Source organism: Euphorbia lathyris, chromosome 9 (assembly GCF_963576675.1).
Source record: "Euphorbia lathyris chromosome 9, ddEupLath1.1, whole genome shotgun sequence".
Taxonomy (NCBI): Eukaryota; Viridiplantae; Streptophyta; class Magnoliopsida; order Malpighiales; family Euphorbiaceae; genus Euphorbia; species Euphorbia lathyris.
This window is the reverse complement of record NC_088918.1, coordinates 23,095,825-23,167,913: the sequence shown is the minus strand read 5'-3', so window position 1 is coordinate 23,167,913 and position 72,089 is coordinate 23,095,825. Positions and strand designations below refer to the sequence as shown.

General features: G+C 35.5%; 3 protein-coding genes and 1 long non-coding RNA gene across 5 annotated transcripts; 3 read left to right on the top strand and 1 right to left on the bottom strand.

The window, feature by feature from the left end:
* Nucleotides 1-25,212: 25,212 nt before the first annotated feature.
* Nucleotides 25,213-30,128, top strand: LOC136206441 (bifunctional 3-dehydroquinate dehydratase/shikimate dehydrogenase, chloroplastic-like). Of its 2 annotated transcripts, none has more exons than XM_065997498.1 (10): nucleotides 25,213-26,146; nucleotides 27,108-27,222; nucleotides 28,050-28,265; nucleotides 28,356-28,696; nucleotides 28,784-28,847; nucleotides 28,924-29,032; nucleotides 29,117-29,269; nucleotides 29,348-29,496; nucleotides 29,581-29,743; nucleotides 29,919-30,128. In XM_065997498.1, the coding sequence occupies exons 1-10, from the start codon at nucleotides 25,932-25,934 to the stop codon at nucleotides 29,960-29,962; spliced, it is 1,569 nt and encodes a 522-aa protein (XP_065853570.1). In that variant the 5' UTR covers nucleotides 25,213-25,931; the 3' UTR covers nucleotides 29,963-30,128. The 2 variants fall into 2 exon arrangements, with proteins under 2 accessions (XP_065853570.1, XP_065853571.1); XM_065997499.1 differs by having other exon boundaries at nucleotides 25,214-26,146; nucleotides 27,117-27,222.
* A 3,394-nt stretch (nucleotides 30,129-33,522) lies between these two features.
* On the bottom strand, nucleotides 33,523-35,528 carry LOC136205407 (uncharacterized). The gene is made up of 4 exons (XR_010675932.1): nucleotides 35,394-35,528; nucleotides 34,916-34,998; nucleotides 34,242-34,290; nucleotides 33,523-33,805 (listed from the first exon to the last, which is right to left on the bottom strand). It is a non-coding gene; the product is annotated as an uncharacterized lncRNA (long non-coding RNA).
* Nucleotides 35,529-40,425: 4,897 nt separating this feature from the next.
* LOC136205389 (molybdate transporter 1) lies at nucleotides 40,426-41,993 on the top strand. The gene has a single exon (XM_065995955.1). The coding sequence runs from the start codon at nucleotides 40,473-40,475 to the stop codon at nucleotides 41,847-41,849; it is 1,377 nt and encodes a 458-aa protein (XP_065852027.1). The 5' UTR covers nucleotides 40,426-40,472; the 3' UTR covers nucleotides 41,850-41,993.
* An 18,208-nt stretch (nucleotides 41,994-60,201) lies between these two features.
* LOC136206459 (bifunctional 3-dehydroquinate dehydratase/shikimate dehydrogenase, chloroplastic-like) lies at nucleotides 60,202-66,225 on the top strand. The gene is made up of 11 exons (XM_065997515.1): nucleotides 60,202-60,326; nucleotides 60,410-60,645; nucleotides 60,923-61,028; nucleotides 61,372-61,590; nucleotides 61,843-62,192; nucleotides 62,779-62,842; nucleotides 63,044-63,149; nucleotides 63,328-63,471; nucleotides 63,717-63,865; nucleotides 65,786-65,948; nucleotides 66,046-66,225. The coding sequence occupies exons 1-11, from the start codon at nucleotides 60,312-60,314 to the stop codon at nucleotides 66,087-66,089; spliced, it is 1,596 nt and encodes a 531-aa protein (XP_065853587.1). The 5' UTR covers nucleotides 60,202-60,311; the 3' UTR covers nucleotides 66,090-66,225.
* Nucleotides 66,226-72,089: the final 5,864 nt, after the last annotated feature.

The following is a 72,089-nucleotide window of genomic DNA, read 5'->3' as shown; positions in this document are numbered from 1 at the left end:
AACCGGGCGATGTCGGGGTGCCTAGTAGCCTTTCTCCGGAAAGGAGCTAGCCTTCTCGGCTCGTACCTAAGTTTCCTGAACCCACACCGGTCTCCCGCAAGGGATCAGTGTTCATTTTCCCATTCGTGGGTGGCGACTCTTCCATATCTCCGAGCTCCGGTCCTGCCGAGCAGCTTGATTCCACGATTGGTTGCTTTCGGCGTCAATCACCGCTTACGTCGCCATGAGGTGTCCACCCCCCGGTCCGCCCGGGAGATTAGGCCGCGGCACCTCATCTAACAGCAGCTTGACTTAATATGGCCAGTTTGATGGCACTCAAAGCATGTAATGGGCTTTGAGCTGTCCTTTTTGTATTTGCTGTCGCTTGAGTCAGCTTTATACTTATCAAACTTTCTGTAAGGCTTTTTAGAGTATTTGTCATTTTTCCTGAATAGCCTTTTCATCTTCCTTGTGAACATAGCCATCTCCTCATCATCAGTTGAGCTCCCGTCAGTGGAGTCAGCTTTCATGACAAGGGATTTCTGCTTCTTGTCTTCAGATTTTTCCTTCACCTCAAAGTTTTTCATGGATATCTCATGGGTCAGCAATGAACCGATGAGTTCATCATATTTGTAGGTGGTTAAATCCTGAGCTTCCTCAACTGCTGTCTTCTTTGCTTGCCAATCTTTAGGAAGACTCCTGAGTATCTTTTTGACTTGTTCTTCCTCAGTGAAGATTTTTCCAAGTCTCTTGAGCTCATTAATGATGTTGGTGAACCTTGCATTCATATATGAAATGCCCTCATCATTGTTCATCTCGAACAACTCGTACAGTCTCATCTGCTGATTCACCTTGGACTCCTTTACTTTATTTGTTCCCTCGTAGGTGACTTCCAGCTTTTTCCAGATCTCTTGTGCCGACTCACAACCTGAGATTTTATTATATTCTGCAGCATCGAGCGCACAGTGAAGCATATTGATAGCCGAAGCGTGATTTTGAAGCTTCTTAAGATCATCCTCTGTCCATTTGGCCTCAGCTTTTACAACTGTTTGGCCAGCCACAACTTCGACAGGTACAAATGGGCCTTGGACTATAGATAGCCAGGCACTCATGTTTGTAGCCTGAATGAAATTTTTCATCCTATTCTTCCAGAAGGTATAGTTTGACTCGAAGAATAGGGGAGGCCTAGTAATGGACAGCCCCTCAGGCAGTATCTGAGTTGTTTGGTTTCCAGGGAGAAACCGAGTGCTGTTTTCGCCCATGGTAGGGATCAGCTCAAGGTTGTTAGACCTTTTACAGTGAGCTTTTAAGCTCTGATACCACTTGTTGGTCCCTTGTAAGGTTGCAAGTATAGTTCCAAGGGGGAGTTAGGAACTATTTAAACTTTTTTGCAATTAGGGCAGACTTCTTTTTCTAAGGAAAAAGGTTTTAACAGCGGTGCTGAGTAAACAGCAAGACACTGGCTTAGTCAACTGGTGACTATGTCAGTTTCTTAGCTTGAGTCAGGAGATATCACTTAGAGTCTATTCCTGAGCTCAGATGTTCAACGCGCACAACTCTACTTGACCTCTTTACTTGGTCAGTTTTTGGTTATTTTAAGCAAGCAATATATATAAGGGGTTAAAGGTAAGAAATACTTCACTCAGCAGATTTATCCAGGTTCGACTTCTTCTAAGCCTACGTCCTGTCCCCGGAACACGTTCCGAGATTTCGAATCCTCTACTGAGCTCTTTAAAGGTAGAGCCTCAAACCTTTTACAATCTTAGCAACTGAGTATAACAAGAGTACCTTCCTCTATACCTCTACTCAGTCCTAATCTCTCGCTGAGTACTATAACCGAGTACTCAGCCTCTCCTTTCTAATCTCTAGAAATGATAAGTGTTTTGTCCTATACAAAGATTTGCTAAGACACTTTAGACGATTGAAATAATCACTCTAGACTTTTACACAAATGTATGAATTGTAGTGTAAGATTTGCTTTGCTTCTTTGCTTGCAGAACTTGTGTAGAAATTTGGTCAGCGTAATGGCTTGATCAAGTTATGTATTGAATGAAGCTTCTGATGGCACTATTTATAGAGACGTCTGGGCATCGGTCATTTCGAATTTCGAAATAACCGTTGGAGGGAAACGACTTCCTGTCGTTGTCATCCTGACTTGCTCAGAGCTCTCGGCCAATCAGATTTGTGTATCTTCTGTCCTCGGTCAGCTCAGCAGACTGTCTCTCCTTTTATGGTAAAGTCAACTGGACAGCATACTGTGTCGTCTGAACTTTACCCAAAGTAGAAATACTTTGTCTGGAAGTTTTCATTTGCCAGCTGCTGTCTTGTACGCTTTGTCGAGACTACTCAGCAGCTTCATCTTGAAGTTGTTCCCGAAGGTCTTCTAGATCCTTCTCTTGCTGAGTTGCGTTTTGTCCAAAGCGACATCGTTTTAACAAACGCGGGCCGAGTTGTACTGAGTTGTTTGACTTGGGCTTTAACACTTGTATTGGGCTTGGGCCTTTTAATTCTTGTGTCTTATAAACAGTTTTAACTCAACATTGAACAAACACATTAGTATAATAAATCAAAGCATTTAAACTTAGTGTGTTTAGAATATGTATTTCAATTATACTTAAACAATTTTGTCAAATCAAAATTATGTGGAAAGGTGTTTCAACAATAAAGAAGCTTCAAAATAACGCATCGGCTATCAATATGCTTCACTGTGCTCTGGGTGTTGCAGAGTATAATAAGATGTCAAGTTACAAATCAGCACAGGAGATATAGAACAAGCTAGAAGTCACCTATGAGGGAACCAACAATGTCAAAGAATCAAAGCTGAACTAGAATATGAGTCTCTATTAACTTTTCAAACTGAAAGAGAGTGAAGACATTTCCAAGATGAATGTCAGATTCACAAACATAATTAATGAGCTCAAGAGACTGGGAAAAGTCTTCTCGGAAGAGGAGCAAGTAAAGAAGGTTCTTAGGAGCCTTTCGAAAGGTTGGCAAGCAAAGAAGACAGCTATCGAAAAAGCTCGAGACTTAACGAAATATAAGTGTGATGAGCTAATCAGATCTCTTCTAACTCACGAAATCTCAATGAAGAATTTCAAAGCTAAAGAAAAGTCAGAAGAAAAGAAACAAAAATCAATAGTGCTAAAAGCTGATTCCTTAGAGGAAAGCACTACTGATGATGAAGAGATGTCTATGTTTACCCATAAGATGAAGCGGATGTTCTGAAAAATGATAAATATATGAAGCCATACAGAAGGTATGGATGACCAAGAAAGGAACATGGTGACAGCAACTTTCGGAAAGACTCTTCCAAACCCATCACCTGTTTTGAATGTCACCAACATGGACATATCAAGTCAAAGTGTCCAATACTGAAGAAGGACAAGAAGTCTAAGAAGAAGGCAATGGTAGCCACTTGGAGTGACAGTGGTGAATCTTCCTCCTCTAAAGGTGATGCTGCTGAAATAGCCAATTTGTGTTTCATAGCTGTGGAGATAGATGAACAGAGTGCTGATGAAGTAGAAGTGTCAAACTCCTTTGATAATAAAGATCGGAACCTTGAGGTAATATCTCTTCATGTCTTCCGAAAAGAAATGATAAATGCCCTATATGATGTTTATGCACTTGTTAAGAAGTGCAGTAAAAAGATAAGGGCATTAGGTAGGAGATATGATGAGGTTAAGGAAGTAAAGCTCGGTGACATCCGACACCTCCTTTAGGACAATACTAGGAAAGATAAAAATTTGAAAATCATGCATAAGTTTGTCACTCAGTTTCAAAAGGAATCTAAAAGCCTTCGGAAGGACAGCACATCTATTCAGAGTCAATTGACTTCGAAGCAATATAGCCACCATCGCCAGTATACTGGAAGCAATTCTTCCAGTAGAAAAGGATGGAATCCATAAAAGAAAGTCCAATATAACTTATGTGGAAAATATGCCCACACCACCAAGAATTGTTGGCATAAAAATGGCTATACTAAATATGATAATATTAAACGTGTCAGAACTAACCCCAAAGGACCCAAAAAGACTTGGGTACCTAAGAAGCCTTGATTATGATACAAGTTGGCCTGAGATGTGCATATCAGTCAAAATGTGGTATATAGACAGCACATGCTCAAGGCATATGACTATTGATGAAACCCAATTCATCACACTCGAACGAAAAAGAGGTGGTACTGTAAGTTTTGGAGATGACAAGAAAAGAAGAATAGTAGGCTCTTGATCCATCGGAACCAATCCTACTATTGAAGAAGTCTCCGTAGTCAGAGGCCTCAAGCTCAACCTACTGAGTGTGGATCTGCTCTATGACAAAGACAGAATGGTTACCTTCGATGCCTTTAGATGTCAAATTATCGATAGTAAGACCAATTCTATAATCCTTACTGCTCCTAGGATAGATAATGTTTTCATGTTGAACCTTGAAAATAAGTTTTCAAAAGAAATTGGTCTTGTCTCTAAGGAAGAAAATTCCTCGCTATGGCATAGAAGACTTGGTCATGTAAGCATGGACCTTCTAGCCAAATAAGCAAGAAAGCAATTAGTTGAAGGTTTGTCAACTCTGAAATTTGAAAAGAATCACTTATGCAATGCTTGTTAAGCTGGAAAACAAACTAGAAAATCTTTTAAAAGTAAAAATCTTTTATCAACCAAACGTCCTCTGGAACTACTACACTTGGATCTTTTTGGGCCTATTCAGCCTCTGAGCTTGGGCGAAAGAAGATTTACACTTGTAGTAGTGGATGATTACTCTCGATATACATGTATCATCTTGCTCAGTAGCAAAGATGAAAAATTCGAGACATTCTCAACCCTCTGTAAAAGAATTGAGAATGATAAGGACCTAAAAATCGCTCATATCAGAAGTGATAATGGTGGACAATTCAAAAACCAAATATTTGATGAATTCTATGAAACCAGAGGCATTAACCATAATTTTTCTGCTCCTAGAACTCCTCAACAAAATGAGGTAGTTGAAAGAAAGAACAAAATGTTAATCAAAATGGATAGAACAATGCTGAGTGAAAACAAGCTTCCGAAGTATTTTTGGGAGAAGTTGTTAACACAGCGTGATACATTCTCAATAGGGCTCTTGTTAGACCTATACTGAAGAAAACTCTCTATGAACTATGGAAAGGGCGAAAGCCCAAGATAGGTTACTTTAGAGCTTTTGGTTGTAAATGTTTTATTCTAAACACTAAGGACAATCTTCCAAAGTTTGATTCTAAGGTTGATGAAGCCCTTTTTCTTGGATACTCAACTAACAATAGAGCCTATAGGATTTTCAATAAACGAACATATGTACTTGAGGAATCATTACATATGGAATTCGATGAGAATGACCCTGCAGGTAAACTCAGCAACAACAAAGATGAAGAAGATCCAAACTCAATACATATTGAGAACACTCATGATGCTGAACCTCATCCTACTGGAACTTCAGAAGGTAGAATCAAATCCAAAATTATCTTTGCTGATGAAATTGTTCCTGTAGCTATTGTTGAAACACACACAGCTGGAAACAATCTTCTCCCTAGAGAAGTACAAGTTCCCAGAGGTCACTATGAGGAAAACATAATAGACACTGTCCAGAATGGAGTAAGAACCAGAAGTCAGCTAAAGCTTCTAAACAACTTTACGTTCGTCTCAAGCATAGGACCAAAGAATTTCCCAAAAGCTGAAGGAGATGAGTACTGGATGATTGATATGCAAGAAGAACTAGATCAATTCAAGAGAAATGACGTATAGGACTTAGTTCCCTATCCAAAGAACAAGAAAACTGTCGGAACTAGATGGGTCTTCTAAAACAAGTTGGATGAAGAAGGAAACATGATAAGAAACAAGACAAGACTGGTTGCACAAGGATACAACTAGAAAGAAGGTATATACTATGGAGAAACATTTGCTCTGGTAGTAAGGTTAGAGGCCATCCGAATTTTATGTGCTTATGCAAGTCATATGAATTTTAAGTTATTTCAAATGGATGTGAAAAGTGCATTCCTCAATAGGATTATATATGAAGAGGTTTATGTAAATCAACCTCCTGGTTTCGAAGACCCCAAACTTCCAAACCATATTTATAAACTCAAGAAGGCTCTGTATGGATTAAAATAAGCACCACGTGCTTAGTATGAATGTTTAACTAACTTCCTTCTAATTAGAAACTATGTTAGAGGCATATCTGATACAAGCTTGTTTATCAAGAGGAAGGGTAAATATACCCTCTTCGCACAGGTATATGTTGATGATATAATCTTTGGTGCTACTGATGAATCACTTTGTAAAGAATTTAGCAAACAAATGCAGACTGAGTTTGAAATGTCCATGATGGGAGAACTTAGCTTCTTTTTTGGACTTCAAATTAACCAAGTCAAAAATGGAATTTTCATTAGCTAGGCTAAATATGCCAAGTACATACTGAAGAAATATGACATGGAGAATTGCAAGGCAATCTCAACACCTATGAGCACTGACACCATACTTTCAGTAGATGAGTCAGGTAAGTCAGTAGACAACAAATTGTATAGAGGTATAATTGGTTCCCTACTCTATCTAACTGCAAGTAGACCAGATATACAATTCTCTATATGTTATTGTGCTAGATATCAGTATAACCCTAAGGAATCTCACTACATAGCAGTGAAAAGAATCCTTAGGTATTTGCAAGGTTCTATGAATAGAAGCCTCTAGTATCCTAACACCTCTGATTTTACTCTCCTAGGATACACTGATGCTGATTATGGATGGGATAAGATGAACGATAAAGTACCTCCGAATGATGTCACTTTCTCGAAAGCATATTGGTATCCTGGTTCAGTAAGAAGCAGTCCTTAGTGGCTCTGTCAACCATAAAAGCAGAGTACATTACTGCTGGAAGCTATATTGCTCAAGTTCTCCAGATCAAGCAATAGCTAGAAGATTTTGGACTTAAAACCAAGACTATTAATGTCATGTGTGATAACAAAAGTTCTATTGATCTGTCCAAAAATCCAATCCAGCATGGTAGGATGAAGCATGTTAGCATAAGACATCACTTCATTAAAGATCATGTGCTCAAAGGAGAAATCAAGTTGATCTATGTACCTTCGGAAGAACATCTTGTTGATATCTTCACCAAGCCTCTAGTAAGAGAGAAATTTTACGCTCTGAGAGAATCAATAGGTATGTTCAATCCTCTTCATTAGTTCTGAGTGCCATGTATGTATGCTTTGAATGATAAATGCTTCTTGTTATGTGTCTTTTATGATTGCATGCCACGTATTCTAGGGTTAGCATGCCTATTAAACCTAGAAGCCAGAAATAGCACATCCATCATTAACCTTACCCTATTATATGCACTGTCACTGCCATTATGTCAGAAAATAGATCATAATGGCCTTTGTTTTTAGACCTCTGCGAGTCTGACCTTTCACCTGCCATCACTTTGCCTATAAAAAAAGTCCAAAATTTCATCACTATTCCTTATGTCTGAAATTTCTTTACTCTCTCTCTATCTTTCTCTCTGTAATATCTTTCTCTCTCTCTAGAACTCTTTGTTAAGCTTCAAAACTTTCTTAAAGCTTCAATAATGGGATCTGAGAATGATGACAAAACTTCTTCTAGTGCCTCTAAGAATGAGGATCTTCACTCCCCAGAAGTAAATTCCTACTCACCAGAGGAAGAACAAGTCGATTATGAAGATTCACTAAGCAAACCCTACCTGAGAAAACATCTGAAGAAACTATACCTGAGGAAACCCCTGAGCAAACCCAGGAGAAACCTAAGGCTCTAGAAGACTTCCCTCCATTACCTATCTACCCAGATCTATACATGATAGAAAGCCCATCAGTGCACAAATCCAGATACTTCATGATGCTCTACATAAACTTAGCTGAACCCTTTGCTTCTTGGATCAAGCAGCAGAAATGGGACACCTTTTTTTTCTCTTCCAAGCATCATTTATCCTAAATTCATAATTGAGTTTTATGAAAACCTTTGCGTCGCTTCAAAGGACTCAGACTTTCTCCTGACCTCTGTTAAGGGCAAAACCATCTCCATCACCCCTCAGCTCCTAGCTGGCCTTCTAGATGTAAACCTAGAAGTATTGATAGGGGTCAAAACCCCTATCTTTATGTACGGTTTTTAGGTTAGTTTTGATTGGTTTTTATTCAATAAATGAGCAATTCTCGCACTTTTATGCATGTGTGCGTGATTATTAGTTTTAGTATATGTTTTGTTTACTTTTGTAATTTCTAGCCATTTCTGATTGTTTTCAGGTGAAATATTGCCAAAATAGCACACACATGAACTTCACTTCATTTATTTCAGCTAATTGATCCACCAAAGGTCGCACCAAATGGAGTTTTTACTCAAATCTAACGACTGGTGGGTCAATTTAGCCTTTAGACTAACATTGTTTGGAGTTTGTTTGTGTGCATGTGTAGGTTAAAACGGGACCCCCGACAGTCACTCGGCGAACTGGGCATCACCACCCTACCGAGCTGGCCTGCGAGAATCAGTAAAACTACTGATTTCTGGCCCCACGACTCCACGTTTGCGCTCCACCTCTTCCACCTGCATTGGGAAACAAGTTAGATTAGGTATAGACACGAAATTACAACTATAAATAGAACATTGTATCTTTATTTTTAGATATCTCTTAACTTTGTAAAGAAACCCTAGCCTCCATCCTTGAAGAATCCTCCTCATTCTCCTATCCGCCATTGAAGAACATCAACCTCCATGCTCCACGAGGATTATTCAAGGCTCCATCCTTCAAGTCCTAGGAAGACGTCTGCATTGGTCGACAGGTTCCCTGAAAGAGATTTCTTTTTCTTTTTTTATATTCTGTTTGCCTGTGATCCATTCTATGAATCCTAGGCTAATTGTATCACCGTGACAAACACTTTCTTTAATATTAATCTGAGTTTTATTTTGTTCAATTGATTGTTATTATTATTATGAGTCTTACGCTTTGCCTTTCTGGATTAACTCATTCATAAATCTAAACATTAACTTGGCACATATTGCGAGCTGAATCTGACTAAGTCAGAGCCTATAAGATTGACAACCTTAAGATTAGGCCCTAATTTCTGAGCCTTAGAGCTAGTTTCAGCCTTACAAGGTAATCACGCACGAGGAACCATAGAAGGATAAGTAGGGTTAATCGCCTTAGGCATAAGTGACTCGGATTAGGTTAACAATTGAATGATAAAATAGGATTGAAATTAGTATTATCGTATCACCCCATATCCCTCCAGGTTGATTTACATTGCTAAGGCTCACTTAGGAGTAGATTTAACTGAATTAGGAGTAGTTTAACTTACAAACCATCAATCTCAAACCCCCCATAGCCTATATAACACTAGAAGCCTAGTAGTTCGGTACTTGCGGTATAAATCATATGGATTCGATACCTGGACTTGTCTAGATTATTATTTGGTAACGACGAGGTACACTTATCCCTTAGTGAGTCCGTTGGAGCATCAGCTCTGGGGCGCACCAAGTATCTGAACTCCGAAAGCTTGGAGATGAAAAAGCAGTAGAAGACTTCCCTCTGAGGTATTCGACTCCGATAGGACAAACTGGAGAATTAATTGCCACTTCTATGGCCCAAGTGCCCAGACAAGCCTATTACACCATTATAAATTACATCCTTCCAAAGAAAGGCTTTGTAAATTCTGTTTCAAAATTTGAGCTGTGCATCATATGGCACATGATGGAGAACAAAGCTCTGAACCTTCTAGTTTTTTTTATCAATGCCTTCCGAAGATGTACTATGCAGCTGAACTTCGGATCTCATATCACCCTGATTTTTAAGCACTATAAAATTTCACTTCCTAAAAAAGAACACTACTCTAGGTCTGAAATCAATGAAAAAATCCTCAACTACCTTGAACACATCAAACCTCTCAAAACTATTACTGCTGGTGCTCAACAAAAGAAGGGTAAGAAGAGAAAGACTTCTGTCTGTTGAGCTGAGCCAACCCCTAAATCTCCTAAATCTCCAAAGCTGGATACAAAGAAAGTCAAAGCTAGCTCTTCCAAGTCTGACTTCGAATCGGAGAAAAACAAAGGTTCTGAGAAGCATGATACTGAGCCCTCCAAACCTGAAAAATCCACTAAGTCCTCTAAGAGCAAGAGGATAGCTTCTGAGCTTCCTTATTCTAAACTATCACCGAAGAAGAAACCATCTATCGTCCTTGACCAGAGCCTCAAGTCTATCAGGGCCCAATCTCTCAAAGTGCTGGCTACTGAAGACTCTCACTTTTTTGTTCTGAACAAGAAGTCTACTATAGTCTCTCTTTTCCGAAAGGAGGCTCCTATTGGCAATCTTCTTAACATTATTAAATTGTCTATCAAGGACCAAGGAAAGAAAAAGGAGAAGGCCAAAACATCAGAACCGGGTGATCTCACCCCTAAAGAAACATCTCTTTTGAAGAAAACACTGAACCTGAGCAAAGCTGGGCTCCCTAACACATTTTTTGGTGCTACCTCTGGAAAATCACTTGTCAAACCTCCACCTCCACCTCCACCATATTCTGTGCCAGCAATTGCTAAATTTGCTGAGCCAACATCTACTGAGCCCAAAAGGAGATTCAAGAAGAAAACTTCCAAAGTCCATTTTCAAGTTTCTAAGTCTGACAAATCAAACAAGGAAAACTCTTTTGATAAGAAGTTGGACCCTTCTCAAATTACTATACCTTTTCCCACTACACCAACTACTGTTGATCCGGCTATTGAGCCAATCACGAAAAATCAAGCCTCTATTCCTGCCTTAAAGGAAAAAGCCAATAACACCACTTCTGACCCAAAATTGGGTGAAAATACTGAGACCTCCACCTCTGCACAAAATAATTCCACCAACAATGAGCAAGCTTCTGAAAACAAGTCTTCTGATCTTACACTACAAAATCAAGATTTGGATGCTCTACCATTTCTGATCCTACTCCATCCCCTTCTTCTCAGAACTCTCTTTCAAAAATCCTGCCCCAAGGCTCTTCTGAGCAAGAAATAGGTAAGGCTACTAAAGCCTCTACTAAGGACCCTCAAATTCTTGAAGGCTTGAACTATCCAGCACTTCCCACTCAGCAAAACCTCACGCCCTCTAAAGGAGACATTTTGTCTCTTGCCAATGCCTCTTTTGAGTTGACCAAGAAGAGTGCATCTACTGCTTCTACCATCCAAGAACAACTCGCCTCAGCCTCCACTCAAACCGCCACTTCTAAAGGCCAGAAAATCTTGGATGCTGCCTATGCCCTAGTGGCTGAAAGGGCTAAGTCTCAGTCCACTTGCATCACTTCAAATGTCCATACCTCCGAGCATACTCCTCTGAGGGAAACCATGCTTCTGCTCAATAAACTAGCCAGTATGAAAAGCCTTCTCCATACTGTGGTTGCATTGGTTTCTCAACAAGGCCTACACACATATACTGATCGGATGATTGCTATTCGACTTACAATGGTTCAACATATGAACCTACTTGATGCCAAACTCTGACACTATTCGACTTACAATGCTTCTGCACTAGCTGACACTATCATTTGGAATGCTAAGGCATTTCAGCTTGTAGTAAGTGATATGTGCCAAAATGGCTTCATTAATCTAGAAGTTGCGCGTTCCGCTCCTGACATCCTTAGTGGCTTGCACCAAAGCTCCCAGAAGCTTCAGGCTTACACTGAGCAACTCAACTCCAGAAGTGTTGCTGGGCATAGCCAACCTCCCAGAACCTTCCCCATTACTGATGCTGTCAAAAAGAGGGAGAAAGCTTCTGAGGAAGAACAAAAGAAGAAAAATGATAAGGCTATCACTTTTTGACCAGTTTCCACATCTTAGCAGCAACAACCTCTTACGAAGGTTGGACTCCTTTTGACTACCTCTGACGTTTTAGGATTTTTTTAACAACACAGGACATGTCCGAGATTCGGTGTTCATTAAGTCAGTGATGGCTACCTTATGTGTTTGCACATCTCTTTGATAGCTTCCTATAGAGTTCTTCTTGCATCAGTGATCTTCCCTCATTAATTCTTTGTACTACGAAACCTTGGCCACCAACTCATAGTAGTCATGGAAATTGATTTCCTGAAATTTCTTCCGGTTTTCGAATTCTAGTCCACGGTGGGAAATCTTTACGAATTCGACCTCAGGGATATTGATTCGACATCGATGTCGCATCTTTTTGAATCAATTGACGAAATTCTCAACTGGTTCCCCATGTCGCTGCACCATACGGGACATCTCCACAACACAAACCTCGAGCTCCATTTGATAAAATTGGTTATTGACCATCTATGAATGTATACTGCTGGCAAAGTGGTGTACCAAGAGAATGTTGATCCTGTTAATGATCCAGGGAATAGGCATAGGCGCAACATGTCGAAGTTCATATCCATGCTCAGCCCGCTACACTGAAAGGTGAAGCGTGCCATATGCTCTACAATGGATTGTCCTTCTTCTTCTGAAAATAAAGTGAAATCAGCCACCTTGAAGTTGTGTGGTAAAGGATATAGTTGATCATATTTCTGTGGGTATGTTTTTAAGAATTCGGGTTGGTACACCTCCCTCACTGCTGGATCGTAAATCTCTTATACGATGTTCTTTATTCGTTGGGTCTCCCCTAAGTTGTTAGTTGGCTCCATACATATGTGCATCGTCCTTTGTGGATGAAAGCTACTTCCTCTCCCATTGCCCCCCCATATTACGAGTGTAGCTCTCCTCATAATATTCAACATGGTTACTAAGTCCGACATGAGTCCTAAAATGTTGTTGAGATGGTGGGACTGGAACGGGTTCTGGGCTAATCCTATCACCACGCTCATTGAACCTGAGACTCTCCTCTCGAGCTGGTGGCGGGATGTATCTCTCACTGGTACCTAAGACCGGTGTTCCTTTTCCATTGTTTGCCAGTCCTTCGGATGTTGATGTTAAGCCCAAAATATACCTAAAATATCATCAATAATTACATCAATATTGCTACGAATTTATATTATTTATAACTGTTTAGAAATCTTTTACTCTCGAATATGTTTCTTTCTTGTAAGGTATATAAATATTTGGTAAAATCCAAATAGGAACGAAAAGAGCTCAAAAACAGAAGAAAAACCCTACAAAAGGAGTCGAAGATGACAGAAATTAATAACGCCAAATCGAGGACGAGAACGAAAGCAGAAGAGCCGAAAAACGTTCCGTGCCGCGACCGTGGCCCCCACATTCTTGGTCGTGACACGCGTTCCTCAGCTTCTCCTTCCCTTCCGTTTGAAGACCAATTGATGCTCCCCCATTCTCGGTACGAGCAGGAGTTTGTAGAAGCCTAGTTACACACTTTCGTTTTCGACGAAACGCGATCGTTCGGGTGGATAAAGACATCCTTTCGCAACGGACACGATCCTTCACAACGGACAAGACACTTCAATCAAGACTCTTCAACATCTATAAATAAAGAGTTGATGGAGAGTTGAAGATATGTAGAAAAAAGAGATTAGTATAGAACTTATGCAGAAATTCCGAATCAAGTGATTCAGAGTTAGATTTCAATTCTGTAAAAAGCAATATGCTGTACACACATTGTTTATTCAATAATAACAAGTTTAGTAGCGTTTAGACATTGTTCCAGTTTAGTTTTCATTTTGGTAGTAGACTGACCCAGTCTCTATTACGAAGATTCAACGAGAAGATTGAGTAGAGGATCCGCCCCTGAGCCTGACAAACTCTAACGAAACCCAAGGAAAGGATTGACAACCCGTTCACTTGCAAGTCGTCGAATGTTTCCATGCTCCATGTTCTCTGTAAACTTGTATCAGTTTATATTTCATCTAATAAAGTCCGTTCTATTCGATAGATTTTTATGCAGCACTTATGGTAACCAATCCACTAAAGTGACTGCTGGTGTTTTCATTAAAACGTATTTAATCCAAAATCTTTACAAGGAAACTTTGTTGAACACTTAGGCAAATTATTATCTCGAAAGAGTTTTAATTTGATTAAGGGCAACTATCCCGAAAGGGTTTTGTCATGTTCAAAGCCAATTAATTAGAGGTTCCGTCATTTATTTCATCTTTATAATTCGTACAAAGTTTAAAGTTGTTTTCTTTGCTTAATGCAAACAAATACATTTGTTTACTTTTCTAAAAAGTACTAAACGTTCCTATCTTGCAAATTCATTCTTAAATCAGAATATTTTCTAACGTTTTCATAATCTAATCTAATTCTCATTCTAGCAATTTCAAAACCAAAACCGATTAAACGATTTTTCCATATCATAACCCTAAAAGTAAATTTAACCGATTATAAATAAGTTTTGTTTAAAAATCGTTCCCTGTGGGATCGATATCTTTTATTACTACAAGCGTATACCGTGCACTTGCGGAAATCGCTCAACAAGTTTTTGGCGCCGTTGCCAGGGAACGCCAAATTTTTAACAAAAATTTATGTTTTTCGTGTTTTATTTCGAACCTTGGTTTATAATATATTTATGTATTTATTTATTTTTTTAGTTTTTATATTGAGGATGGTCACTAGGACTAAATCCTCGTTGTTATTTAATGTTTGCAATTAGATGTTTGTAGATAAAAAAAATTCAAGTTTTTTCAAAGATAACCTGGAGTTGATTATCAATGAAATTCACCGAAGGAGTCTACAGAAAAGAAATTCAGTATACAGATACATCAGAGAGGAAAGCAAATTTACCTTTTCCCCAAACACATTTTCCTCTTTCTATAAACTTAACCCTTCACCAAAACATCATATCTCTTTGTTAAGAAATTTATTAAATTCCTACATTACACCCAAATAATTTCTTCTTTTATCCTATTATTTCCTTAAACACCTACATATATCTCTCTAAGAAACAGTCGATCAACTCTTCTCAGACAGATGAGCAAGTAGGATGAAATTATCTTATCCGCGAGGAAGGAATTGTATACTTTTAATATAGTTTTGAAAGTTTCAGTTAATGTGCGTAGTTTTTTTGTTCGAGGCCTGAACCAGAAGTTCGAACATTCAACCGAAATCACTAGATTCTTAAATTGAGAAAACGCTAAAAAAAGAAAAGCGCTTAAAAAAAAGACAATAATAATTTCAAGTTGGGGGTATAGTTTGATAACATTGAGATATTATCCTGAGGACCAAAAGGGATATTCTCCTAAAGAACGCCGCATATTGATCCTCCAAAGAGATCCGTCTGGCGGATCACCAAGGTCCCATCAAAAGAGACCCGCCAGCGAACCTATGCGGCGAATCTCCTTGAACACTCATCCGCCATTAGAACGGCTGGGCCGACCTGGCCATAAAGACCATTAATGAGCTATTAATTGGCTAACCGCCAGCTTAAAGATAACTTATAACCACCATTAATGGAACATTAATGGAGACTTTCTAGTTACTGAAGGTTACAACTTTCTAGCTATATATAGCCTACGTCTCAGGCTATCCAGGTACACATTCCCTTACCCTTTGTCAATTCAGTTTGCCCTCTTGTTCTTCCTTACTGACTTTGGCATCGGAGCTTCCCCCCGTCGAACCCAACGACGCCCCCCACAGGGACGGAAGTTGATCAGAATTTCTCCACTTGTCATCAATTGGTGCGGTGAAGGTGGAGAAATTCTGATCAACTTCCGTCCCTACTTTTTAATTCCCGCTTGAAATTATTTCCAGGTAAGTTAAAATGGACAAGTCCATATTTAGTTGATAAAAATATTTTGAATAAGAATGAGCTCCAATTCAAGCAATTGAATTTGCAAATAAGTTCTTTGAAAATTAATTCGCTTAGTTTTTACGTTTAGATTTTCATTCTTCTTATCTCTTGTTCATAATTTTTATGTTTATTTGTTTTTAGTTTAATTTATTTTTGTTTTATTTTTATTTCATAAGTTTGATTTGTGTATAAACAAGTTTTATCCAATAAAAATTCTTTAAAGTCATGTTTCTAAATGTTTTGCAAAAAAAAAAAAAAAATTCTGAACTTACTGAGAATGTGAATTCTCAGTTGAGAAATCTTACTTTCTCTGCCTTGAAAATTTCTGAACTTACTGAGAATATGAATTCTCAGTAGAGAATTCAGAAATTTTCAAGGAAAGGAAGAGAAAAAAAAAACTTATGAACTTACCGAGAATCGAAATTCTCGGTAACTTCAGCGAGATTCAAAAAAAAAAAAAATTACCACGACCGCGAATCGCCATTCACGGTCGCGACACGGGCTTATATCAGACCTGTATCTTTCCTTTTCTTCTTTAGTTCATGCACCATTTTGAAAAATTAAGTTTGTTCATATCCAAATGGTGTGAATTTACACATTTTCAATCCCAACAGACACCTTGAATTGTGCTGGATTGCTTATAAAATAATTGACAAAGATCAGATTTATGTTACTTACATTTTCTATTCATCTCTATCAGACATAATCTGATTTCTTCTCAGTTATCAAACCTTTAAAACACAAAATTACATAAAGTTTTTCTTCCATTAAAAAGCATGATTTCCAAGCATAAATCTTCCATGAAGATTACTGCTGCACGCAGTAAGCGTCCTGATATATCAGAATGCTACAGTGCACCATTTCCCATTTACACACATAATGAAGAACGAAGATATAATAAAATTGTTTGTTGTGTATAGTTTGTAAATAGGTTTATTTTCATTTTTATATGTATGTTCTTTGTGTTCTTATGTACATGTGTTCTTCTAATTTTAATAGAAGTATCAAGTTTGATTCTTTGATTCTTTTTGTTTAAATATACGTTAACCATACATGTTATACGGATACATCTAAATCTAAATTTAAATGAAATAGTTTAACTTTTAATCTGAATCCAAGTTTAAATGAAACAGTATAACTTTTCCAATGACTCTGTAATTATTTTGAATCTGTATCCATTTCAGAAATGTTTCTGAACATCTGACTTTTCATATATATTACATGCTCATAAATTGTAAATCATTAATAACTATTTCATGAACATTCATTTTATATGATAATTCTAAGTTTTGTTCTGTATATATGTTTTTCAATTTTGATAACATATCAACTTTGATTCTTTGGTTCTTTTTTTTATTCGTATGTGTTAACTATGCAAATTATTTGAATGAATTTGTATATATGTTCATATGGAACAGTATCACCTTCAGCATGAATTTGTCTATAATGTTAAAATGAATCTGTATGTCATTTCATTATTCTGCATAAGTTTCAATGTTTCAGATTTAATATGAATCAGTGATTAATAATTTGATTTGTTTAATTTTCATTTGTTTTTGTATATATGTTTGTTTTTAATTTTTCTAGTACATATGTTCTTGTTCATTTATGTACATATGTGTTATGCAATAAAAATTTGTTTCATTTTCATACTTTAATCTTATATTCTGGTTTATGTCTGTTACAATTTATAAACTATTAGCAAATGAATCTGTTCATATATATCTTCAAAGTTAATAAGTTATGATCATTATTAACTATACTAAATTTTCATTTTCATGCAACCAGTGAGTTTAATTTTAATTATGAAATCATGAACTTATATCATGTTGATTATTATATCAGTACGAATTTCTTAAAATAAAACATACAATTTTTCATATGAATCTGTATCAATTAGAATAAGGTTAATGTTTAAGGTTAAATGTTTCTTTATTTGACTGCTTATTTAATTTGAATAAAGATCATGTTTAAGTTTTAAGCATGAATAAATACCTACATGAACTTATGTTCATTATCTTTTGGATGATTAATTTACCTTATGTGACTTAATGCACATTGATTCTACATTAACTCTAATTAGGAATTTAAGGTTTCATTCCTAAAAATTTAATAAGGATAAACCCTTTGGTTTTCCTTGCATTTAATGTTTTTCAATTAAGTTCTTAAGTACAGGTACAGTTTATATTAAGTTCAGGAGACAATTAATCAATTAAATCACACAAACCTAGTCAAAATGCATCTAAACAGACGTCTATGACCAATTCTCGGCCGAGAATTATTAATTCTCGGCAAGTACAGCAAAAAACTGGTCCAAATTAGAGTGAAAAATTATCTGAATTTCGCGTGCCGCGACCGCGGCTAGGCAATTCTCGGTCGCGACCCGCGACCTGTAGGACGGGTATAGGCACAAATTTATCCAATTTTGCAACCTTTTCCTATTCCTACACTACTTCCTCCCACCTATATTCATACCTCTATTTACCTATCCCTTACACAAACTTTACATCCCCTCCTATTTTACCCAAATTACACAATCCAAACTCTTCCCAGTACAATCAATTCCACACCATATCACCTTTACTTTTACCAAATTTTTACCTACCCAAAATACATCTTTCCCAAACCCCACCTCCATATCCTAACCCTTTTTCCACACCATGCCTAAACATAAAAAGGTTACTCATCAGGTTTCCTCTACCTCCATTCAGCCTTATTTCAGATGGGGTTAGGCACGTGGTACAAGCACTATTATGGACATCGTGCATAGTGAAACAAATATTATTGTATTGGTTACTCTTTCCTATTCTAAAAAGGAATGAGAGGATCACATTTAGGGATTTAGGTTAATTTTATGACGTTGGGGATGACGTGATGAGTATTTGGTTTGGATATCATACAAAATAATTTATTGTTAAGCTCATCACTTTTCAAACTAATCCGGTTTGGACATATTTTGCCTAGATTCGATAAATTTAAACGATCAGGATTCGCAGTCCGGCTTTGTTTGTTCATTTTTGGATTACATCTTCTAGGATTTCGTGGTAGATTAAATTGGATTACCTTTTGACAATTGAGTCCATGTTTCGGTTTCAACCAATAAGCACGTTATTATGTGTACTTTGATTACGGGTATTGTTTTGGATGCTACGAGTATTATGGATTAGTTTTCAATCACTTACTCCTAATTGTTGTTCGATATTGGATTATGCCGCAATTTTACACATCCATAATGGTTAGCCACCGTTGGCTAGTTTTGCAAGTTCGATGTTGGTACTTCAAGTTCACATGGTAATGATATTCAGAAGGATAATCATGCGCACAACACATTTTGGTGGGCATGAGGATGAAAAGGATGAAGCAGGTGAGGAAGCAGAGCATGTTGGGCCACAAACACAAGCACAAGGACATGTTGGTGATGAGCACAGTGTTGATCACGTTCATTTGCGAACACATTTTGAACCATATGAATGCACCAAACCGTCAAATGAATTTGCGGTTAGATGATATTGTTGAAAACAATCAAGAAATGAGTTACAGAATTTACGCAGTGGATGCCAATATCATACTTTGAGAAGCGAGCACACATCACCATGACGCCAGTTATTGTCATTTTTCCGTCATCAAAACGTAGTGACCACACCATCTCCATCGGGTTCACCTTCACAAGAATAGGTTTTATCTTATCTTTTCTCAACTCATTTATCTTTTATGTTATTTTTTTTAAGTTTGGTCCAATTTCAATTTCTATTTATACAATCCATTTCATATTTCTATATTTCGTACAATTTTGCTTTATTCCGTACAATTTTTCGTATTTTATCAAATTTTGCACCAATGAGGACATGGTCCAATTTAAGTGTGGGAGGAGATATTGCATATATCATTTTGTTTTTAGTACGAATAAATGCAACGAATAATTTTTTAAGCAATATTTATAAATGCAACACTTGTTTTATGCAAATGCAACATATATTGCAACACAATGTATTTAACATTATTTTTCATAACTTTACATTTTTATATGTTATGTTTGAAATATATTTTAACTTATGATTATTTTTAGGTTATCATTATCGATAGAAATGATATTTCTATACGGGCAACATTATTTTTCAAATTTTTCACAAATCTCCGATACAATTTTAAGTAAAATTGTCTCGAGTGAATGTATTTAAGTAATAAATTCTTTATATTCAATCTCTATATTATATCATGCAATTCATGATACAATAAATCTTATTTTAAGTTTTCAATTAGGTTTATAGGCATTAAATTGAACTAACAATTTTTAGCTCGGTTTGATTTCGTCTTACATTAACACCAATTGAAGTTTTTAAGGAAACTTTAGCCATAATACATGTTGAATTTTAAGTCAATATAGGATGAATGTGCTATCTTTCTTTTTCCCAAATTCAATTTAATTCATATTAATTAATCAATTAGTTGAATTCTTAACTTTTGGCCACGATTGAGACCAACCTTATCACAATCGAGGTATGAAAGGGAAGAATAATTAAGTACCGTTTACTTTTGGCCACGGTTGCGACCACCCTTATCACAATCGAGGTATGGAAGGAACATTTAAAAATAAAAAATAAGCGTATTTAAGTTTAAAGTAACGATTGCGTCCACCCATGGCATGGTCGGTACCTCTTAAGCAAACACAAAGCAATAAAATAAAAATACGTATAAGGTTACGATCAAGACCACCCTTATCTCGGGCGTAACCAAGTAAATAAATTAACCCAAATACTTATTTAAATAAATAATATATCTCATATATTAGTTTAGGTTTGGGAAAGGAAATTTTGTGCTTTGAAATGCCTTGAGACGAAAGACTCAATAACATGCGTGCTTATATCATCCCGAATGCTTCAATTCAAAATTGGAAATACAAGACGAATGATATATCGTATATTATACTAAGTTAGTTTGATGTTTTGCGTATAAATTTGCCATGCGAAGTTAGTTTTTTCGGCTTAACTAATTTAAAAGGGTAATGCCAAGATATATGTTTTATTTTCATAAAGAGATTAGTTAAAGAATAAATTCAGTGAAATTTTGCTCGGGACTAGCAAAAGATTAAGTGTGGAGATTTGTTAAGCCCAAAATATACCTAAAATATCATCAATAATTACATCAATATTGCTACGAATTTATGTTATTTATAACTGTTTAGAAAGCTTTTACTCTCGAATATGTTTCTTTCTTGTAAGGTACATAAATATTTGGTAAAATCCAAATAGGAATGAAAAGAGCTCAAAAACAGAAGAAAACCCCTACAAAAGGAGTCGAAGACGACAGAAATTAATAACGCCAAATCGAGGACGAGAACGAAAGCAGAAGAGCCGAAAAACATTCCGTGCCGCGACCGCGACCCCCACATTCTCGGTCGCGACACGCGTTCCTCAGCTTCTCATTCCCTTCCGTTTGAAGACCAATTGATGCTCCCCCATTCTCGGTAGAGAATTTAATATTCTCGGTACGAGCAGGAGTTTGTAGAAGCCTAGTTACACACTTTCGTTTTCGACGAAACGCGATCGTTCGGGTGGATAAAGACGTCCTTTCGCAACGGACACGATCCTTCACAACGGACACGATCCTTCACAACGGACACGACACTTCAATCAAGACTCTTCAACATCTATAAATAAAGAGTTGATGGAGAGTTGAAGATATGTAGAAAAAAGAGATTAGTATAGAACTTATGCAGAAATTCCGAATCAAGTGATTCAGAGTTAGATTTCGATTCTGTAAAAAGCAATATGCTGTACACACATTGTTTATTCAATAATAACAAGTTTAGTAGCGTTTAGACATTGTTCCAGTTTAGTTTTCATTTTGGTAGTAGACCGACCCAGTCTCTATTACGAAGATTCAACGAGAAGATTGAGTAGAGGATCCGCCCCTGAGCCTGACAAACTCTAACGAAACCCAAGGAAAGGATTGACAACCTGTTCACTTGCAAGTCGTCGAATGTTTCCATGCTCCATGTTCTCTGTAAACTTGTATCAATTTATATTTCATCTAATAAAATCCGTTCTATTCGATAGATTTTTATGCAGCACTTATGGTAACCAATCCACTAAAGTGACTGCTGGTGTTTTCATTAAAACATATTTAATCCAAAATGTTTACAAGGAAACTTTGTTGAACACTTAGGCAAATTATTATCTCGAAAGAGTTTTAATTTGATTAAGGGCAACTATCCCGAAAGGGTTTTGTCATGTTCAAAGCCAATTAATTAGAGGTTCCGTCATTTATTTCATCTTTATAATTCGTACAAAGTTTAAAGTTGTTTTCTTTGCTTAATGCAAACAAATACATTTGTTTACTTTTCTAAAAAGTACTAAACGTTCCTATCTTGCAAATTCATTCTTAAATCAGAATATTTTCTAACGTTTTCATAATCTAATCTAATTCTCATTCTAGCAATTTCAAAACCAAAACCGATTAAACGATTTTTCCATATCATAAACCTAAAAGTAAATTTAACCGATTATAAATAAGTTTTGTTTAAAAAACGTTCCCTGTGGGATCGATATCTTTTATTACTACAAGCGTATACCGTGCACTTGCGGAAATCGCTCAACAGTTGACTTTTGTGAGAAGAGCTCGGGACATTTTTTTGGGATTTTGTCGATCTCTCCGGTTAAGTCGACAATTCTCTCCTCGAGGGCTGGAACTTTGTTGAAATTCGCCACAACCTCGTTTTTAGCTTTAAGCATAGCTTCGTTGCTAGCCTTAATCGAATTGCACATAGCCTCATGATTATCCTTCATGGTTTGTAGGAACCCATTTAGGAATTGTTTCATCTGCTTCTCCATACTCGGAAGATCGCAGTCATGTCGGGTAAGGGTGAAGTTTAATGTGGTTGGTGGTTAGCACCTTCGATATTGCTCACAGTCTCGACCACGAAGCCTTCGGGCACTCTGGACTCATTGTTATGATCTCAGTTCTGATTTTGATTCTCTTCAAAGTTGGATGAAATTGGATCTTTCCCGGTGTTCTTCTTAGGAGGCATCCTCCGTGAGTATTGATGGGTAAAAATGATGAAATTGAATTAGTAATTGAAATGGAACAAGAAAATAAATAAATAAATACTTATTAATGGGATAAAAAAAAGTAAAGCATGAATAACAAGTTAAATTAAAAAGTTTTAAATTCTTTGACTAAGCATAAGTAAAAGGGTCTTATTGGACGTGCCAAAAATTGTTAACAATATTTTGCGAATATGCTAATTTTCAACCTTGTCACGTGTGGTTAGGGTGCGGGCGTGCCAACGAAATTATTTCTCAATTAAAATGGCCAGTTAAGTTTATAGAATTGCACGGCAAAACTTGAAATCTAACGAAACGATTGGCGAGTGATACAAAGATTGAAAAAGTCCCTCTTGGGTCTCTAGCACCGTTGTAAAAACTTTGCTAGATAAATTATTTTTATTTAAGCTAATGCGAGTAAATAAAAGACGGGTAAATAAAGGAAATTAAAAGTGCGAAATTGACATGAGATTTGGTGAAAAATGGACATTTATTAATATAAATATAAGTTTGAGTACATGTGTTCAAAGTACAAATGAAATTGATTACAATTGAAATATTTGTATACTAAACATATGGATAAATCAATTGAATTGGGGAAAAACAAATCAATACAAGGAATTGAAATGCAATAACAACAAATTGAAAATTCAACGACAAACTTAGAGCCACAATAGCTACCTCGGCTAGACGTTGAATTTGGTGTTGACTTGAGGTCCTCGGAGCACCGCGGTCGATTGGCAATAGCAAAATTGATCTAGCAAATTTTTGATTTGTAGTAGGCAAGTATGGGACATATTTGACCTCGACTTCAGAGGGGTCGTATTAGTGCTTATAAACACGGAATCAAACAAAGTAAAAGGCTAAATTTAACTTCAGAAAGTTAAAAACAAATGTTTAGAAGGGAGAGAAGGCTAAAATGGACTTTAAATGGGCTAAAACGGGTTTGGAAAATCACTGGACAGATTATACTAAAAGCTAGAAAAAGAATGTCTAAAATGAGTGGAAGTGCAAAGATTGGCTTGTAAACGGAGTTTCTAAACACGGAATTGGGCAAAATAAAAGGCTAAATTTAACTTTAAGAAGTCAGGAACAAACATTTAGAAGGGATCGAAAACAAAAACGGACTTAAATAGACAAAATCAGGTTTGGAAAATAACTGGACGAATTGTAACAAGAGCTGGAAAAATTAATTTAGAAAATGATTATTATTAGGGAATTGAGAACTTTAGGTTTAGGAATGCTAGATTAAATGGAAAAAAACTTGAAAATGAGCTGTTTAAAACTTGAATTGAAGCTAAAACAAGTTAGAAAAAGGAATTAGAACTAAGAATTGAAAGAACAAAAGTAAGAATTTAAGAACTAAAAACTCAAGGAAAGAGCATTGGAATGGACCTTTAGGAGGGGTTTTGATGTGTCGAATGGGTGAGTATGAATGAAGGATTCTATGTCTATTTATAGTACTTTGTAGTGACATTTGAGGTAAATAATTAACCCACAACCCCTTATTTTTCTCTCAAATTTTCACCACAAATTGACACCTCGTTAATTTCCTTAACTTCCACTAACCACTACTAACTTCTTCCTAACTTTTTTCAACTTTTACAACTTCCATGTCAGATCATCCAACTAATTTATGGTTAGAGATAGTGTAGAGATAGGTATGAGCGTGAGTATGAGATTTAAGTTTCGTGGATTAGCTTGTAGTACAGTTCGGTGCGAGTCAGAGAAATCGGATGTGTCGAACGATACTCCTAAAAAATAGTTACAGGAATAGGCCTCGTCAAGACCTACTATTTTTTTTTATTCTTTTGTTTCTTTTTCTTTAATTTTTTTATATAATTTTTATTATTTACAATTTTATTCTAAAATTTAAATATAAGCTTTTTATTTATATAAATAAATAAACTTTATTTATTGGATCAATAGATATTTAATGTATTATTAATAAAATTATAATTTTTTTTATTAAAATATTAAAAACTAAATATGATAAAAGATATAATATGATAGTTAAATAATAATAATCAAATCATTTTTTTTAAAAAATTTATAGCACATAATTAATTAAAATTGATGTTTTTTTTAGTAAGATAAAGTTTAGGTAAGGGTAGGTCTATCCACTTCCAAAATCATGATAAATTAAAGATCTCGATGGGGTTTTACAGTGGGCCGATAACAGTGGCTATTCACTTTCGCAGAAAGTTTGCACCTTTATAAGTGGGACTGCTGGCCACGGAAATTCTTTCCATGGCCAAAGACGAGGATTGAACACTTGACCTTTGATTAAGAGAGGAGGAGCGTTTACCACCCTACCACAACCCGTGGTTTACAAATTACGTGTTAATGAAGGCTAAATTTGGATAGAGTGGGGTTAAAATGGATGTTATTTAAACACGTTAATTACTCTTACATTTCATCCTTATCCAATATTAAAATAGGTACAGTATTAAAGAAAAAGGTTTAAAGTGAGAGCAGTCCAGTCTGACAAAATAAAGAGTCAAACACAACACACTACACATCAGCAAAAGGCCCACCACCTCAAGTTTCAACGCCGTCATGCTCCTTCCTTCCTCCGATCCATAACGCCGCAGCCACCAGGCAGCCGACGGGAGGGCTCATCCAATGTCGATGATTTTGAGGGATGCCTCAATCTGAAATTACCATTCCTTCCATTTTCAACAAACAAAGATAAGCATAAAGTCTACTTCACTTATAACCTACCAACCAAAGCTTCTTCCTTTACGCCAATTCTTTCAAATTTCAATAACTTGAACCTCAAATTGCTTTCCAATTTAATCAATTAACAATTACCCCCACCAACTTTCCCCTGATTTCAATGTTTCTGCTTTTGATTTTTCTTGCATTACTTATATGGGTATGACTGCTACACATTCAAAGTTTGCATCTTTTTAATGTTTGTGTAGCCTAGCCTCCACATAGATGCCCACCAAACCAAACCCTATTAGATTTATATCATTAATTACACCCAACTTGCCATATGATACTCATGGTCTTTTTGGGGGTTGGTGCATCTGATACTTTCTTGTGTTTTATTTAGATTCTTTTCCATCAATACCCACCTAACCACTACCTTTGTCTATCCTATATATTGCATTCTATAAAATCTCACTTTTGTTTCCTTATTGATTGCTTCTTATATCATCATTCACCAAAATGCATATGCCTTAAACTTGTTCTCTTTCTTCAATTCAATTTTCAATTTCAATTCTTACTATGGGTAGTGTTGGAGTATCAAATAGTTGTGTAATGGTGTGTGCACCATTGATGGCTGAATCTGTTGGGGAAATTGTTGATGAAATGTATTGTGCAAAGGCACAAGGTGCTGATTTGGTTGAGATCAGGTTGGATCAGATTAAGGACTTGCAGCCTCGGAAAGACCTTGAATTCATCCTCACAAATAAGTCATTACCTGTTCTCATTGTTTACCGGTAAAGTTTACTACTTTTTCTTTGTAAGTTGTCTTTTTTCTTTGATTAGAATTACCATTTCTATAAAAATTGAATTCTTTGTGTGTGAATAAGTGAATGTTGTCAATGTCAATGATTTTTTAAGATTTTTATGACTTCAAATTTCTCTTCTCCACAAAAAAAATAGTGGATTATATCTTCAATGAGCTCCTCACAGAAGTTAGATCATTATCTACAGTTTTTTTTTTTTTTTTTTTTTTTTTTTTTTTTTATGTGGAAAACATTTGAGGTCTACAGTTTCAGATGGATTAAACTTGACCCAAAAAATTGATTGCTAAGGTTGTCTTCTCGAACTATTGAATTCGTTTAAAACGACATGATTCATCGCTATGTTGCGTGACAGAGTAAAAGGAGATTTGAGCAAGTTAAAAAGTGTATCACTTTAAGTAAATTTATGGAAGTCAATAAATCACTCTAAGTAAGTTCAAGAGGTCAATAGGTGATTTTAAATAAATTTAGAAAGATAATGAAACATCTCCAAAGTCAAGGGCTCAAACAGATTTTGGGCCAAATTCAGATCCGTGATGTACTGAGCCTTTCCACATTCAATAATATATTCAATTTGATGAGTCAACTGACTGAGTGCCACCAGCTATGAGTTTTTGAGTAATAAAATTGACAAAGTAGATGTGGGACTGCCATGTGAATCTCCACCTACTTTTATCATGTGAAGTGGTGGGCCAAAGCTCATAGCAACGAAATTTACAGACGAACAAAACTCTGTCGGAAATTACCGACAGATAGAATACTTCTGAAAAAAGGAGGAGCTTGGGCTATCAATTCTGCTATGGGATGAAAATTGAACTATTTTGAAGTATAGGGGTTAAATTACTTTTGTCCTTTGGACCTTATGTTGTGCACTTATATAGCTTAGTTTCCTGTATGAGAACATTTTTAATAGAAGGTTATAATAATGATTTAGACTCTCCAGGCCTAAATCTGAAGGTGGCTTGTATGAAGTAGATGAGGCTACAAGGTTGGAAGCACTTCTCTTGGCTCATCAATTGGGAGCTGATTATGTTGATTTTGAACTCAAGGTACTCCTTCAATTATCTTAGCAGATTAGACATATTGAAAAGTATATAAAAGATGTTGCCTTTTCTTTTAACCTCCCCAATTGATGACATAGAGGCGGAGACAGGGACATCGATGCAGAAGCATCCCCGGTCATTGGGTTCAAGAGCCCTTACCGGAGGTGAGGGCACTGGTAGGGCGGGCTGGCCTACAGTCATTTTGGCCTGGCCTGGGGCAAAATAGTAAAAGCAGCTCAGCCCGTTTGCACCCCTAGCTCTGCCACTGATTTGGCAAGTACTTGCAGGATCCAGGATTGAAATTCTGGGGTGCTCCACCACATGGAAAAAAGTTTGCAGCCCCTAGAGCAAGCTACCGGCGGAGTACAGGAAAAACTCCGACGAGCTCTCCCTAGATCTGCCCCTCTGCCCTTGCATGCAGTTTACAAACTGTTACAGAACCTAACTGTGAATTACATGCAGGGGCAGAGGGACAGGGGGTCATGGAGGGTCCATCAACCCCTTGATTCCGGGGAGAAATAACAGAAATTTCCGTTGGTAAATGTATAATTTCTGTCAGTAATTTCACTTTACTCAGAATTTATAATGGTTTTGACACCATGAAGGAAATCTGCGACGGAATCATCCCTCCTGGTGCTTAGTGCCAGAAGGAATATGTAATTTTTTTTTATATCTATCGACTCCCAAGTATTTATTTCTGGCTCTGCCTCTGCTTACGTGCATAGTTATTTCGAGAGAAATTGATAATCAGTTTATGTTAGAATCTAACAGCATAAAAAAAACCCATGAGATTTCACATTTTCTCTAATTGCTCATATCTTGTGATTATTCAGATGGCTTCTGATCTGATTAAAGAACTGAAGACACAACAAACTGGCAGCAAAATTATTGTTTCGTGTCATTTGAATGGCCCAACACCTTCAATACAACATCTTACCCATTTGGCTGCAACCATGCAAGCAACTGGAGCAGACATTATTAAACTTGTTTCCAGTGTCAATAATATTACAGAAATCAACAGAATATTTCAATTGATTTCAAATTGCAAGGTATATCCAGTCACAAAAACGTTGTGAATAACTCGAAACAGATTGATTTCTTAGTTAATTCTTAATTCCAACTCTTGCTGATATGTTTAGGTACCGATAATTGCATACTCTGTAGGGGAGAGAGGTCTTATAAGCCAGATATTGTCTCCAAAGTATGGTGGTTTTTTAGTGTATGGATCCATTGAAGGAAGTTCAATTCTCGGTGTTCCTTCTCTTCAGAGCCTTAGAGAAGCCTATAAAGTTGAGTGCATCAATTCGGACATTAAAGTTTTCGGTCTAATTTCGAAACCAGTTAGCCACAGCAAAGGCCCTATGTTGCATAATCCTACCTTCAGACATATGAACTATAATGGAATTTATGTTCCAATGTTTGTTGATGATCTAAAAGAATTCTTCACTGTCTATACAAGTCCCGACTTTGCTGGTTATAGGTACGTTCGGGGGGTGACTACTGTTGTTCTGTTTTTCTAATTTAAGTTGTCTTAATTTCTCAAAATGTGTATCTGTTTGAACTGTAGTGTTGGATTTCCATACAAGGAAGCTGTAATTGAGTTCTGTGATGAAGTCAATCCACTTGCTAAGGTTGATTTTGATCTTCATGCTATTGTTTTAATCACTCGGTAATCTAGATGATCTAATTTCGGTCGTGTTTCATCAGTCCATAGGTGCTGTTAACACCATTGTTCGGAGGTCCAGCGACAGAAAGCTGATAGGTTATAATACTGATTGCGAGGCTTCAATAACTGCTATCGAGGACGCTTTGAAAGGTACGAAAATCAACTCATCTCTTCAACATTTCGAGCTTTTCGAAGTCGATTACAGTCATACATACTTGTCATATTGTATTACAGAACACGGACACAACAACAATGGCGGAGAATCCTTCAACTCTCCGCTATACGGAAGACAATTTGTGCTGGCTGGCGCGGGAGGAGCAGGAAGAGCACTTGCATTTGGTGCAAAAAGTAGAGGAGCTCGCATTATCATTTTCGACATTGATTTCGGTATGTACATGTCATCAACTATTAATTAGTACATTAAGAAACTGAATCATCTAACTTATTTTCTATCATCTGAAAAAGAGAGAGCGAAGGGCCTAGCGGATGTTGTTTCAGGCGAACCTCAGTCTTTTGAGAATCTCGAGCATTTCAAGCCAGAGAAAGGAGCAATCTTTGCAAATGCAACACCATTAGGAATGCATCCAAATACAGAAACAAATCCTATATCTATGGTTTTCCCTCTAATCCACTGCTACGACCAAACTTTATCGAAGTTCGTTTTCGTTATTAAAACAACTTGTTTGATTTATCTCCAGACAAACTTGCGGAACTACCAACTGGTCTTCGATGCTGTATATACACCGAGAAAAACGAGACTACTGAAGGAAGGAGAAGCAGTAGGAGCCATAACAGTAAGTGGAGTTGAGATGTTCCTGAGGCAAGCAATTGGCCAGTTCAACCTCTTCACAGGCAAAGAAGGTATTCTTTTTCATGTCAAAGTTGTCAAGTGCCGATAAAGGGTCAATTTCGTTCAAATTTGCCTCGAAAGCGAAATGATTTTGCGTTGAAGGAGCGAAATTGACCATTTATTCTGTGAAATGGCTACGATGATTCGTATGATCTCACTTGTGTTGGCTTATGTTTCTGTTTGCAGCACCTAAAGATTTCATGAGAGAAATTGTCTTAGCCAAGTTTTGAAGCATTGCACTGCAGAAGAACTGCTGTAATGCGGAGTGAAGTGTGACGATAAATAAGATTGTTAAAATGGATTGTCGTGTCATAATCAATAAACACAATTTTCCGGGCATGAGTATGTATATTTGTAAGACATCCCATATCGAAAGGAAGATGCTTTTTCATCTCATATACGTATTAAACCAAAACCATTTCTGTATACTTAAATCAACAGTGAGAACTTGCAATTTTAGTACAAAAGGTGGAAAAAAAAAATGACTCGTAAATATTTGTTTGTCAATGACTGGACTGGATGGACACCATTTTAATATTAATTTCTTCACTATTGCTATTTTCCCTTCAAAACTATTGGTGCAAATAACACAGCAAGGTGCCGTTTGGTTCGCGGAATAGAATGGAATGGAATAGAATGGTTATTCCAAAGGAATAGAATAGCAAAGAATGGAATATAAATTCTTAGGAATTACTATTCCTATATTTGGTTGGTGGAATAAGGTAGAATGGAATAGATAATTTTTTTTATTAAAAAGACAATATTATCCTCAAATGTAATTTCTTATTTATTTTAAAATTTTAATTTTTTACTATAAATTGTTCAAATATTTAATATATATTATTTTAAAAAATATATAAAAAATAGAAAAATGGGAAACACGAAAGACGAAAGACGAAAAATACATTAAAAACGAAAAAACAATAAGAACATGAAAACGGAAAAATTGTAAAAACATGAAAAAAGAGAGGTAAAAAAACAAAATGTAAACGCGCAAAAAAAAAACATTAAAAACACAAAAACAAAAGAAAAAAATGAGATAAAAGTGGAAAATGGTGAAAACATATAAACGTGTTAACACAAAAAAAAACACACACGCAAAATATGAAAAAACACAAAAAAAATGTGCAAACCGTAAAAAACACAAAAACATGAAAAAAGTGGAAAACACGAAAATGTGAAAAAAAAATGAAAAACGTGAAAAATTCGAAAAACACGAAAACATGAAAAAGTGTTAAAAACACGAAAAATGCGTTTGTAACGTTTTTTTATGTTTTTCCGTGTTTCCCAAGTTTTCTTGTTTTTTCCGTTTGTTCACGTTTTCGTATTTTTCACGTTTTGTCATGTTATTGTGTTTTATTTTGCATTTTTTCGATTTTTCACGTTTTAGTTTTTCGGTTTTTCCCCTTTTTGTTTTTTTTTTCGCGTTTTTGTATTTTTTGTATTTTGTTACTTTTTCGTGTTATTCACGTTTTCCATGTTTTTCGTATTTTTTCATATTTTTTTGTTTTTAACGTTTTGGTGTTTTGTTTGCGTTTTTCGCATTTTCATGTTTTTCACATATTGTCACGTTTTTGTGTTTTAGCATTTTTCGTATTTTTTCGTATTTTCGCATTTTTATTTTTCACGTTTTTTAATATTTCGTGTTTTGTCACTTTTTCACGCTATTCCTATTTTGTGTTTTCCGTGTGTTTGCTTTATTTTTTGCGTCTTCGTGTTTTTCGCATTTGTTCACGTTTTCATGTTTTTCGCATATTTTATTTTTTTGCATATTCTCATGTTTGTAACATTTTCACATTTTTCGTGTTTCATATTTTTCGTATTTTTACATTTTTTAACGTTTTCGTCATTTTTCCATTTTTCACGTTTTATATGATATAAATTATGGATTGACCAAAATTTATAAGATTTGGGAAAGTGATTAGAGAGAAAATTGAGAATTTAATGGAGGATAATTTTGTAAATTACAAAAATATAATATTAGGAATAGGCTATTCCTAACCTAAATTGAAGAATAGCTATTCCATGAAATCAAGGAATAGGGATTCCATGGAATAACTATTCCATACAAAAAATCAACCAAAGGTGGGAATAGCTATTCTTTAGGAATAGGCTATTCTATTCCCCTCTATTCTGCGAACCAAACGAGCTCTAAAAGATAATGTGAGAATCAGAGGTTTGACAATAGAAATTTAGGGTTAAGAGAAGAATGTCTAATAAGATAAGAGAGAAGAAGACGGGAGAGAATTTAGTAGAGAACTAGCTTGTCACCCGTGCTTTGCACGGTAAGATATACCATGTCTACCATAAAAATCAAAGAGGTAATGAAGTTTAGTGTTAAAAAATCATAGTCGCTAAAAATCTCTTCCAATTAGTGATCTCTATTGTTGAAAAATCTAATAATTAACTGAAAATGAATTAAAGACGTATGTGTTCATAACTTGACATGGTCAAATAAAACAAAATTACAGATGATCATATATAAAAAAAAAAGTTACTAATAATTAGATTGAAACAAAAAGAACAAATTTATAAGAGTCTAAAGAAGAAGAAAATATTAAACTAATGGCAAACATGTTTTTATGATTATGGAAAAGAAAAAACAGGAAAAAAAACATCAAAAATTAAAATTTAAAAGCTTTATGTTCAATTTACTTGATTGTTGCAATATATTCAACCTCAATTATCTTAAGGGTTAATGTAAAACTTAATTGCTGTAGTGAAATTGAGTGTGAAGCAATTAGTTGATACAATAATCTTTTGGGAGATTAAAAAGAGATCAATATTATATATTATCTATAGAAATAAAAAGAAAGGCCACATAGACATTAATACACCAATATACAATATGCTGCATAAAAATTTAATCAAAAACAGAAGAAAAAGAAATAAGACAATATGCTTGCTTAAATGCTACATGTCTAATATTCTATTTTAGAGATTTGAATATGGTTTATAAAGTAACACAATAAAAAAAGGATGCAAGTTTTATTACAAAAGGTAAAATATCGAAGAGAAAGAAAATAAGAACACGTATATATACAGCTAATCAAAACCCAAAACATACCAGTCTCTTCCTTCCTGTAAACCCCCCACCGCCCCTCTTCCCCTTTGTCCCTGCATCCGACCGCTCTTTCATTTCCTTTTCCTTGGCAAATATTTGTTTTTGCACAGATCTAACAACAAAGTTTTAAGGTTACTTCTGTTGAGGCTTCCTTCTTCCTCCTCCCCTGTGTTTTATTTTTTTTATAGTGTTAGTTTGTTTTCCTTTCTTGTTAGTTTGAAGTCTTTATCCCTTCTTGAACTTCTTTTTTCGTCAGATCTACTATTGTGAGCTATATTTCTTTCTTTTATTCTTTTTTCGGTCTTTGTAAGAGCGGAAAAAGTTTATCTTGTCCGTAGATCTATAGATCTACGTGGATGCACAAACAGAAAGGACTTAGATCCGAACGTCCGGAAGAGCCTAGAGGATGGAGTATAGATTACAACGGTTTTTCAACGGGATTCGACTTATGAGAAGGATATGACTTCTATGTTTGTTGTATTTGTATTTTTTCTGGTTTTTAGTGCTCTTTGTAGTCTTTTATTGCTCTTTGTAGTCTATGTATTGCTCGTTGTAGTCTTCTCTTTCCTTTGTGAGTCTTTGCCTGTATGGGATGGAGGTTTTATTCCTCTTTTTTTTCCGTGCTGTATTTGTATTATTAAGCTAATGGAATGATATATGGCATTTTATCAAAAAAAAAAAAAAAAAAAAAAAAAAAAAAAAAAAAAAAAAGCTAATCAAAACCTATAACATACAAATCTCTATAAAAACTGACAGTTTTCCAATAAAATCCTATAAAAACATACAAAGAATGATCTTAATTAGAATAGAAAATTAAAATCACAAATCGTTTCCCTAACAACACGGTTGAAAGTAGAAGAGGCTAGAATCCAGCAAAACGTTAGAAGATTTTAAATCTCTGTAAATAACAGGTGGACCAGTTTGATGGAGAAATTCAAATCCCTTAGCTGCTCCTAATGCAATTTTCATTCCAATTAAGCCCATAATTTGATAGTTTTCCAATAAAATCCTGTAAAAACATACAAAGAATGAGCTTAATTAGAATACAGAATTGAAACTGAAAAATGGTTTCTCTAACCGTACGGTTTAAAGCAGAAAAGGCTTAATTCATGGTTGGAGGAGCTCTAATTACTTCTATGACTCAATAGCAGAAATCAAAAGATCATAGCAAAATATCTACCGTAATTCTATATATCTGCAGCAATAAAGTAGCAAACAATTTAGAGTTCATAATTTATTAAGCTTCATGGGTCACTTAGTTCATGAATGCGTATAAGTCGATGCTCATGCCTAAATATAAATATAATTATATGTGGGATGCATTCATGAATAGAACTCAAAAGGACTGAGGTTAATTAATTGTAAGGATCTAGTTCTCTATTAAACAAACTATGAAAATGGAGTTCAATTATGGCTATCAATTTTAAATGTCTAAGAAGTCATACCTGTTCCTTGTTTGCAGAGATTCTAGTAATGCAATCTTAGCCCATATATCTGTTATAAGCAAAGGGAATTACAATAAGAAGGATAAGAAAAGCAATCCGTAAATAAGACGAAAGCAAAGCAAAGAAAATAAAAACATACATGTAAAAGGCAAAGATGAAACAGGAGAAAAGATCCAAAAACTTCCTGCATAGTAAATCAGGAAAATAGTATGACATAGTTTATGCTAAGATGACAGTGCTCATCTTCTGCTAGTATGTAAGCAGCATACTTTACGGTTATCAGAGAACTATTATCAACTTTCTTACCATATGTCATAACACATAAATTCAAGTTTTGCAGATGAGATGAACTCAATCTTAGCCAAACACCCATATCTATACTATATATATAAGCACAATATTTCAAACAATACACTCGAGAAAAATATTACTGGATCACCTATGCCATTGCCAATATTTATAATTCAATAGAAGAATCATAACTTAAAATTGACATTATTTACAAAACTAATTGATATGAATATACATGTAGCCTCAATCGGAAAATGTACACCACTTTCCTAAAGAAAATTTCTTTAGAAGGATATAATGTATTTGAACTGATCTTGATAAAGAATTTGATAAAAAAAAAAGGGTGTTAATTTCATAATTAACAATCTAAATATAATAAGTACCTCTAGTTTCTCCATTGTCATTTCCTGCTTTCCTCTTCACATGATTTTCCCAGGTTTGTAGTTTTATGTCTTCACCCTTATACCTGCAAGTATAAAGTGTAACCAATCTGAATAATAATAAAAAAAGAACAAAACTCACATGATAATGCAAATGCAAAATGAAACCCACTTTTTAAAAAAAGAATCATAAAAGATCAACTTGTCCTATATTTTGCTCGCCTGCTAATTTATGAAATAGAAAACCCAGAATATTAATTTCAGAGCATCACAAATAAAAAAAAAATCTCAGAAAATAGAGACTTGAAAACATCATCCAAATAGGGCTTTGTTAGTAATCAAATAGACAATCCGATAAACCTATGGCAGAATTGAAGAACAAATTTCCATTTGTTAGCAATCAAATAGATAATCCGATAAACCTATGGAAGAATTGAAGAAGAAATTTTCGGAGAATAGAAGAAGTAAGAAAGTAATTTACCTAAGGAACGATTTTAGGTATCCTAGATAGATACAGAAAGAAAAGTGAAAACAGCACAAGAAAATGAAAGCAGCGTGGGCAAATTATGAACGTGGGTAGTTTTATGGAAACAGTTATGACCATTAACCACCGTAGGCAAAGCCAAAGACAAAAGTAATAATCCAAAAGGAGAGGAGTTCAAATAATTTAAAAAATTGACACATAAGCTATAGACATGTTTAAATGATGACACATCAACATTATTTTCTACCGATTTAGTATATTGTATAGATAGATTGCATAATCATCTGGTAAAAGCATATTCTCTTTAAATAAAGAATAGGACAAGATAGATGGTTACACACCACTTTTCTATGAACCTTTTCTATAAACCGTCCGCTGACAACTTTCCTAGCTTCGACCAAGTTAGATATAGTTCAGGTTAAATAATATAATATAACTATCTTACATTGTAGAATGACTCTTTTAATCCCTCTATTTATTTCTTCTTTTGTATCTCTTCTTTTGTATGTGATAATACAAGAATGCATGAATTGGGGAAATTGAGCTTTGAGCATAAATAGTAAGCATTCTCACCCATTGAGTAGAGACTCATTTAACTTATTTAGTTATGATATGAGCATTTTTGAAGTAGGGACTCAACAGTTGCAACATTACAAGGTCTATTATGGTTTATGGTCTACCAAACATACCTTTTAAAACATTATTGCTATTTATATAGCATATAAAAAGTTTGAAATTACTGCCGTTAATATATACAACCTATAACATCAATTTTAAAATATTATTGCTAAATATATAGCAACAATTTTGTGCGTTGCAATCATAGACAGAAACAGAGGTGGGCCTGGAGGGGACCAGACCCTCCGACCACCGGAACCACCCTTACATGAATGGTTCTGTCTCCCGGTCGATGAAATTATCCCTACCATGGATGATTTGGACCTTCTATCCGTGTTAAATAAAAGTTAATGATAGTTAATTAGCTTGTATTTAGTTATAAAATCCAACTTCATTAATATATATGATTGAAGATAAATTTGTTTAAAATGATCCAATCTTATTTTTATGGTCTAAATCTAACACAATTTTAAAAAGTTTTACAGTAATATAATAAAAAATGGTTATGAAACATTCAAATAATAACATTGTATATATATAAAAAAAATTAAACAAAGTTCAATTTAGAAAAAAGAAAAAGAAAATCATGGACGTATGTATAAATTGGCCCCAGTAGCTCAATCCAATATTCACCACTCGTTGAATTGACTTTTAATTATACATATAACATATAGAAATTTCTTTATATATATATAAGGCTTAATATATCATTTGTTCTCCGAACTTGTCCAAAAAAATTTGATTGTCCCTTTGAACTTTCAAAGTATCTCGATCCTCCTTAACTTGCTTAAAATTCTCGATAGCTCCTTTAAATTATTTAAAATGAAGTCAATTAATCACTTTGTTGCAAAAATGCAAGTTGCATGTATAAAATATGTTGCACGCGTCTTGAAATGTTATTACACAATTCACAGAATAGATTAAAACATATTAAAAATGAAATTCCTACTTACTCAACTAAGTTGAAAGAGTTATCAAGAAATTTTAAACAAGTTGACGTTAGAAAAGAGTAGGGTTACAGAAAAAACAATCGTAATCAGAAACAGAAATCGAACTGTGCCGTGGCGGAAACCACTGCCTTGAAAGCGATTTCGGCAGACCGAGGTGCAATCTGAAATCCGGTCGCTCCCCAAGGTTAACACAGAGACCTTCGAACTTGTGCACTCAAAGTCGAAGGTAATGGAACAGCAAGAGTGTTTAATTGCCCAGAAAGATTGTGAAGAGAAAAGATTAAAAAACTGTGTATCTTCAAAGTTGAAAACTCAATGTATTTATAAGCTTGAAAAATAAGAACGTTAGAACGTGTATATGAACGTTAGAATGTGGAGGTAGAACAAGAGAAAAATCAGATCCGTTTTTTGACTAAATAAATTGTTGAAGAAAACTTCAAAGGAGTGAAACGGATATTGTGAAGAAAATTAAAAATAAAAATAAAATTTGGGCCCAGTCCAGTCGGGACGGGCGTCACGCGAACAAGCGAGCGCGCGCGCGTGTGGTATTGCCAAAACCCACTAAACACAATTTAAAAGCTTATAAAGCCCAACTCTTTATATACCCTTAGAAACTTTGATAAGTTTCCCATGTGGGATAGAAAAAGAGCTCCTAAGAACAAAACCACAATTTACAAATATACTCACACATATCAAAGTCATTTTCTTACCATCTCTTACAATAAATTAAAGCCATTTCCCACAGTTGAAGAGGTCATAAAGACTACTTTAAATATCCAAGGGCTAATCAGTGGCGGAGCCAGGAATTTAGGCTTGGGGGGCTAATTTTAGCCGTGGGGTTAAAGGTAAATTTTCAAAGTCCAGCCCGTTAGGGTTGGACAAATTTTTTTTAGTTTCCAACGCGTTAAAATTGTAAAAATGTTATCATTTTTAGAAACTAGCATTGAACTAATAGAAAATTAAATATGTTTACTCTTTTCACGTTGGACACTTTTAATGTTTTAGCGAACACACCGTCGTTTTGGTGTGTTCGCTAAAACATTAAAAAGTGTCCGACAGTGTGTTCGAGTAAACATTAAAAGTGTACAACGTGAAAATAGTAAACATATTTAATTTTCTATTAGTTCAATGCTAGTTTCTAAAAAATTATAACATTTTTACCGTTTTTATTTTTAAATTTTTTATATCTTTCATAAATTAAAATTTAATCTAAAAACTAAGTTATTTGAATCTCAAAAATAAGAAATTAATTTTTTTAATGGCAAAGACATAATAAAAATGAATTTAAAAGTGTTATCATTTAAATTAATAATAGTAGCATGTTTTATAATTATTGAAAAATAAACTTAAAATAAAGAAAAACTTTCTAAAATAAAATGAGATTTTGGAGAGTTAAACCTAGGACCTTTTGAATATAAGCATGTATCCTTAACCATCTCATCCATTTTCAAACATTGAAATAATACTACATAAAATCAATGTATACGAATTTTAGGAGGGCTATAGGGAACAAAACGAAAATTACTCAAGGGCGGAGCCGGTGGCCAGGGGGGCTCCGGCCCCCCGAGCCCTGTGGCTAATCAAGCTTCTTAAACAAGTTAATAATGAATTCATACAAAAATCAGCATGGTTTTTATTTACAATCTCTAAGTGAATTTAGTTAAATTAAGTAATAATTTCTATAAATCTTACACCTTACTTTAAGAAGCCATAAATAAAAGAATACTCTTATGGAAATATTTACTTGAAATTGCAATCTATATAAATGCTTGAAAATTAAGCAAAGCATCTCAACCACTCATAGTTAATTGGACTATTATATTACACTATCTTTTTAAACTCGTACGTATGAACCAAATGGAATATATCCTATTCATACAGATTTAAATTATATCCATCAGTTTTATCCTATAAATGTTTATTAAAAGTTATTGGGCTTTCGAAGATGTTTCCCTTTTTAAAATTTAAGCAATCAACTTTTATTTTTTTTTTTAATTTTTTTTTATAAAAATAGGAGCGTTTTGGAGTTTTTGATGAAAAAATTGTTTGTATTTATTTAATTTTGAAAAAAAATTCATAAAACATTTTTTTAATATTGTTCTTATCTTTTTTTTTGGTAGGAAAGAAAAGAAAAAACAAAAAACAAACAAAGACGCTTAACCCGGGATCAGTCTGGGAAAACTAACCCCCACTACGTTTTTATTTTTATAATATTATTGATGAAATAATTTTTTTATATTTAATAAATTATTGTTTTTAATTATTATTTAGATTATGTTTATTAATTTCTATTTTTTATAATTTATTTATTAATTAATTTAAAATATGTTCTAATTAAGTGTAAGACTATACAGTGACCGAGGTTGCACCGTGTGGCTTTTCGAGGGTCTTTTGTGAGCATCGGGTCTTCGGGGCTGCGTCCCTGTGTGGGGATCGGTCCCTGAGAACACTCCGATGATTAAGACAGTTAGTAGTTCTAATCGAGGAGTGCAAATAATATAGTCGAGGTGTTAGGGTTATCGCACGTACCATTGAGGAGAGTCTGTATGTGTTTTTATAGGCCTCTGCTTATGGGCCGTGTGAGCTTTGGGTTAGCCATTGGGCCCTACGAGGTTGGATTGGGCCTAATGGACCAGATTCAGACCTTATCATGTTCTAAATAACAAGTAATAATTAACCAATAAATAACAAGTAACAAACAACTAACACCAACATAAAATAGCTAAGTGAAACAACAAACAACTAACAACAACATAAACAACTATCAACTAACAACCGAATAAAAAAAACCCAATATTTTATACAACATAATTAAATATGGGTAAAAAGCAATCACTGTCATTGAAGTAGATGTTATTTACGTCGATGATCAAAGTAGATTTTGAGACAACAAAATCACTAAAGTAACACATCTCCGTTAACAAAATCACCAAGCCCAAATCCAACGACTTGCTCCACCAGAATGCTGACGTAAACGATACTTTATTAACATGTCACAAACATGATTGGACCAATAGTTATACAGATGTCACATGGCTGCCAAATATCAGTTAGTGTGATTTTTTTTTTCCGTTTTTGACACCTAGCAATCATGTGGATGGCATGTGGCTACTTCTCTAATCATGTTTATGACATGTCGTAGGTATCAGTATTTTGATAGAGCAAGTCGTGGGATTCGGGAAGTTAGCATTTTATAAAAACAGGAATCTCTGCTTTTTGGATAAACAGATTTTTCCAACAATAAACAGTAGGTAAAATAAATCGGCTTCGGTCATGATGACTTCATTGAAGAAGACGTGCTGCTTACGATCAATCCAACAATTCCAAAAAGTCTTCTCATATCCTAATTAAAAAATCCAACAAATCAAAAACAAAGTCAACTGCCTCAGAATCAAGCTAGCTTGGGGTCATTTTGACCATTGATTATGCACCCTTTGGCAAAATATAAAAGGAACCTCAGCCTCCCTCAGTCTGAACTTCATTCCCTTGTTAACTAACAATCACAAAAATGGAATCCCAAAGCCAGCAAATGCAAATGCCCATTCATGATAATCTCCAATCCCAATCTTCCAAAATTGCAGCCTCCGTAGCTCGTAAAGTAAGAAAAAATCTCCGGTTCAAATCAAAATGGGGAGAAGTGAATGGCGCGATGGGAGATTTAGGAACTTATATACCAATAGTACTGGCATTAACTCTCGTTACTCATCTTAACATGGGCACAACATTGATCTTCACAGGCGTTTACAACATAATCACCGGTGCTATCTACGGTGTCCCAATGCCGGTTCAGCCCATGAAATCAATTGCAGCCGCCGCTATATCCAACGCTTCTGATGAAGAATTTGGTATCCCGGAGATTATGGCGGCAGGAATTTGCACAGGTGTGATTCTCTTTATCTTAGGCGTTACAGGGTTAATGCACCTTGTTTATACCCTAATTCCTTTATCTGTTGTTAGAGGCATTCAGCTTTCACAAGGTTTATCGTTTGCGATAACTGCTGTTAAGTATATAAGAAAACTTCAAAACTTCTCAACATCGAAAATTGGGGGAAACCGGCACTGGTTAGGGTTAGATGGATTGATTTTAGCCATTGTTTGTTGTTGCTTTATTATTGTAGTAAATGGTGCAGGTGAAGAAATAGAATTAGAGTTAGAGAGTGATAATCAAATAGATGATAACAATAGCAATTCAGAGGGGAAGAAGAGGAAGAAGAGAGTGATGAAATTCATCACCTCACTTCCCTCAGCTTTTATGGTGTTCTTGCTAGGTGTGATTTTGGCATGTATAAGAGGGGTGAATTTGAGAGAGATTACAATAGGTCCATCTTCAATTGAATTAGTGAAGATCTCAAAAAAAGCATGGAAAGAAGGGTTCATAAAGGGAACAATTCCACAACTCCCATTATCAATTCTGAATTCAGTAATAGCAGTGAGGAAGCTATCATGTGATCTATTTCCAGGGGAAGAATTTACAGTGACATCTATATCAGTGACAGTAGGAATGATGAACATAGTGGGATGTTGGTTTGGGGCAATGCCATGTTGTCATGGTGCAGGAGGGCTAGCTGGGCAGTATAAGTTTGGGGGAAGGAGTGGTGGGTGTGTGGCTGTTTTGGGTGTAGCTAAAGTGGTTTTGGGTTTAGTTTTAGGAAGTTCTCTGGTTGTGGTTTTGAGACAATTTCCAGTAGGGATATTAGGGGTTTTGCTATTGTTTGCTGGGATTGAATTGAGTTTGAGTTCAAGAGATATTAACACAAAAGAGGAAGCATTTGTTATGCTTATATCTACTGCTGTTTCACTTATGGGTTCTAGTGCTGCACTTGGATTTCTCTGTGGAATTGTTGTTCATCTCATTCTTAAGTTCAGAAATTGGACTAAATCATAATCTATATACAATGTTTGCTTTTACTTTTTCACCTATTGTTTCATAGTATTTGCTAATTAATGCATATAATTTTTATGGATTGTGTTTCTATTGAGTAAGTTGAGGTTTTAACAAAGGATAAGGTATAAAATATCCACCGTCACGAGCAATTTTGTCTCTAACTTTGGCGGCCAAAAGAAATTTTACCAATTCCACCCGTAACATTGGTAAATTGGATCAATTTCAGAAATTATTATTTTTATGATAAATTGTTCTTTCACGTTGGCAAGTTGGTTCTAAAAAAGCTGTCACATATATAAAAATAAAATTGGAGGTTAATATTTTTGAATTCGATAAAATTTTGCATTTTTTATCTAACTCGTACAAAATAGAGTATAATTTTTTATTTTTATCACGTCTATTGTTATGTTTTTTTTTATGTTATTGATGAGTGATAAAATGACGTAAATATTAGTATAGATGGATGACAAGATTAAGTGAGTAGATAGTTTGTTTCTTCATGTTAGCAAGTTGGTTATAAAAAAGATTTCACATTTTAAAAATAAAATTGGAGATTAATATTTTTGGATTTGACAAAAAAAAATTGTCCAACTCGTACAAAATACAGTATAATTTTTTAATATTTTTCACGTCTATTCATATGTTTTTTTATGTTACTAATGTGTTATAAAATGATGTATGTTAGTGTAGACGATAAAATTCATGATTGGGAAGATATTTTGATGAATTATTTCGTAAATTTGCCTAACTTATCAACGTTAGGGGTGAATTATGGCTGGTGGAAACGTTGTAGAAAGAGAGAGAAGAAGAAGACGTGAGAGAACTAGAGAAAAAAATAAAAAATAAAAAAATTATATAATTTTTTTCTCACAATTTGACCAAGTTAACGTACCGAAATATTTCTGGAATGAAAATGTTTCAGTGTCATGTCACCACTTTAACGGTATTAAGGGAAATTTTTTATTTTATGTAATAGTGCTAATGCAATTGATAAAAAGTATAACTAAATAGGTATTTTTTAGAATTTACCCTAAAAATTATTGTATTAATTTTATACTATTACTGAATTGAATTTGGTCATGAATCTAAGAAGAAATGGTGAGTTTAATAAGGTATAAAGTCTAAATTTGAGTCTATCGTTCTTTATTGAAAGTGTAATTTACGAAATGGTGCAATTGGATTCCTAACATTACTAAACAAAGTCAATTTTATTCTAATTTAACAGAAAATTTAAATAGACCGATTAAAAAAAATATATTATAATATTTAAATAATAAGCATGGAAATAAATCCTATAAGCAAGAAATTTTTAGTAATTTTTATATAAAAAAATTCTAGTATGAAACTAGGGCCGTTTGGTTTCGTTGTTTTTTTTTAAAGAATCAATTAAATTAAAGAGCCGAATCGGCCAAAAGAACATCGATCAGGAAAGGAGGTGGACATGTCCACTCCTTACGAACAGACTCCGACACAACCGCCCGAGCTAATCTATGGGCCGCTATGTTTGCTGAACGTTTAACAAAAGAGATTGTTACTGAACCTAACTCTTGTAATAAAGCAGAAATAAATGAAAGAATATCCGAAAAATAAGAATTATGTAACTGCTGACTCTGAAGTGCTTGAACGATAGAAAGGCAATATGTACGAATGTCAATATTCCTGAGATTACTTTCTTTTATCCATGAGAGCGCTTCCTTCAGTGCAAATGCCTCTGCCAAGACAGGTTCGTATAGACTCTCTAAAGCTCCATGGAATGCGTAAATGCACCTCCCTGCAGAATCATGTACAATGAATCCTATAGAGTTGCAACCTGGCTCCTCGAATGTGCATGCGTCGACATTACATGCTAAGGAGCCTTCATCCGGATGATGCCAATTAGTTGGAGCTGCTGTTGCGAGCTGTCGCTGATGAGGATTCCAGGCTTCCTTAGCTATCTTCCACTCCCTCAGTTCATTACGAATCCGCAACATTACTCCTCTAGCGCTGCACCTGTCTTGACTCCAGATTACATCGTTTCTGTGCTTCCAAATTTCCCAGACTCCCACTACTACTTCCCGTACAGCCTCACTCCTGCTGTTTGCGAGAAAACTCTTGAACCAGTCCAAGAAATCCGCAATTGACGACATCCTCTCGTCTCCGAATAAGAGCACCCATACCCTTTTAGTGAAATCACACTCAACAGCGAGGTGCTGTTCGGTTTCGTCTTCCATTCCACACACCGTACAGATATTCTGCAAGCTGCTATGTCTTGATGCCAGATTATGCATAGTGGGCAGTACTTTAGACAATAATCTCCAAACACAGTTCTTAATTTTAGGTGCAACATCCAACGGCCAAACATGTTTCCAAAAACTTTGCAAACCTGGGCTATCATCTGAGAACTCTCCTGTACTTAACCTGTAGCCACTACGAACTGTGTAGTCTCCTCGCGCCTCCGGTCCCCAAAACCATCCATCTTCTTATGTTAATCGACTTCTTGGGATAGCCAGAATGAGTCTTTGGTCCCGCTGGTTGAATATCCGTTGTACCAAGCTCTTATCCCATCTACCATCTCCGCCAATTAGATCACGAACAGTACCCATGGGGAGACTGAAGTCCCTCGGACTGGTTGGCCTGGGATTAAGACGATCAGGTAACCACGCGCTATCCCAAATTGGGATCGATATACCACTTCCAACTTTACTTCTCAGTCCTTTTTAACAGCAAATCACGACCTGCTAATATACTTCTCCAGACATATGACGAGTTGTGACCCAGGCTAGCTTCTTGAAATGAGAGATGAGGGAAATATTTAGCTTTCAAGACTTTAGCCACGAGAGACTCTGGCTCCTGTATAATTCTCCATCCCTGTTTCGCCAATAACGCTAAATTGAAGTGCTTGATATTCCGGAAGCCCATTCCTCCTAGACTTTTCGGTTTGCACAGTGTTGACCATTGTTGCCAATGAATGCCTGAATTATTCCCTCCCGAAGTCCTCCACTAAAACTGATTCAACATTTTACTAACATCATCGTAGAACTGCTCTGTCATTTGAAACACACTTATGATGAAAGTCGGGATGGATTGTAAGACCGCTTTGATGAGTACCTCTTTACCAGCGTGTGAAAGAAACCTTTCTTTCCAGTTATTTATACGGTTCCAAATCCTTTCCTTAATATGGCCAAACGCTTGCATTTTACTTCTCCCAATCGTGATTGGGGCCCCTAAGTACATTCCCAATTCCGACACCTCCTCAACTCCCAACCGTGATACAATTAGCAGCTTGGTTGCCAGTGTAACCCCTTTGCTAAATACCATAGATGACTTTTGGTAATTAATTAGTTGTCTTGATGCAGCTTCATAGTCCTTTAGACAGCCCAAGATAGTGTCGGCTTCATGAGGCTTCACTTTGAAAAAGAGGAAACTGTCGTCAGCGAAGAATAGGTGAGAAACCTGGGGCACCGATCGAGCTACCACGCAACCATAAAGCAGTCTCGCGTTTTCCTTAGCCTACAATAGAGCCGAGAGTCCTTCCGCGCAGATCAGAAATAAGAACTAAGAGAGTGGATCCCCCTGTCTGAGTCCTCTTAACGGTTTTATTATGCTACTGGTTTGTCCGTTGTGGAGGATTTTATATGAAACCGAATAGACGCACATCATCATCTAGGAGATCCATTTATCTTGAAACCCCATCTTCCTTAACATGCTTTTCAGAAACTCCCATTCTACTCGGTCGTATGCTTTGCTCATATCTAGCTTGAGGGCAGCCATGCCCGACCCCTTAGCTACTTTCAATTTGTGCAGACACTCGAAGGCCACAATGATATTATCTGAAATTGCTCTACCGGAAAGAAAAGCACTCTGGTTATCTGAGATTACCTTTGGTAGAATCTTTTTAAAGCGGTTAGCAAACATCTTCGAGATGATCTTGAACAAGACATTGCAAAGAGAAATTGGGCGAAGATCTGTTACCTTTGTCGCCTCTTTCTTTTTGGAATTAAGACAATTAAAGTTTCATTCAGGCTTGGCGGGATACTTGAAAAGTTGAGGCAAGATAGACAAGTAGCCACTACATCGGCCCTAATAATATTCCAGAATCTTTGAAAAAAGGTCGGGTTCATTCCATCTGGTCCTGGGCTCTTATCCGGGTGCATAGAAAAACACGCTAATCGCACCTCTTCTTCCGAGAACTCCTGCAGCAGCTGCTCATTATAGCTATTTGAGATTGTGGACTTAATCGAATTGATCACATTTTCTGCGTTGCTGCCCTTGCTTGTAAATATGTCATTAAAATAATTGACCAGCAGTTCCTCGAGCCCTCCTCCCCAGCTGCGTTTCTCCCCGTTCTCATCTTCAAGTTCTGTAATTGAATTATTTCTTCTTCGGGCTGATACATACTCGTGAAAGTAACGAGTGTTACTATCTCCTTCTCGCATCCAGAAGATTTTGGCCCTTTATCTCCAAAAATCTTCTTGCTGTGCTAGAACGGTATTGTAATCCAGCGATGCTTTCCTGAATAGGTCTAGCCCCAATCGATCAGTCTTGCTCCTTAGTTCACTGATATGACGACGCAGCTTGCCTATTCGTTTGTTGAAATTGCCTTGACAATTTTTGCTCCAATTCTGAAGTGCGATTGCACAATCTGCAATTCTCGATTCAATTGATGCTTCGCCCCTACGTTTCCATGCCTGAGAGATAATTTCACTACACTGTTCATCACGGAGCCATACATTTTCGAATCTGAACCTTCGTGGGTGCACAATCCTGATCCAAGTCTTAATTTCCAAGCAGATTGCGGTGTGGTCAGAACACATTATGCTGAGGTTGCTAAGCTTTGTGTTCGGAAAGGCTTCTTTCCATTTGGCATTTATTAACCCCCTATCGAGCCTTTCCCTGATCCAGCGTTATGAGCCTCTTCCTGTCTCCCAGGTAAACAGATAGCCTGACATACTCAGACTAGTTAACCTGCTTTCTTCAATCGTAGCTCGAAAACCTTCTATCGAATTCTCCGGATGCCTGTTTCCCCCAATTTTCTCTGAGTGACTCAGAAGGTCATTAAAGTCACCAATGCAGCACCAGGGCATATTGTTACTAAGTGATAGGCTTATTAGCATATCCCACGACTCTCTTCTTTTGTTTCTCTCCGGACAACCGTAAAATCCTGTGAGCCTCCATTTAACTACATTATTTAATTCTACCACAACATCAATGTAATTATCCGAGAAACCGCTAACTGTAACAGTACCACTATCCTTCCAAAGCAAAGCCATGCCTCCTCCTCACCCTCTACTGTCAACCGCAAACCATTCTCCGAAGCCCAACTGTCTACTTATGCTCCTTATTCGCTCTTTAGCCACCTTTGTCTCCATAAGGAAAAGAAACGTCGGTTTGTGGGCACGTACCAAATCCCGAAGGGAGTTAACTGTCCGTGAGTTGCCCAGTCCACGACAGTTCCAGCTAATGATACTCATTGCCCCTGACGGGCCTGATCCTCAGGTCTCGTCTCCATTCCGTTGTTGAACTGAACGGTGCAGTTATCATTGGCTTCCATGTTATTTGTCACCACCCTCTTCCTCTTTGGATCAATACTCACTCCCTGCTCGAAATATCCAGTCATACTCAAATGCGGTTTCGATGCTCCTTCGGAGTAGCCATAAACTTTCCGACTGCTGTTAATCCCACCTTCTGATCCTCTCGATTCAGCCTCAATGTCACTGAAGACTTCTTCAAACTCTTCCATTGGTTTCCAAATCCATGCTTTGCCATTCGAAGAGCTTGGTTTCCTAAGCGTAGCTCGTAGTGTGCTGCCGAATTTCCTCTCTGTTGGGTTCTCCGGGTTGTCAAATAGTGCATTACAGAACTTGTCTGTATGTCTGATTATTCCACAGTAAAAACAGAATTGTGGTAGCCTTTCATATTTGTAAGTAACCCATAATTTTGGACTTCCTCTTCGTTGCAAAAACTGCCCTGCCTTTAGACTCCTACGGACGTCAACTGTTGCCTTGATGCGGAGATAGCTTCGTCTTAACCCTGTGAAGTTTTTGGGGTCTGTTTCAATAAAAATCCCAAGATCGTTTCCCAGTGCCTTGCAAGCTGATTCGGTTTGAAAGTCGATGGGGAGATCAAAGACTTGAACCCATATAATTAAATGATGAAGTTCAACTTGAGAAGCTTGTTCGGATGTTTTCAATTCTTTCACTACCATTACGTTTTGATTGAAGGTCCAGGGACCATCGTTTAGAACTCTGATCATATCTAGCTTATGGTAGAATTGAAATAGGTACCTTCCTCCTATTTCGGTTTCAGACGCCGTGACTCCTTTTACGGGCCGCCAGATTGTTGCTAGGGTTGTCTGCATTGAGTTGAAGTGGATTGTTCGAGCCGTGAGAAACTGGCCGATCACAAAGTACGATTGTTGTGCGTTACTTGGTAAGAGCTGTTCCTCATCAATGGTTAGTCCCCCTTCATCGTTGTCTGTTAAATTCAGGTTGGCATATTCCTCATTCAGGTTCATGTCTTAGTTCGATGTCTGGTATGTTTGCTATGATAGGGTTGCGATAGTGCTGATACTGGTGTGTAATTTGGTGGGGAGAACAGTGGTTATCTGTGTTGTTGCTTATTTGATGGGTGGTGATTGCTGATGTGCGATAGATTGCGGAACAAGAAAGATTTGTATTAGGGTTTAGAACTTCTCAACTCGAGAAGACGGGATGAACTCCAGTTGAAGAGACGGTTTAAACTGGTTCCGTTGTTTTTATTTGCTATTTATTGTTTGCTTATTATTATTGATAGGTATTAGATTTTAATTGATTTTTATTTTACTAATAGAAACTGGATCCAAATTTTATCAAATATTTTTTTATCTATTTTTTTATTAAAAGAAAAAAAATAGTTTCTTAGAGCATCTCCAATGGAGTATAATGAACCACTCATTAACCCATTTCCATCATACTCTCTATTGGAGAGAGTATAATCAAATTTCAAAATCATCAACCGGTTAATAGTTATCAACCGGTTGATAACTTACTTTTGCTGCCATGTGTAGTGGTCATGGCAGTAAAAGTTTTTTTTTAATTTTTAAATAGCAGGACCTTATCCATTAAAAGTAGTATAAAATGTTACCAATTTTATAGCACGATAGTATGGACTCATTTTTCACCCACAACAAATAAATTACATTAGATGCGGTATATTAGCAGCAAAAAATTAAAAGATATAAAAATAAAATCTAAAAAATTAGAAACTAAAAGATTAGAAATTTTATTAATTTTTATTTTTTTAACTAACCGAACAAAAAACCTTTCTTAACCTATAAATTAATTAAGAGAAAAAATACTTTTAAAGGAATTAATAAAAAAACATAATTTGATAGTGAGTCCTATATGATTGAGTGATGTAAAGTTTAACCATTGTAGATAGATATTATAATAAAATAGAATTTATTGAGTGGTTTAAAAAATGATAACTGACATGTATATTGAGTGGATGTTGGTATGAACCATTGAAGATGCTCTTATATGTCCCTACCTAACTAAAGTGTTATCATTTGGGTTGTCAGATAAGTGTTAAAATTGTGCATTTGTTTGGCCGCCTCCTAAGTACGGTTAGAGCATCTCCAACAGCCTCTTAAATTGGCTCTTAAGTTAAAATTTGAGGGGAAGAGTCAAAAATTAACTCCAACAGCCTCTTAGTGCCTCCTCAAATCACTAAGAGCCTCTTCATCCTCTCTATTAAGAGCATCTCCAACAACCTCTTAATTTGGCTCTTAAGTTAAAATTTGAGGAGGGAGAGTTAAAAATCATCTCCAACAGCCTCTTAGTGGCCACTTAAATCACTAAGAGTCTCTCCATCCTCTCTATTAATAGAGAGTCCATCTCCACATCTTAATGCATCCTAACTTCCTTTTTTATTAATAATTTATTATTGAGGTGTCTCTCTCCTCGCACTATTGGTACATATAATAATAAATAATAATCTTAATAATAAAATAATAAATAAGGAGTGGATATAAAAAGTATTGTTGAAGATGATATATCTTAGTTCCTCTTAAATCACTAAGAGCCAATTATTTATATTATTTTTAGAGAGTGCACTAAGAGTCTGTTGAAGATGCTCTAATAGAGAGCCTTTTTCCACCTCTTAGTGCCTCCTTATTTTATTTTTTATTAATATTTTATTATTGAAGATTCTCTTTCCTTTCACTATTGGTTAATATAACAATATTTAATAACTTTTAATGATAAAATAATAAATAGAGAGTGAATATAAGGAGCATTGTTGGAGATGATATGTATTAGTCCAGGAATTTTCACATGCACCTTAATGAGCAAGTGAATTTGCTCTTTCACCATTAGATATAAGCTTATTAAATCTAAGCCTCGAGATGCTTTGTATCTCCACCTTAGGATTCTAATAAGCCTAGATCTAACGGTGAATGAGCAAATTCTACATGCTCATTAAGGTGCATGTGATCAAGACTGTGTATTAGTCACTCTTAAATCACTAAGAGTCAATTATTTATATTATTTTTAGAGAGTGAACTAAGAGTTTTTTTAGAGATGCTTTTAGCATTTTGAGCACTATTACTATCTGTCAAATTCATAAAAAATCCTCAAACAAAAAAAAAATTAAAAATACTTGTTTTTGTTTATAAATATTTGTATAAAAGGTTTTTTATTTAAAAAAATATATAGGGTTAATTTAATAAAAAAACACTTTTCTAGTTTTATGTTTTTATATAGTGGATTACTAAATCCAGCCCTAATTTCACACTTCCAGCCCCAGAAAAAGACGTAACCGCCTATTAACTGAAAATTCCAATCCCTTCCAAACTCTCTCAAAGTCTCCCAAATACATTGACAACACGTTTGATGGAAGGCAATCCGTTATCACCGGGAAGAGATGGGAGTGATGTTGTATCTGAAGTCGAGGTATTTTTCCGATTGAACTTCCTTTCATTTCTGTAATTTGATTTAAAAAAAGAATTTGGTTCGACACTCGGGCGTGTGAGCATCACGCCTCACCATGTGGTGGGGCGTATGAGTATCACGCCCCACCACATGGTGAGGCGTGATGCTCACACGCCCCACCGCATGGTCGGGCGTGATACTCATGCCCCCACCACATGGTGAGACGTGATGCTCACACGTCTGAGCATATTTGTGGCTGTTTTTCGTGTTTAGACACCGAAACGCTGTAGAAATGTCACGTTTTGGAATGTAATGTTCGTTATTTATCATTTACAAGAGGTTTCGTGGGAAGAATTTGACGAAAATGACATAGATTACAGTTCACAGTTTTTTCCCAAACAAACGTTTCAAACATATCATGAAGCTGTTAACTGGGCAAAACAGACGGCAATTGGGATCGGGTTCGAGTTAACCACAGCGTCGCACAAGACGGGGGGCAAGTCAAAGTGGATATTGGTTAAATGTGCTCGTGGTGTTAAGAATTATAAAAGGAAAAAGGATATGGATATGGATGTCATACTACGGAAGAACACAAAAACAAAGTACTGTGGTTGCAAATTCCAGATAAAGGTTATGGAAATCGCTAAATTGGGCGGTTGGGTGGTGAATGAGATTCCTGGAGATAGAGGACATCACTGTCATCAGTTGACTGTATATCATCAGGGCTACAGACAGATGAGCGGACTAAGCTCGGGTTCTAAAAAACTTGTTCGTGAAATGAGTTCAGCTCAAGCTAAGCCTTGTGCTATTTTTGCTGCAATCAAAGAAAAACATCCGGAGGATTTCCCGACACAAAGACATATCTATAATTACAGGGAGAAAATCAGGACTGAGAGCTTTGAGGGTCGGGTGTAATCGGTCAGTTTTATCGGCTTGCTATAAATAAGGAGTACATACATTGGACGCAAGCGGTACCGGGCAGCAATGTTGTGACTCACTTATTTATGGCACATCCAACATCGATCACACTGTTCCGATCTTATTACTTGTTTGTTGGTATGGATTCAACATATAAAACAAACAAGTATAAGATGTCATTCTTTGAAATCATTGGAATGACGCCTTCAAACAAAAACTTCTTGATCGCCTATGCAATCATGAAGGATGAAACTGAGGGTATTTATATGTGGGTGTTACAAAAATTGAAGCTTTTGCTCCAACCTGATGTGCATCCGACAGCCATTGCTACAGACCAGGAGTTAGGACTGATGCGGCCGGTTCGTGAGGTATTTCCTCATAGTCATCATTTATTGTGCACATGGCATATTAATAAAGATGTGGAGGATAGAGTAGGCAAGTTGTGTAGAATGAAGAGGTTTGGTGAAATTTTTAAGAATTCCAAATGGAAACGTATAATTGAAGCCCCGACAGTAGCCGAATATGAGGCGGCAGTGGTAGCCATGAAGAATACTACTGCCAACTGGCCTCATATGATAGAGTACGTGGAGACCACATGGCTAGTTCATAAAGAGAAGTTTTGTCGAGCATGGACGAATAATGTGTTGCACTTAGGAAACACCACAACCTGTCGAGTGGAGAGTTCACATGCACAGTTGAAACAGTGGTTGAATTCATCTACTGGTGCACTCGATACAGTGTGAGCGAAGGTGCACAAGGACATTGAGGCTCAGATCGAGGCGATCAAGTAAGACATTTATTCTATTATTTGCTTTAATCTTTTAAAATTTAATACATTAGTTTTGTAATCCTTCACTGTATATAATCAGATACTCACTCGAGGACTCGAGAAAAAGATATGCGGTGAATCACTGTGGAGCACCTTTCATGTATCTCGACTTACACGTTTCACGTTACTGCTTGGCTGTACTAAATGATGAGCTTAAGCGTATGCACGGATTGAGTATGGATGTGGTAAGTGAATGCGGATGCGTGTTGCCCATGACTCATGGCATTCCGTGTGCATGTGAGCTTAAAACATATATTGACACAGATGAATCGGTCCGTGTTGACCGCATCCATCCTTTTTGGAGATCTCTTACGTTTGAAGGGTTGAGTGACATACCAGTTACTGCTCCAGTATATGCTGACGGGTCTGAGGATCACCGATTTTTTCAATCTCTTGTGGAAAAGGTTGAAAAATTAGATCCTTCAATGGTGCATAGCATATCGATATACATTCATGATCAGATAAACCCGGAACAGAGTGGCTTCAAAGAACCTGAGGTCAAAGACACTGTTAGGGGTAGACCAAAGGGAAATTCATCAACGAAACGAAATCCGAGTGCATGGGAGTAGAGTCAACGAGGTCGAGCACGGTCATCAGGTTCGAGGAGTAGTCGTAGCCGAGGCCGTTCCTCATCCTCATCTGTGCATAACAGCCAGATGTCGGGTATATTTTATTTTATTAATATATATGTTGAAGTTAAAGTAAATATATTTTTATTGATGAATTTCATATATTAATATTTTCAGTCGGATTTGATGCGGATATCGCCGGTTACCACCATTTACATCGGGTTCAAAGTCTCATCGTACCATTTATTACTGGATTCCATGATATTGTAGCAGATGGTAACTGTGGATTTCGTGTTTTAGCCGATGCCATCACCTATAACCAAGAGGAGTGGAAGCTGATGAGAGTGCTCATAGAGATTGAGATGCGGGCAAACCGTGAGTTGTATGTGCCAGTGTACGGGAACGAATTTGATGCTGCCCTCACACGTATTAAATGGACAGGAGCGGGTTGTGGTGAGTCCCACTGGATGGTGAGTCCGGATGACTTATATGCTGCTGCATCTGTATTGAACGCAGTAATATTCCTCTTTACTACACAACAGTTAGGATGTTGCACTATACTGCCGATGCGTTCGGACGATGGAAGACCACCAGAGCGAGAGATTGTGATTTGTCATTTGGGGAGTTATCATCACTACATACGTCTTTATTTACATCCTACGTTTCTAGTGCCTCCCATTGCCACCCAATGGCGTTTATTTCGTCATCCGAGTGTTCGTCACTTGGAGAATCTATACGCTGAAAGGAGAGAGGCTTGGACTAGATTACATTAGTTTTATATGTTGTGATTAATAATATTTATTAATTAACTTATATTATTTTTACTGATTTTAGGACTAAATTGTATGGTATTTTTAGGTTTTAAGTACAATTCTGTAGTTACGGGTTTAACGGCCTGTTTACGGGTTTAACGGTCTATTTACGGGGTTAAAAAGCTATTTTTTTTGCCAATCCGACACGCGGGCGTGTGGCGATCACGCCTCACCACGTGGTCGGACGTGATAGCCAACTGCCCGACCTTGCGGTGAGGCGTGGGGCTATCACGTCCGACCACACGGTGAGGCGTGATATCTATATGTCCGACCACGCGATGAGGCGTGATAGCCACACGCCCGCGTGTCGGATTGGCAAAAAAAAAACAGAAATTTCCCTCCCCAAAACCCATGAAAGGGCATTTTCGTCCTTTCACGGGGCTAGGGGTGGGAATTTGGGGTTGGGTTTAACAACACCCTTTTATATATCAGTACCGTGATTTTTTTTTGCACCAAAATAAATCTTATTGTTTGTGTCGTTATGAGTATTTTCAGATTTTTTTTGTACTTTTTTTTTAGAAATAGAATTTTATTTCTGGAATTTTAGAAAATGAGAAAAATAATAATAAGAAGAAGAAAAGTCAAAAGAAATGTCTTTTTTGTAAAAAAAAAAAAAAACATCCACTATCGTGTCAATAATCTAAAGATATTAAGGATTTGCTTTAATTCTGCTAACGGTACAAATCACATTATTTATTGTAGGTAAAAAAAATCATATGTAATGATCTAAACAAATTTGAAACCACATAAGTTTTTTTTTTTTTTTTAAATTAATCTTATCTTTTATTAGTGAAAAAACCTCAATTTTTATTAATGAGACTTAAAATTACATTATCGAGTATATATTAGATTTAAAATTTCAGTGTACGTAGAGGCTAAATCCACTCCGCTGTAATGATACAGCTAAATTGGTAACCTTATATGTATAGATTATAGTTGGGGTAAATTACACCTATAGCCAATGAACTTTACCCTTTTTAACGTTATACCACTGAACTTCAATTTTTAATATTATGGCTATTAAACTTATATTTTTTAACACCGGTAGCTATTGTGACTATTGATCAGTATTTTTTACCTTTGATTTCACTTAACAGGTTAACTTCTTTATTTTTTTTTCCTATTTTACCTCTTTATTCTCCCTTTGTTCACTACAACCATATTCCTTTTCCATTCAAATGCATCTTTCTCTCTTTCTCTTCTTCCCTCAATCCTATATGAAGTCAAAGGTAAAAAAAATATTGGTCAATGGTCACAGTGACCGATGTTAAGAAATGTAAATTTGAGTTACCATAATGTTAAAGATGATAAGGTTTAGTGGTCATGGTATTAAGAATTGAAGTTGAGTGGTTATGACGTTAAAGAGTTTCAGTGGCCGTCGCCGTCTTACACCCTATGTATCGGTGATAAGTAGTGTTTAGTGGGCTTGTGAGCTTCCACATAGACCGATCTTGTACCATATTCTGTATTAAGTTCTACACCTATTTTGTTTTTGGGAAAAAAAAGTTATATACCTATTTAACCTTAATTAATATTTTATATTAATTTAAAAAGATTCAGGTTTCAAATTATTATTTAAAGAAAAACTATAACAGACTATATTAGAGAAATTTACACCTTTTATTTTAAAATGAGTAGTTGAAATTGAATTATCTAATAAATTATTAATTATTTTCATTTTTTATGGAAAATTATTGATTATTTTCTAAAATGTAAGCATGAATTCTCAAACATTAATCTTAATGGAAAGGTGCATGTCATTTCCAATTTCAAACAGAAATCCTAATTGATCACTACTAAAGAATTCAAATTCAGTGGTAATAAAGGCTTATTTGTTGACTGGTGTTTGCTGTTATAGTTTGTTGTTTTCTGTTTAAAAATATCGTTTTAAAAAAAAAGTAGTGATTTTCTATTTTTGTAAAAATCTAATTTTCAGACATGAAAGGTAAACAATAAGTGTCTAACCAAACACCTAAATCTCTTCATTTTAAAATGAAAAGATAAACAAAATGCGAAAAATGAGCAACCAAACACCCCCTAAACCTCCCTCTTAAAATTACAAACCATGCATGCAAGGGCGGAGACAGGGGTCCGGGCCCCTCCGGCTGCCGGAACCACCATAACCATGAGCACTGTTCGAAACGAAGGCCGCCTGGACCGTCTAGGCGCTCGAAATCAAGAATCTGTCCCGATTTTCTATGATTAGTCCCATTTAGGCGTTTTATTGACTCCTAGGAAATTTTCAGCCGCTTGGGCTCCGCCTAGGCTGCCGACACCACTTAGACCGCCTAAATGATAATTAACAAAAGCATTTTTAATTATGAATTTATTTTTTTGCTTTATTATCATTCACTTTTAAGTTGTTTTAATGATATTGTTGTTGAAATGTTGATGTTTGCATAATTTTAAAGATATATGTTACAAATATACATGTTTTTCTATATTAAATAATTTTATATTATTATTTTTAGATACTATAATACATATTTTAATTGAATTTATACAATAATTTGTTGATTAATAAATAAAAAATACAAAAATACAAATCCAATTAATCTCCCACTAATCCCCGATTAATCCTCGAGGGCCATGTCCGCCTGACTAGAGCCTAGTGTTTTTTACAACCTTGACCACGAGTACTTTTGACCTCCTATCTCCATAAAATTTAAGGTTGTGGTGATTCCGGCCCTCCTATTTCCAAAAAATTTAGCTCAGGTGCTATATTAGTATCCAAAAATTGGCACAGGTCCCGTTAAGTCCTCTCTAAATCCAAAATTTCAATTTTTTTGGGTCTGTTAGGTCCTCTCTAAGTCTAAATTTCTATTTTTTTAGCCTATTAGGCCCTCATTAAATCCCAATTTCTAAAATTTTTTTTTGCCCAGTTAGGCCTTTTTTAAATCTATATTTCTAATTTTTTTTACCTATTAGGTCCTCTCTAAATCTAATTTTTTTTCTATTAAACACCGATTTAGCAAAAAAAAAAAATTATACACCACATATAAAATCGGCCCTCCAACCGAGCAACCCTGTATTCGCCACTGCATACATGAAGGAAGGAGGCTATTAAAAAAGGGTTAATGAATGAAGTGTAAACAAAATTAATATTTTAATTTACTTATGCTTTTATTAATAAAGTGAAATTTCATTTTAATTAATTAACTTGAGTAAAAATGACCTTCTAACCGTTTATACTAGATATCATGCCGGATCCAATTTGGTCGATTCAGTTTAATAAGATCCAATAGGCAAACCGATCTGGAAAAACATAGTACATTATATTGTTTAGAACTGATGAAACACATCCACCCGAATGGTTGAAATTAACAAATATATATTTTAGATTAAAGTATAAAAAAATCATATGGTTTTCGTCCTTTGCAAATAGGTTTCCGAAGTTTAAAACAATACAAATAAGGGTCTGTGGTAAAAACCGTTATCAAAAGATTCTTTTTCGGATTTAAAGTTGTTTTCAAAAAATATTACAAAAAAATATTCAAAAAAATACAAAAATTCCCTTATTTGATAGCGAAATTTACCCCATCCTTATTTGTACAGTTTTAAACTTTGGAGATCTGTTTGCAAATGATGATTTTTTTACAGTCACCTGTGTACTATTTAAGATAAGGGGTTAGGTGAGAACTTCTACCGTGGACCGGGTGCAATGGACCCAATCAATAAAAAAAAAATCATTCTACCTCATTGGGAGATGATTGGTGTAAGGAAAGAAAGTGTACAATTATCACGTTTCTATTGGTAAGGTCCAATGAACTGGGACCATAGTAGAATTTCTCAGGGTTAGATAGCCTTAAAAAGAATTAAGGAAAGTTGGTTAGCAATGAGATTGAAATTTATTTTGCATGTTTAGAACGCGGCTGCACCAAAAAAGATAGAGTTAATTACAAAAATGGGTCAAATGGAAGACTCATTTACATATTTAACCCATTTACTCAACCTACTACATATCTAGACTGATTTTGTGTGACTTTCCCATAATACCCTCAATATTTACACGCGGCTGTCTTCCTCCCGTCTGACTTCGCAGAGGTTAGCATATGCGAACCCTGCGAAGCTAAATATGCGAAGCATGCGAAGCTAATGTTTGGTTTAGTTGATGATTTTAGTTAGCATATGCGAAGTCTGCGAAGCTAATGTTTGGTTTAGTTGATGATTTTAGTTAGCATATGCGAAATCTGCGAAGCTAATGTTTGGTTTAATTGATGATTTTAGTTAGCATATGCGAAGCCTGCGAAACGAATGTTTGGTTTAGTTGATAATTTTAGTTAGCATATGCGAAGTCTGGATGTGTTTTTAACAAAATTCGTTAAGTGGTATATAACAAAAAATGACAAACAACAACGGATTCTAACATTATTTAACAAAAAAATCAGAACATAAATGAATACACCAACAATAATTCAGTGAGATTTATAGAATTAGGCATTTTCTCTGCGTTTTCCAATCTCCCGCCTCACGGAACGAGGTTGCCGTTCGCTTTAAAATCACCCTCTTTCTTCCCTTTTCTCTGTTGTTCGCCTTCTTCCTCGTCTTTTCTCTCACTGTTCACCTTCTTCTACCGTCTGTTCGCATTCTTCCTCTTCTTTGCTCTCAATGTTCACATTCTTCTACCGTCGTTCACCTTCTCTCACCGTTGTTCGTCCTAAAATCGCCCTCTCATTTTTCCTCTACCGTCGTTCGCTTCCCTTTTCTCTCACTGGAGTAGGAGTTGCTGGAGAACGCCGTCAAACAACAACGGATTTTGCAGGTTAGATCCCTGTGGAAGGAGGATGAGCCATTTTGGGTGAAGAGGAGACCGTAAGAAAGAGGAAGAGGAAGATGAAAGATTGGGGGTATTATGGGAAAGTCACACAAAAACAGTCTAGATATGTAGTAGATTGAGTAAATGGGTTAAATATGTAAATGAGCTTCCCATTTGACCTAGTTTTGTAATTTACCCATAAAGATAATATGGGATTTTCCATCTACTATATATTTTTTTTCATTATATACACTCATAGATGGAAAATTAGTAGAAGCATTAAGTTCTACATGTTAAATGGAGGACCACCCATACATATTTTTTTATATATAATATAGATCCATGTATATTATTATAAAAGGTTCCACTATTTTATTTATTAAGTAGGGATCACAATACATATGTCCAAAAGTGAATTAAGAGCAAGTAACATGGAAACCAGATACTTAATATAAGAATTCCTGATAGATAGATAAAGCAATATAAATTAGTGATTAATTAGAATTAACAAAATAAGTCATTGAATTAAACGGATTAACCCTCAAAAAGTGCACTTTAATAGAATTATTCTCAATTTGGTAATTGTTGAGAAATAATTTAGGGTTAAAAGCAATTTTATTAAAGCGGTAGAACCGTCGTAATGGTCCAAAATCAGCTAATATTTACTAGTTGTCATCAACAACAAATAATACTTAATAGGTTTAAAATATTACTCCATCCATTTCAAAATAATTATTACATTTAACCAAATTATAGGTACAGATGAAATTTGCAATAAATCTATAAAAATGGACTAAAATACCCCCTTCTTATTAATTAAGACAAAGATTGAGTAATTAAGTCAAACTCATTAATAATTAATGGTAAATAGAAAAAATTGTGTTAAAAACTAAACATGAGAATATGAAATAAGCAAATTTTTTCAAATTTGATAATTATTGGGTAAATTGTAGTAATAGGTATTGAAGTTTGAGGTATCTTTCAAAAAAGCTGTTGAACTCTATTTTATTCAATAAAGTCATTGAACTTTATTAACTGAGACACAGAAAAAAAAAAATATAATATCGTTTATTACTTAAACCAACTGCTTGAAATTCCCACATAGCAACAACAAAATATGTTTTTTTATAATTTTTTTATCTGTCACTTGGTACACACGAAACTGCTCTGTAATGCGTAAAAGTAATTTCTTTCAACGTGCCTGCCAAGTTGCTAATTCAGTGATATTTTTCTATCTGAATTTATCGGAATGACTTTATCAAAATAAAAAATGAAAGTTCAATTATTTATTGAAACAAAATGAAATTCGGTAATTTTTTTCAAATTTCAGTAATCGTCGGTACAATTTACCAATTTACCCTTGCATTATTTACATATGATAAGTGTACTAAAAAGCCCATTTGACCCTCTACTAAAACAAAAACAGCACACATAAAATTGCTTTGTTTATTTAAACAATCAACTTGGTATGATTTGCTTTCTGTTCTGCCTACCTAATTTTCAACTAAAGACTTACCATTTACCTAAACTTTTAAGGAATTGCAAATCCCACCAAAATTTCCACACTTAACTAATATTTTTTAACTTCCCCATAATCCAAATCTACATATAAAATCATAAAGCCTCAACCTTTACCAAAAAAACCCAACTTCAGACAGGAATCTCCGGCAACCTCCACCATTTTTCCGGCATGGGAAGCCTTCCGGCAAGTCGCTCAAACTAGCTCTACCGACGTTCAATAAGTCTTATTTAGTACTAACCAATTTCTATGTTTGTTTTATGTAACAGTTGACAATGTCTGATCTTCAATTGAGTAATAGAGGAATTGAATGTAGTCCTACTTTGCTATGTGCTCCTTTGATGGGAACTACAGTTGATCAAATGTTGATTGAGATGAGAAAAGCTTCGGAAATCGGTGCTGATGTTGTCGAAATCCGGCTTGATTGCCTTCGGAACTTCATTCCTCAAGAAGATCTTGAAGTTCTTATCAAAACATCTCCTCTGCCTACTTTGGTCACTTACAGGTAGTACATAAATAACCAAGTTCAATTTTTTTTACATTTATTTGAAATGTTGCCTTATTTGCGGTAACGGGTACTCGAGGGGTTAATAGATAAAAATATGTTAGAAATATAGTTTGGAAGTAAGTATCAGCGACGAAAAATTCCGTCGTTGATGTCAGAACTATAAACTCACAGACATTTTCGTCGGTAATGTTTTTATTTTCGGGGGGCCGACGGATCCCTTGTGACCTCGTGCCCCTCCGCTCGTACTTATTTGCGCTTTGTTTAAACTTTTCAGACCAATTTGGGAAGGTGGACAATACGAAGGAGATGAAACGAAGAGACAAGATGCACTTCGTTTAGCAATGCAATTAGGAGCTAATTATGTTGATGTTGAGCTTGAGGTATAATTCATTGATTGACACTTTATTTTAACCACCGAAAAGTTGTCGTGTGTCGTGTTTTCCACGTCAACAACTCCTCATGATATGTCTGACACATGTCATCATGTGACAATTAAAATAAAAAATAATTTATATCAATTTGGGATACTGGTTACGAGTTAAGATATTCAGATTTTTTTTTTATTATCATGATGTGGCTGCCACATGTCAAGCATATCGTGAGGTGTTGTTTGTACGGAAGCCACATTAGCTAAACAATATAATAGTTGGATCCGATTACAGTGACTTTATTGACGCACAACGTCAATAATTTGATGCACTTGATGTCCATCTTATTTTGCAGGTTGCTCATGATTTTATCAATTCGATATACGGAAAGAAGCCCGAGATCTTCAAAGTCATTGTCTCTTCTCATAATTACCACAACACTCCATCTTCTGAAGCTATTGCTAATCTAGTTGCAAGAATACAAGCAACCGGAGCTGATATTGTCAAGATTGCAACAACTGCGTTAGACATTACAGATTGCGCCCGGATTTTCCAGATCATGGTACATTCGCAAGTAAGTAACACGTCACATTTCCCATACCAAGTCCTTTATCAAGAGGCGGAGCCAGAACCGAATACTCAAGAGGTCAATAGATGAAAATCTGTATATCCGACGGTAATTCCGTCGCAGATTCCGTCTAAATTACCGACGGATAATATATATTTAGCGACAGATAAGAGTCGCGGGGGGTTTTGTAACCCTTGTCCCTCCGCTTCTGCTTTTGTCTCTCATACATTCACTGAACTATTTCATTGCATTTCACAGGTTCCGGTAATTGGAATTGTTATGGGTGAAAGGGGGTTGATTTCGCGGATTCTTAGCCCGAAATTCGGCGGATATCTAACATATGGTGCTTTAGAAGCCGGTGCTATATCTGCTCCCGGACAACCAACTGCAAAAGACTTGTTGGAATTGTACAATTTCAGGCTTATTAGGCCTGATACCAAAGTTTATGGCATTATTGGAAAACCTGTTGGGCACAGCAAAAGTCCTCTCTTGTTCAATGCTTCATTTAAATCTGTTGGTCTTGATGCTGTTTACCTGCATTTTCTAGTGGATGATGTTGAGAAGTTCTTCAACACTTTTTCTTCTATTGATTTTGCTTCCGGTTGCAGGTATTTTTTTCGGGATAACATACAAATTTCGAGAATTCAGATGTACCCCTAATGTAGGAAATGGTGAAATTTTGCCTTCAGGTTTTTCAACATGAGCAATTTTGGGCTCAGAGAATGGTACTATGGAGTAATAAAATGGGATTTTACTTGGGCACTGAGGTGGAGGCAGGGGACACAGGGGTGCTGACGTACCCCCGAACGTCTGGAACCACTCCTTATAGGGGTGGTTTTGCCCCTGTCCACCCCTGCATCTTCATATGTGAGATGTTGATTACACCCTAATAGATTAACTATGTATGTTTTTTTCGCCCTAGCTCATGCCAATAGTCGTTTTGGCTAGGGTAAGGGCAAAAGAAATTTGAAGCCTGCTCATATGGGCTGGGTTAAGTTTTGCACTCCAAACAGTCAAAGACTGATTTCGCCACTATCGGCGGCCCAAAATTGCTCCACATTGAAAACGTTGAGGACAAAATTTTTGCTATTTATTAGATTAGGGGTATATCTGCATTTATCGTTTTTAGTGCAATATTTGAATTTAATTTTATTGCAGACAGGAAAAGTTATAAATATTGATTTTGGTGTGCAGTTGTACTATCCCACATAAAGAGGCTGCACTTAAATGCATGGATGAAATTGACCCTATTGCTAAGGTATTGAAATGATTTGCAATTCCTACTGTTCGTTTGGTTCTCCTTTTCGTAGCTTTTTTTTTTCACTCGAAACAGTAGAATAAAAGTGTTTGGTTGTGATTTAGAAATAACTGTTTATATCTATTTTGAAAGAAAAATCAACTAATAGTAACAATAAACAGTTTCGAATTACTGATTAATGAATTTCTTGATACCCGACAGAAAATTGGAGCAATAAATAACATTGTGAGGAGACCTGACGGAACCTTAATGGCTTACAACACCGACTACATTGGAGCCATTACTGCAATTGAGGATGGTCTTAGAGGTAACAATCTAATCAAAGATTTTAAATAGAGTGAAATTACCGACGGAAATATACATTTACTGATGGATATTCTTGCAGTAATTCTAATTTCTTTTAGTTGGAATTAAGGGATCAATGGACCTTCTGCGACCCCTGTCGCTCTCCGCCCTAAGTTAGGCTTTGTTTTGTGGCTTTGCAGAATTGAACGGTGCAGTTCCAGCCGGAAGTTCGCCTTTAGCTGGGAAGCTTTTTGTGGTACTAGGAGCTGGTGGTGCAGGCAAATCACTTGCCTATGGTGCTGCACAAAAAGGAGCAAGAGTTGTAGTTGCCAACAGAACATATGGTAAATAATCTAAACATCACACTCTCATAACTCGGCTTACGAAAAAAAATACAGTAAAACCTCTATAAATTTATTGAACTGGTCCAAGTCCGGACCAGAAGAAATTATTGTTTTAAAGAGGTTATTAATTTATCGAGTATTAATTTATGAAGATTTTACTGTATAACCAGGAAACAGTAATCCAAATCGAAAAGAAAAGGAAACCTAAATGAAACACGAAAACGCTAATGAAATATTATTTGCAGAAAGAGCTAAGGAGCTTGCAGATAAAGTGAATGGGAAAGCAATGACACTAGAAGAAGTAGAACATTTCCACCCAGAAGATGGAATGGTTCTTGCTAATACAACATCTGTGGGAATGAAACCTAATATTGATTTAACTCCATTGTCAAAGGTTCACTTTTTAACTTCGTATTTAATTTCTCTCGTGAAGAAAGGGTCGGTATGAATTCTGAAGTTGGCTCGTATGATCAATTTACTTCGAAATGAATTTTGGGTATCAGTTTGATACTTTAATTTAGTATTTTGGATCAAATTACACGTGTTTTTATAAAAAATTTAACACGTGTGAAAATAAGGGATAATGTCTAGATTTTCTTTTAATGTTTTTAGAAAAGTGTAGATGGAATCCTCTAATCTTTTAGAGACATCTCCTTCTCCGGCCCCGGCTTTTATTTACCAGCCAGGCAGGAGGGAAAAAGAAGCTGCATAGTCCTTCATCTGCTAGTGTCCAATTAAACATGCTCATGGGCTCGGTATTCATCCAGGTCCGCATCTAATAGGTCGGGTTTGGATAAGGAAAATTGATATTAGGCCTACTGGCCCAAACTTGTCATAGCCCGCTATCTCTTGGACAAACTTAAGATTTCTAGAAATAGAACGGGTCTGTCCACCCCGGCCTGCTCTATAATTATTAATTATAAAATTTATATTTTTCTATATCAAATATTTGAGTTGAATTGTGATGTGACTTTAAGCCCAAGTTCAACCTGACTTGAACCGTCTAAATTAACAATGTGTTAAGCCTAAGCCTTTTTAAGAAAAACCTCAATGGGCCCGACTCAGCCCATGAATAAGTACAAGTACAATCAGTACCCGTGTATGAAGACGGAGGGGTGGATAGGAGCTTAACTACCCCTATAAGGGGTGGTTCCCAACAATGCATCCTCATGCTCCCCCCTTCACCTCTAGACCCAAGTAAGAGTCGTGTTTTATGGTTTATATTATATGGGTCTAAAATTGCTTCAAGTTCGAAATTTTAAGAACAAAATTTTATTAATTCTTACATTAGGGGTATAAATGCAATTCCACCAAAACATTATATATTACTCTTGGACCAATTTAACATGCCAAACTAATTTTGTGAACCAAATTGAGTCTGTATTGGTAATACATTGATGGTTTTAGTCAGCCGTGGAATTATAGGGGTCACATAAAATCCGTGGAATTAAAATAACAAATTTTAATATTCAGATAGAATTATTTTACATCAGTCAACATAAAAATTACATCGGTAATTTTGTTAGTTCCAAAAATTAACAAATTTGACATCATAATGGTAGTGTTATTGGAAATTCTCGTCACTCATTCTTTTTTTTTTTGGATAAAATAGTAGGTATCATTTCATTAGATAAGGAAGTTCAGAGATAAAGATACACAAAGAAGGAGGAATAAAACCTCATACCCATACAGGCTAGTGACAGTACAAGATCCATTACAGGAAGAAAAAAGACTACAATAAGCAATAAAAACCATTAAAGGTAGAAACAATACAAAGAAACTAGAAACCATATACTCCTTGAAAGTCAAATCTCGTTGAAATACTGCTGCAATCCGTTCTTTATCCTTCAAACTCCTCCGGACATTCGGATCTGAGTCCGTTTCTATTGTGCAACCACGCAGATTTATAGATCTATGGATAAGATAAATCTTTTCCGCTTGTGCTAAAACCGAAACGAGGATAAAAGATAGAAGTATGGCTAGCAGATGTAGATTTGACGAAAAGAACTTTGAAAAAGTAATAGATTTCAAACCAACTAAAGTTACAAAATTAAGAAAATGCAAATCTAAAACATAGATTCCTCCTCGGGATAGATCCCGTTAAAAAGGAGTTAGGAGAAAAGTAAGGAAAAAAATGAAAGAAAAAAAGAGAAGAAGAAAGAAAATGAAGTTGAACTTTAAAGAAGAGGGAAGAAAGAAGGAGAGAAGTGAGAGCTTCTCACACTAGAAAGTCAGCGACCTCAACTCATTTTACTTTCTCGTCACCTGATTATTTGGTTTTGGTTCCGCCACTAATTTTAGTTATGATATATAGGATGCCTTGAAACATTATTGCTTAGTGTTTGATGCAATATACACACCCAAAGACACAAAACTACTGAGAGAAGCTAAAGAAAGCGGAGCTATCATTGTTTATGGAACCGAAATGCTGATTCGCCAAGGCTTTGAACAATATAAGAACTTCACTGCTTTACCTGGTAATTAATTATTAATTAAAAACTTAATTATCTCTTAATTACTTTAATTAGATTTGACTAATTTCTGCTTCTTTTTTGTTATTATTTCCAATTGCAGCACCTGAAGATTTGTTCAGGCAACTGATGGAGAAACATGCTTGATGGATCAGATCAGATTGGGGAATTAATTAATTTTGCATTCCAATCATATTTTCCAAATTTTTATAGAATTTTGTGTTTAATTACTCAGTTGTACCAATAAAATATTGTTCAAGATTAAAATTTTATTGATTGGGTCTTTAATTTCCTTCATTTTATATTTAATTTAACACTTTTATATTTTAAATTGTCAAATTAACAATAGTTGGTTGAGCTGAGATGATGAACATCTAATTTTTAGATGAAAGAGATTTACTTGTTGCATTTATATTGTATTTTGAAATAAAGTTTTTATAAATTCGGGATAAGGTGCAAAAATACCCCTAACGTTTACGGTCAGGAGCAATTTTACCCCTAACGTCTAAAATGGTGCAATTTTACCCCTAACGTTGACAATGAAGAGCAATTTTACTCCTAACGTTGACAAGTTGGATCAATTTCAGACATTATTATAAAATACAGATATTTTGTTTCTTATTCTACACCAATTACACGTGTGTTGATTCTAAAAAAGATTTCATATTTTTATGATTTAATAATAGAATTGAAAATTAAAATTTTTAAATTTCGATGAAATATTTGGATTTTTTTTTGTCCATCTCGTACAAAAATACGGTATATATATTTTTTTATTTTTTCTCGTTTAATCGTATATTTGTAACATGTTACTAATTAATGATAAGATGACGCACATGTGAACTATAAATGACAAGATTCATCACCGAGAAAGACAATTTGATGAATTATTTATCAAATTAACTTAAATTGTGAACGTTAGGGGTAAAATTGCTCTTGGCTGCCAACGTTAGGGGTAAAATTGCACCATTTTAGATGTTAGGGGTAAAATTGCTCCTGACCGTAAACGTTAAGGGTATTTTTGCACCTTATCCCTATAAATTCTCTACATAGTCGTATCACATTTATTAAAAAAAAAAAACTATTTTAACTATTAAAACGGCAAATTTTGAACACGTATGAAATAATAACGTTCTGTTAACCACATTTTATATTTAAATTTAATTTTTTGAATAAAAAATAAATCAAAAGCACCTTGAATTTGGTAAAAAAAAAAAATTGATTGTCCCTATAAATTATAAAATGTATCGATTCTTACTTCACTCTCTAAAAATATAAATAATTATCTTTTAGTAATTTAAGAGCTACTAATACATAGACCTGTTCATGGGTTGGGCCGGACCTAATCGGGTTTATCATGTAGTGATTTTATCCAAGCCCAGCCCAACCCACACTATATTTTTATCGGGCTCGGGCCGGACTGGGCTAAACTATAAAAAGTATTTCCCAAGCTCGACCCAACCCGCCCATCTAATATATTAATATTAAAAAATAAATTAAAAATAAAATAAATTGTTTTAATGTAAACATGTAATCCAATGCAATCTCAATTTTATTAAAGTTTTTTTCGTTGAACAACCTCTTCTACTCTCCTGATACTTAATATTAAATTTCTTAATTATCCATCTGAACTTTTTTCTTTTGTAAAATTCATCAGACTTTTAAAATTTTGATTATACTAATTGATTAACTGATATTATTAATTTATTCTGTATTTGTTTTTTTTTTTCTATTTCTTTTATATATTTCAATCTATTACAATATACATATAATTCTATATATATATATATATATATATATATATATATATATAATATAAAATCGGGTCGGGTTGGGCCGGGCTCAGTTGGGATTTTGAGACAAATCCCAAGCCCAACCCATTTTGTGTGGAGGCTTAATCGGGTTTGGACTGGACCGGGCTAAACATTAAATATGAATATCCAAGCTCAACCCATAAAGGACGGGTCTGGACGGGCTGGACGGGTCAACAGGTCTACTAATACATATCATTTTCAACAATACTCTTCATATTCACTCGGGTGTGCATCGGAGTAAAACCGAACCGAACCGAAAAAACCGAATATCGAAATGACCAAAACAATTGACACCGAACCGAACAATAGAACCGAAATAGAACCGAATCGAAATATTCGGTTCGGTTTTAAACCGAACAAACCGAATTAAGTTAAAAAATAAAAAACAATTAATAAAATCACTATATTTTCTCATTAAATTTACCTTAACAATAAATAAAAAAATTAAAATACTTTCAAAATATATTTATATTGGATTATTATCTCAACAACATTAAAAAATTAAACTTATAAAATCAAATATATGTATATATATATAATATGTGTAATTCGTTGCGGTTCGGTTTTTTATATTTTTTGTCAAACCGAACCGAACCGAAATACATCTAAAATTAAAACTGACACCGAACCGAAGTGTAAAAAAAACCGAACCGGAAAACCGAATTCAATCGGTGATTAACTTGAAGCTTCTCCACCTTATTGACCCAAACCAATGCAGTAAGGTATATGATATGGCTCGGGAACCAAACCAAACTTGTTCACCTCGCATTTCTTCCTAAGAACTAAGCACCGAGTTTTAAATAATTGATGTCGTGGATCATGCTCTTCTTCACTAGACATTAGCGCCATCTTCAATAAATACACAACTCGCTCCTCGCCAACATCATCACCTTCATAGGTATCTTCGTTTTAGCTCCTCAACATTCCTCAACTCGTCATCATAATGAAATCTATCTTCATCATCTTCATAAGTAGCTCATGTTGATTTCACTCAATGTTCCGAAGCTCATCCTCATTTTGATAGAACCCATCTTCGTCATTTTTTTAGGTGATCTCGTGTTGGTTCCACTCAACGTTCCATAACTCGTCCTCATCATAATCATATTCTTTTGCATCATGATGAAACTATCACATAGTTCATCCTCGAATTCTTCTCTCTCTCTCTTCAACCTCATTTCCGAACTCGCTCTCATCATAGTCAAGTTCACCATTGCGTTCTAGCTCATTCTTGGAATGATTCTCCTATTTATGAATCTCCTCTTCGGTTTCATCCTTTTCATGATCGTGTTCAAATTCGTTATTCTCTTTGTCAACGACCCAATCCTTCACATGACCTCTAGCTTTCATCCACTCCTCCCCATAGCTAATCAATTTGACAAGTTGCCCGACTCAAATAACATGTTACATCATAATATGGTTGAACCACCAACATCTCTTCCATCACCATAGCCATCAACCTCTAGGGGTATGCATCGGTACAAAACCGAACCGAAAAAACCGAATACCAAAATGATCAAAATAATTCAAACTGATACCGAACCGAATAATAGGTAAAACCGAATTAAAACCGAACCGAAATATGCGGTTCGGTTTAAACCGAACAAACCGAATTAAGTTAAAAATAACAAATAACAAATAAAAATCACTATATTTTCTCATTAAATTTACCTCAACAACAATAAAAAATTGAAATATTTCCAAAATATATCTATATTGGGTTATTATCTCAATAATAATAAAAAAAAAAATTAAACTTGTATAATCAAATATATGTGTGTATATAAATAAAAAAAGTAAAATATGTGTAATTCGGTGTGGTTCGGTTTTTTTACATTTTCTGTCAAACCGAACCGAATACCGAAATACGCTTAACATTAAAACCGATGTCGAACCAAATTGTTAAAAAAACCGAACCGAAAAACCGAATTCACTCGGTTCGGTTCGGTTCGGTATGCGGTTTAATCCAAACCGATGCACACCCCTACACATAAGGTGATTGTTGAAACACTTTTCCACATGATTTTGGTTTGACAAAATTATTTAAGTTAATCCATGATTAAGGGACAATTAAATTTAAGTACTTTGATTTAATTGTACTAATATGTTTGTTCAATGATGAGTATAAATAAATACAAATGAAAATAAAAAGTAAGACATGACGAAGTCAGCATGAGAATACAGCACAAGCTGAGTGGAGTGTAACTCAGCGTGATAGAAGATCTTCATAATAGAAGCCTAAAGATCAAACAAATCAACGAAGCTGAGTGGAACGCAACTCAGTATCAAAAATAGAAAAGTCTTCTTGAGAACTGTCGTGCAGAACGAAGCTGACCATGGAAGCTGAGTAAAAGAGAACTCAGTATCTGTATTAAGAACAATCGAAGACAACGGCTATCAAAGTCAAGCTGAGTGATCTTCAGGACAGCACGAATGATCCATTTGCTAAAAGACAAGATCCGACAACTGTTTGCACCAATCCAGAACCTTGGAATTACGCAAAAGCCAATTTCGAGATGCATGGGTCAACTGTTCGTTAGCAAAAAGACGAACTGGCATAAGAAGACGAAACCTGCAAGAAGAAGACAAGCCTGACGACTGCGAAAATTCAGACGACGGGATTGGCCTGCAAATCTGAAGCTGACCAGGGCCTTGTCTAAAAAAGGAGCCGTTTGGATCAACGGACAAATCTAAGATTCAAATCATTTTTGCTTCAGACCTCAACTATAAAAGGACATGATCATTCTTGGATCATAAACCAATCATAACAAGAATAAAAAGAGTATACATACAAAGCACACAAAAACCAAAAGAGATCTTACACCAAATTTCTATTCTTGTGTAAAAGCTAGATTGATTTTCTGTAATCATCTAAAGTGTTCTTCATCCGAAAAGAACAATTTGTATCAATTGTAAAATTGAGAGTGTTGTGTTGAGTACTCGGTGTTGAGTGCTTAGTGGTAGAGAAATCTAAGTGTTTTGTTATAGCACTTAGTAGGAGTTGAGTAGACGAATAGAGGACGGTACTCTTGCATATTCAACTGCCTTGTAAACGGTTTGTGCTCTACCTTTAAAGAGCTCAGTATTGGATTTAAAAATTCCGGAGGGATTCTGGGGACTGGACGTAGACGGAGAGACCGAACCAGGATAAGTCGTGCTGAGTAATCTCTAACTCTCTCTATATCTGTATGTGTTGCTTGTTATATTTACTCGGCATATAAATTGTTTAAATTGACACTGAGTAAATAAGAGTGATGAGTTGGAAGTTGATCACAAAAGTATCAATTCCCAACTCATATGTAAAATAGCTCTAGTCAACATCTGACTAAAGCTGTCTTACGCTACAATCGACCGTGCTGACCAAAGCTGAGTTAACAAACTCAAGAAAATATATTAAGTCAGCTTAATTAAAAAGGAAAAAGTTATATTAGTTCCTAACCCCCCTTGGAACTAATCACACGGGACCAACAGTGATTTCATCATTCTCCTCAAAGAAATTGCCAATCCCAAAATCACTTTCCACTTCTTCAAGATTAAGGTTCTCACCTTCCTAAAATATACAAGTAAAAATTTGCCTACGGGACATTTTATTAAACACTTACCAACATGAGTTTTCTCAATGTTTCCATATACTAACATTCATTCCTCCTTATTCATTCACAAATTCATTACCCACAAACTCACAATGAGAATTTAAATCATCATCAATACCACAAACATCCAACTTCTCACTAGTAACGTGATTACCCATAACTTCAACATGAGAAATTAAAAGTGTAGGACTTACCTCTTAAATGTGCAAGGGAGGAAATGTTTGCGATGACTCATTAGGAGGCAACATTTGGGTCTTTTTCATTTCTTTTATGTTGAGCTCTACGGGGTAGTTGTCGGGTTCTTCAGGGTCCTCTTTGTAATCTTTCCATGTTTTCTTGCTCAATGTTTTCTCTCGTCTTTCATATTGTCTCGGCAAGCTCGAGCTCCATCTCCCTTACTTTGACTTGCCAATTTTCAAGCCTCTTGGCTGCAAAATCCATTAATTCTTGTGATAAACTTGGTTGAACCATTGCCGAAGAAGTCTCGGGTTAGGAAAACGATTGGCTCTGAAACCAATTGCTACATATTTTTTTCTTACAAACGAGTTGATTTTGATCTTAAATCAACAAAGAGATTTTCAAGCTAAACTTGAAAGAGTCGAAACCTCCAAGATTCACAAGCTAAACTTGTAGGAATTATGAAATCCTCATTGTTAAGAGGGATGAACCATAAAAAAACTCTCAAAGAAAAATTGATAATTAATTGATAAAAGTTAAGTCTTACTGATAAGGGTCCAAAATGG

Bases quoted from the DNA above. Each gene is read 5' to 3' on its own strand.
- LOC136206459 (XM_065997515.1), top strand. The intron at 63,472-63,716 runs GTAAATAATCTA...TATTATTTGCAG, and splicing joins AGTTGCCAACAGAACATATG to AAAGAGCTAAGGAGCTTGCA. The intron at 63,866-65,785 runs GTTCACTTTTTA...TATGATATATAG, and splicing joins ATTTAACTCCATTGTCAAAG to GATGCCTTGAAACATTATTG.
- LOC136205389 (XM_065995955.1), top strand. From the start codon at position 40,473: ATGGAATCCCAAAGCCAGCAAATGCAAATGCCCATTCATGATAATCTC.
- LOC136206441 (XM_065997498.1), top strand. From the start codon at position 25,932: ATGGGTAGTGTTGGAGTATCAAATAGTTGTGTAATGGTGTGTGCACCA. The intron at 27,223-28,049 runs GTACTCCTTCAA...GTGATTATTCAG, and splicing joins ATGTTGATTTTGAACTCAAG to ATGGCTTCTGATCTGATTAA. The intron at 29,270-29,347 runs GTATGTACATGT...CATCTGAAAAAG, and splicing joins CATTTTCGACATTGATTTCG to AGAGAGCGAAGGGCCTAGCG.